Source organism: Chlorocebus sabaeus, chromosome 15, assembly GCF_047675955.1.
Source record: "Chlorocebus sabaeus isolate Y175 chromosome 15, mChlSab1.0.hap1, whole genome shotgun sequence".
In the NCBI taxonomy this organism is placed as follows: domain Eukaryota; kingdom Metazoa; phylum Chordata; class Mammalia; order Primates; family Cercopithecidae; genus Chlorocebus; species Chlorocebus sabaeus.
In genome coordinates this window covers 20,843,190-20,915,278 of record NC_132918.1, presented here as the reverse complement: position 1 = coordinate 20,915,278, position 72,089 = coordinate 20,843,190, and the positions used below count along the sequence as shown (strand labels likewise).

Genomic DNA, 72,089 nt, shown 5'->3' with positions numbered 1-72,089 from the left:
ATAGTTCTACACATATTAATTTGACTAATTAGATAGAAGGAACTTGTTCCTTGAAGAGCACAAACAATAACTAATCCAATATGAAATAGATAATTTGAATAGCTCTATAAATATAAGTTAGAAATTTCTAGTTCCAGATGATTTGACTAGAGAATTCTACAAAATGTTTAAAGATGAATTAACATTCTGCACAGTCTCTTTCTAAACTATAAGAAAAAGGAACCCAATTCATTTTATTCTGATACCAAAACCAAAAATATTATCAAAAAAGAAACTACGGAATAATGTCCTTCATGAACATAGCAAAAATGTTTAACAAAATATTAGAAAATATGTCAAGAGTTTAAAACTTAGTTTAAAAAATAATTATACACCACCAACAAGTGTGGTTCATTCTAGGGATGTGAGGCTGGTTCAATGTTTGACAATCAATTTTACCATATTAATGGACTAAAGATGAAATTTAGGAGTATCATACCAATTGATGCAGAAAGAGCATTTGACAAAATTCAGTATTATTCGTGATTTTAAAGAACCCAGAAAACTAAAAATAAAGGGAATTTCCTCAGCTTGATAATTTGCATTTATATAAAGCTTATGGCATCATAATTAGTGATGAAAGACTGAATTTATCTTCCAAAATATTTATGTAAATATTTAGTAATAAGAAGGGATGAAAATAAAGAACAATAAAATTAACTTAAATGGAAATGAGGAATTACTAAGTAAAACAAAGGTAAAATATGACTGACCTTATGAGTTCCATTAAGAGAAATTACAGCAATCTAGAAAAAGATAAAATTGTATTCCTACATTATTTTGTTCACCCAAATTACTTCCAGATGCGTAAAGTATTTAAAGATAATCATGAAAATTATGCAAGTACAAAAATTAACATGGGGATAAAAAAATTATTTGGTATGGCTGTGACAAAAACTCATAACCCATTTTTTAGAAAAGAAACCCATAGTCTTTTTGACTTAAAGAAAATAAAAAATTCCTTAAAGGTATAAAACACACAAAAAAAACAATGTATAAAGAAGCTGGATGAAGAAAGACCAACAAAGCACACTAATTTTCTTGTATTTCTTTTACTTTTCTCTTTTTTAAGCTACACTGCTAGAATGGGAGATTAAGTTTTAAGATCTGTGGGGGGTTTTTGTTGTTGTTTTCATTTTTTTGAAACAGGATGTCATTCTATTACCCAGGCTGGAATGAAGGGACCCAATCATATCTAACTGCAACCTCTCACTCCTGGGCCCAAGTGATCCTCTCACCTCAGGCTGCTGAGCAGCTGGGACTACATGCATGTACCACCATGCTCAGCTAATTTTTTTATTTCTCATGAAGACAGAGTCTCACTATATTTCCCAGGCTGATCTCAAGTCCTGGGCTCCAGTGATCTTCCTACCTCGGCCTTACAAAGTGCTGAGATTACAAGTGTGAGCCACTGTATCTGGACTAATTTTCTTAATAAGCAAAGAGATTTCTTTCATATATCGATAAGAAGAGGCTGTTCAACACCCAATGGACCTTATAAAAGATCACAAGCATCATTTATAGTGTGACAAATCCAAATTTAAGTTGCACTTTGTACCATCTTCACCTATCAGATTATCATGGTATGCCATATTGGCTAAAGATTGACAAATGGGCACGTTAATAATCCTTTGTAAATTGGAAAATCTGTTTGTAGGGAAATTTGACAGTGTTCATTACTACTTAAAAAGCACGTATTTTATTTGAGGAACTTACTCTACAGTTATTATATTATAATATTATACTGTATTATATAAGAGCAAAGATTTACATAAGGATATTCATTACAGCATTTTTTGTAGTAGCAAATTATTTTAAACAATCTGGAATGCCAAAATAAATTTTGTAAAGTACAATAAATTCCTATGTAGCTGTTAAAAAAGAATGAGGCATATATGTACTAATGTACTAATTTGGAAAACTTAAGGTATTGAAAGATAATACTTTGTGTACTAATTTATGACTATACTAATTTTATGTACATGTACTAATTTAGTACATTGCTAATCTATATTTACTAATTTGGAAAAATCTTGGGAAATTTTATGTAAAATAAAGCAACATTTACAATATTATTTATTATATATTATATATATTACATATATACACACACACACATACATACACATTAACCTTTGGGTAGAAAAGCATTAAGGAATACAGGACATAGACATACTATGCCTTACTAGCCATAGGATATTTCTGGATATATCCAGCCATTTATCCACTTAATTCAAAAAATATTTATTGAATGACAATACCTGTTTCAAGCACATAAAGTATATGGTTAAAATACAGACTATCCAAGTGCTCATGCAACTTACTTTCTAGTGAGAGAGATAATAAACAATAAATATAAATAATAAGGAAATTCATAAATTTATATATGTTCTTTATATCCCTCTAACATACATATATTCTTATCCTTAAAGGGTGTTTAAGTCTGAGCAAGACTTGAGACTCTGAGCTTCATTTTCTTAAGAGTAACGTGTGTGTCTGCGTGCGTGTGTGTGTGTGTGTGTGTGTGCTCTAGAGGGAGTAAAATCTGTGGTAAGAGAAAAAAGAACATGAAATAGGGCTGGAGAGCACAGGGTGGGTTGAAAATTTAGAGTACTCGGCGAGTTTTATTGAAAGAAGTGAAATCTATAATACAGAAAATAGCTGGTAACGATGATATTTTTGATGATGTTTTTAAGAAGGGAACTGAGAATACTGGAACACAGGAATGGAATACTTTTTTTGATAATATGTCTTTGTATATTGTTTGAAATAATTAACGTGATTATATAAAGTTTAGAAAGGCCATAAAGTCATTTACACAATTCTGCATCAATATTGTCATAAGACTTAGACCTGTGGAAAGAAATATTTCAAAGTTCTTCTCACTTTTCCAGTTATGGTTTTTTTTTCCCCAATTATGTGTTAAGTCTTATCTTGGCTTAGTAGAAGTCCTGTATTTTCACAGATTCATTGATTTCATCAAGCCATTTCAACGTATACGCTGGTAGATGAATGGGTCTCCTGGCTGACGAGGACAGGGTTGTTTTAGGAGGGTAGAAGGGAAACAGACAAAAGTTTATTTTAATAAGACCTGATATTGATGCTGCTTAATTTGCCCTATAGGCAAAAGGTAAAATGGATTTAATTCAAGGTAGTCTATTACACATGTAATGATGATTCAACCATTAATTGTACAAATATAACTGTTATTTAAGTAACAAAATCAAAACTTTTTTTTTTTCATTTGGTACCGGAATTCAGTGCAGCTAGTCACTCAAATAAAAGCAATAAAGAAAGTATCATGCAGATTGAATTCCTGTACCTGTTCTGCTATGTATTGACCAATGCCTCTGGTCAAGTTAAAAAAAAAAAAGCCTCTCTAACTTTTTTTTTTTTTTTCCCTGCTTGCTGGAATATAAAAATGTCTCTAATGTTTCTCCTGCTAGCTGGAATTTTAAAAATTACTCTAAGGCTGCTTCTGCTAGTTGGAATAGAAATAATTTGATTGGAAGTCAGATATTCTAGATTTGAATATTGTTCTTATCCTTACAGGGTGTCTAAGTTTGAGCAAGACTTTAGACTCAGAGCTTCAATTTTCTCAAGAGTAAAATAAGAATACTGCTACCCACATCACAGGGGTATTTTTTAGTATTAAATGAGATAATCCATGTGGAAAATATTATTATGTAAAAATACTATAAACTGCAGGTCATAAAATGGCAGGCTGCTGGCCAAATGTAGCCACAAGTATGTTTGAATTGGCTGTCATAGTTTTGGCTTTTAGCAGTACTGTAAAACAATTTTAATTAGTCATCAACTTTCAAAGATTTGTTAATTTCACATAAAATATGGATTTTTGAGTTTTCCTTAAAAACTCATATTAGCTAGCAATATTGGGTTTGCATTCTTCATATCTGAAGCAGCAAAATGCAAGTCTAATTCTCACCTTGGAGGAGCTCACCATCAGTTGCACTTCCCATCATTCAATTATCTTCCTAATACTGAAGAAAGAGAGGCTCAGTTTTCCTTGTCTGGTTAGTTTCATTCACTTGTGCGATTTTGTTTGTTTGTTTGTTTGTTTTCTTTGTTTGTTTTTTGAGACGGACTCTCTGTAGCCAGGCTGGAGTGCAATGGCACCATCTTGGCTCACTGCAACCTCCACCTCCCGGGTTCAAGTGATTCTTCTGCCTCAGCCTCCAGAATAGCTGGGACTACAGGCGCCTGCCACCACACCCAGCTAATTTTTGTATTTTTAGTAGAGACGGGGCTTCACCTCTTGGTCTGGGTGGTCTTGATCTCTTGACCTCGTGATCCGCCTGCCCCGGCCTCCCAAAGTGCTGGGAGTACAGGCGTGAGCCACCACACCCGGGCCACTTGTGTCTTAATTCCTCGTAGTGCATTTAGTTTGTGTCACCAGCCTCTGTAAGTTGAAATACTTTTACCATTTTAGTAACTTGAAAACAAACTGCTCATTTTTCTTCTTTATCAGTTATAAGACTAAATATATAAAATCTTTTCCCTAGCCATCTGGGATGGACTGCTATTTCTTCACAAGGGTCTCTGCAGTTCCCAGTATAAAAAATACACAGTATTAATCAATATTTATGGAGTGAATGAAAAAATGAATGAATGAATGAATGAAAGTGATGTATTTGCTACCTTACAGATAACATGTGAGTAGTTCTTTGTTTTAATTTTAACATTTCTTATGCTTTTGCTATCTAGATAGGTTACTGTATCTGAAGTAGAGAAAAATGTTGTTTTTCCAGCAGGGCACGATGACTCACGCCTGTAATCCCAGCACTTTGGGAGGGCAAGGTGGGCGGATCACCTGAGGTCAGGAGTTTGAGATCAGCAAGGCGAAACACTGTCTCTACTAAGAATACAAAAATTAGCCAGGTGTGGTGGCGTGTACCGGTAATCCCAGCTACTCAGGAGGCTGAGGCAGGAGAATTGCTTGAACCTGGGAGGCAGAGGTTGCAGTGAGCCAAGATCACACCACTGCAGTCCAACCTAGGTGACAGAGCAAGACTCCGTCAAAAAAAAAAAAAAAAAAAAGGAAGGAAGTTGTTTTTATTCTTTTATTTTATTTATTTTTATTATTTTATTTTTATTTATTTATTTATTTATTTATTTATTTATTTATTTATTTAATTTTATTTTTGAGATGGAGTCTTGCTCTGTCGCCCAGGCTGGAGTGCAGTGGCACGATCTTGGCTCACTGCAAACTCTGCCTCCTGGGTTCACGCCATTCTCCTGCTTCAACCTCCCCAGTAGCTGGGACAACAGGCGCCCTCCACCACGCCCAGCTAATTTTTTGTATTTTTAGTAGAGACGGGGTTTCACCATGTTAGCCAGGATGGTCTCGATCTCCTGACCTCGTGATCCACCTCCCAAAGTTCTGGGACTACAGACGTGAGCCACGGCACCCGGCCTTATTATTTTATTTTTTAAAAGTTTTATTACAGGTTGTCCCCATATAAGATATGACCTCAATTATCAGCTAAAATGTACTTGCAAAAATGGTGGCCTTTATAATTCTGCAGATGGAAGGTCTATCTGTGGCCTTGGGTGGACAGGAAATTATTGTGAAAAAAGCAAGTTGATTCACTGCCTTTTTTCCCTCAATAAAGATCTGCTTTAGGCCGGACGCAGTGGCTCACACCTGTAATCCCAGCACTTTGGGAGGCCGAGGCGGGCGGATCATGAGGTCAAGAGATCCAGACCATCCTGGTCAACATGGTGAAACCCTGTCTCTACTAAAAATACAAAAATTAGCCGGGCGTTGTGGCAGGCGCCTAGAGTCCCAGCTATTCTGGAGACTGAGATAGGAGAATTGCTTGAATCCTGGAGGCAGAGGTTGCAGTGAGCTGAGATTGAGCCACTGCACTCCAGCCAGGCAACAGAGCAAGACTCTGTCTCAAAAAAAAAAAAAAAAAAAAGATCTGCTTTTGAGAATACTGTCTTTGGTTGATAAAATACAGCAGAAGCTTCTGAAGAAGCTATTTTCCAGTAAGCTAATTCAGATTGTTTATAACTATAATTGAATTTCCAATAAAATTGTTATGTAAATATGATTGATATAGTCCCTTGTTACTGAAATATCACATGAAAACTCCTAAATTCCTTAAGTAACTGAAGTAGTATCAATGTGAAAGAGCTCCTCTGAGACCTAAATTTAACTCCCCTACCAGCCACTTTTAAACCCAAAGCTTTGTGGACACTGAATCTACTAAGTCTTGAGTTTCTAGGCATGAAGTTGACGGATCTCCAACACCCCTGAGGCTTTGAGGCAGGTAAGGTGGAGGATACAGGGCTCTGGGAGAAGCCAGATCACCTGAGTAAGAGTAGGCACAGCTACAAGGAGGGAAGAGGGCTTCCTAAAAGTTTCCAAAATTTATTTCATCAGGAAAAATTTGATTAGTACAGTGGTCCCCCTTTGCCTGTGGTTTACCTGTGGTACAGTACAATAAGATTTTTGTAAGATTGGCAAAACTCTAATTAAGTATATTGATGTAATTTTCTATTTTATTAGTTATTGTGAATGCCTTATTGTGCCTAATTTATGAATTAAACTTTATTATTCCTATGTATGTATAGTGGAAAACGTAGTGTATGTAGGGTTCAATACTATCTGAGCTTTCAGACATCCACTGGGAGTCTTGGAATGTATTCTCCATGGATGGGGGGGACCTGCTATACCACTATATATGCACTTGTATTTATAAATGACATTCTTGCACTTCTTGACTAATAAGTATATTATAAAATGTAGATAAATGTTTAAAGTGATAAAAATGGATAAAATGAATATTGATAGTTGTTCTAATGTTTGTTTTCCTGAACCACAATTTATTATTTTGTACAACACTGGAAAGCATGTGCTTTATTTAGAGCACATTATTGTAGGAGACACTGTATTTTGGCAGATTACAGAGCAAAGGTTCTGGCAAAGTGTGGTGAGAACTTTGTGCTGGAGGCCTAAACTTGAGGCACTCAGAGTAGAAAAAAATTCACAGTGTACGTTTACCTAGATGGTTTCTACTATGGGTGGTGTGATTCTTTAGACCTGGTGACAATGAGTGTGATTATCTACCATCTGTCACTACTAATTCAACTGTCATGAAAGAAATTCAGCAACATGGTGCAGAAGAAACCACATTGCAATGGGCATGGATAAACATGAATCCTAACCCTGGCTCTGCTAACACCATGTGGTCTGCCTTTGGGCAGTTCACATCCTCATTGTGATTTAATTATCCCATCTGAGTATGAGGGTACTGAGCTGAATAATACCTGACAGTCCTTCCAAATCTAAGATTCAAGGCCATTTTTCATGGGATTTTGACAAGATGGATATCTTTCCTAATTCATGGGAGATGGCCCTTATCAGTTTTGTGATTTGAGATTAAAAAATCAACTTTTTAAAAACAGACGGAACTATCATGTCCGTGCTCTTTTTGATTGTAAATTGAGTAATTTTCTGGCATTTAGTATGTGGGATATTTTTACCATTGATTCTATCATTTAAACTTTTTATTATGTAACATTTCAAACACATACAAGAGTTAAGAGAATGATATAATGGTATAATGAATCCCCATAGATCTGTCATTCACCTTCAACAATTATCAATTTATGATTAATCTTATGTCATCTATACTTTCACACAATCCCTCACTCTGTACCTCTATGGTTTTATTTAGAAGCAGATCATGGTCATAATATTGATAAGTATTAGTAGTATTCTTTTAAAAATATACCCACAATACTTCAGCATATCTAATCATTTAAAAAACTTTTAATTTTAATTATCTTATTGTTTCATCTAAACAGAACCAATCAAAATATGTCTTTAATAAAAGTATAGGATTTTCTTTTTAATGAAGATTTTAGTCCTCTGCAAATCTAGAGAATAATATATGAATCCTAATGTACCTGTCACCCAGTCACAATAATTAGAAACTCATGGCTAGTTCTGTTCCTCTCTCCTAATTATTTTGAAACAAATCCTAAGCATCGTTTCATTTTATCCATACATTCTCATAGTATATATCTTTAAAAGACAAGAATTTGTTTTTTAAATGTAACTATGATACAATTTTCATATCAAAAATGCTAATTTCTTTTTATAGTCAAATAGTCTTCAAGCATTATGATTTTTTAATACATTTATTGACTCAAGATTCAAATACTACCTCTAAAATTCAGTCCTTGATATAAGTTTCTTTAATATCTTTTAACAATTAGAAGTTCCTTCTTTTTCTTTCTCCCCCTTGTAAGATACATATTGAAAAAATTAGGTTGCTGCTGTTGTCAAGTTTCTCATTTTGCCCTTTGTGTATTTTGGTATTATAATCACACGTTTCTCTATCTTCTGCCTTCCCTGGGTAGATGAAGTCTTGATCAGATTCAGGCTTGATATATTGATGAGAACACTTCATGGGTGATGTGTCTTCCACAATAAGGCACGTGTCAGGCTTGCCTATCTTTTTGTTATACTAGCAGTCAATGATCATTATTGCCCTGATCCATGAATTCATTAAAGCTTACAGAAGATTGATATTCTAAGTCCATAAATTTTTCTTTACTTGTTAGTTAGAATAGGTCTATGTAGAGAATTTTTCTCTGATCACATATTTGGTTATTTTGAGGCATGGTTCACATGAAAAAGGCAAGATAAATGCTTTCTACTTTCCACTTATTTATCAATTTACAAGATAGTTGATTTACTAGTATCCTTCCAAGATGAACAAAAACTACATTTCGGCAGCACTATTATGAAATCATGGAGGTCAAACATGTTGATACACTTAAATTCATACAGTTAGTATACTCACTGATGTCACACTTTTCTATCATTGGACAGAGGGAGCCTCTTACAATTGGCTCTTGAGTTCCAATTGCACAACCCCAGTAATATGATCCATTCCTTGTTATCTGAGATAACTAGGTGCTTGTTCTATGCTTAATTCTACATATGCATTTCCAAATCTGAAATAATCCACTTCTTCCAAAGTGCTCTGGTTTCTTTTAGTTGGAAACGGTGTATAGAAACCAAAATTTGGCTGTGCTCACTGCAACTGGGATAGTTATTTTTTTCTAAGACTTTCTCTGAACAGAGCTATGAAATGCCTTTTTATTACATATCAACTATATAATGAGTTCATACAAATGCAGTTCAAACTGAGGACCACAGCAATTTTACATACCCTCTTTGTTCTTACATATGCATTTTCTTTCTCCCATTTTAAAATTCTTGATTCTGAACAACATCAATATAATTTCTCATTTGGTTTATTCCATAGTACAGTCAAATCTCAAAATAGCAACACTACTAACATCAGTATAATTCTGAAAATTAGTTTAAATATTAACTATCTCAATTAAATATAAAACTATTTTAAATAATTTAAAAAGTAATTTTGGTTTAATTTTAAGTTGATCAGTTTAATAATTAATTAAATTTACTATTTAAATATTTAAATCATTAATACGTATTTTAAATATTTAAATTTTTTGTAGTTTTTTTCTTACACTTTCCACTAGACACATGTTGTCCAATTACTGTGTTCTGAAGTTATTTGAAACAGTTCTTTGCTACATAGTTTTGCCACCAATTCAATCATAGTTAGGTTCATTTCATTGATTTTAATTATTATTTACAGTAACATAAAATATTTAAATATCTGAAAAATGTTATAATCAGAGAAATCTAGCTTCTTTCTTGCTGTTTCCACTCTATTCCCTGCTCCCAAATATAAATGGCCTTTTAAGAAAAAGTTTGTATGGCATACTATTCAATTTTTTAATGTAAGAAAATAGACATATGTATTCCTATCTCCCTTTCTTATAATTTGATTCTATGCAATTTTCCACTTTGCCTTGTTAAATGCTCTTTATTTTGAAATAATTATAGAGTCACAAGAAGTTACAAAAGTAGGAGTCCCTTGTATCTGTCACCCATCTTCTTCGAACAGTGGTATATTATATAACTATGGTACAATATTAAAACCAAGAAATTGATATTGGTACATTACTGTTAACTAGACTACAGAACTAATATAGTTTTTACCTACATTCATCTGTATGTGCATATCTGTGTATGTGTGTGTGTGTGTGTAGTTCTATGCAGTTGTATAGATTTGTGTAATTACCACCAAAATCAAGATACAGAATAGTTCTATTTCCACAAAAACTACTTCATACTGTCTCTTCATTATATATTTGCACCCACCCCCATTTCATCCCCAAATCCACTTCTGGCAGTAACTAATATGATGTTATCTTTATAGTTTTATAATTTCAAGAATATTATGGAACATAAACATGTATCCAAGAGATTGCTCTATAATAGTACGTGAAACTATTTTTCACTCCTTTTCATAGTTGAATGGTGCTTCACTGTGAATGCAGCATAATTTATTCAACCAGTCTCCTAATAACAGATATTTAGGTTGTTTCTAAGCTTTTGGTATTATAAATTTTGTATCAATATACAAAATTTTTTTGTGCATATATTGTTTAATATTTTTGCCAATTCTCCTTCTCTAGCAATATCAGTGAGTTCTGCATCTTTGGGTAAATTAAAATGTAATTCTGTGACATACAAGAAGTTCTTCTCCATTGTGGAGTTGTATCATTTTGCATTGTCATAAGCAATATATGAAATGTCTGTTCTCACAGCATCATCCAAAGATTATGTTGTGCCTACTTTCTCTCAGGGAGAACTGACATATTTATATTAACTCTCCAAGAACAAACATGGTGCATTTTTGCATTTGTTTAAACATTTTGTTTCCTATTAAATAAGATATTGGGCTGGGCCAGTGGCTCATGCCTGTAATCCCAGCACTTTGGAAGGCTAAAGTGGGAAAATCACTTGAGCCCAAGAGTTTGAGGCAAGCCTGGGCAACATAGTGAGACCCCATGTCTACAAACCCTTTTTTTGAAAAAATAGCCAGGCATGGTGGCACATGCCTGTTCTCCTGGCTACTTGGGAGTCTGAGGTGGTAGGATCGCTTGAGTACAGGAAGTCAAGGCTGCAGTAAGGTATGCCACTGCACGTCAGCCTGGGTGACAGAGCAAGACCCTGTCTCAAAAAAAAAAAAAAAAAAAGATGTTAGCTTTTAATATTCATATTAATATATAGCTATTAATTTTCTAATTTATTCAATATTTTTATACCAAATTTATACTGACTCTCTTGCAAATGTCTTTTCTTTACCTACACAATTAGGATAAGATTCTCTCTTTAGGCTGATAAATATCATGTGTTGTATTAATGAACTTTCTTATAATGAATGACTTTACATCCAGGAATAAATACTACTTTGCTGTGATTTATACTCTGTAATGTGCTGTTAGATCCTGTATACTTACATTTTTTTATGATTCTGACGTTGATATTCATGAGTGAAACTGAGCTTTAGTTTTTAATGTAACTTTTGTCAGATTTTGAAATTGATGTCATATGCACTCAGCACAATGTAGTTGAGATTTTCCTTTCTTATAATGCTCTGTAACAGTGTAAGTAGTAAGGTGATGATCTGATTGGTAAAGCTTTATAAAATTTTTCTGTGAACCTGAAACTGCTGGGTTTTGTTGTTTTTGTTTGTTTGTTCTTTCAATGCAGGGGCTATTTTACTATTTTCTATATTGTTTTTCTAACTTAATTGCCTTGTCTAGATTTTCTGCCTCAAATTGGGATAATTTTGGTAAGTTATTTTCTATAACATCTTTCATTTCGTTCAGTTTTTAAATTTATTCATATTATAATTTTGATATTTATCTCATTTGATGGTCATTCCCTCCACCTTAAAAAATCTTTGTCATATATTTGCATTTTATCGATTTTATCTTGCTTGGGTTAGCTAATGTTTTTTTTTTTTTTTTTTTTTTTTTTTTTTTTTTTTTTTTGAGATAGAGTTTTGTTTTTGTTGCCCAGGCTGGGGTGCAATGGCACGATCTCAGCTCACTGCAACCTCCACCTCCTGGGTTCAAGCGATTCTCCTGCCTCAGCCTCCCGAGTAGCTGGGATTACAGACGCCTGCCACCATGCCTAGCTAATTTTTGTATTTTTAGTAGAGATGGTGTTTCACTATATGGGCCAGGCTGGTCTCGAACTCCTGACCTCAGTCCATCCACCTGTCTCGGCATCCCAAAGTATTGGAGATAAAGATAAGGAAAATGGAGGAATCAAAGATGGCTCCAAAATTCCAAGCCAGGGAGGGAACTTGGAAGAATGATAGTATTATTTAGCAAAATGGAGGCATCAAGTGTGGCAACCTTTATTATCTCGTTTGTTGTTGTTGTTGTTGTTGTTGTTTTGAGATGGAGTTTTGCTCTTGTTGCCCAGGCTGAAGTGCAATGGCGCGATCTCGGCTCCTGCCCCTGCCCAGGTTCAAGTGATTCTCCTGCCTCAGCCTCCCGAGTAGCTGGGATTACAGACAGGTGCCCCCACGCCCGGCTAATTTTGTGTTTTTAGTAGGGATGCGGTTTCTCCATGTTTGTTGGGCTGGTCTCAAACTCCCGACCTCAGGTGATCCGCCTGCCTCTGCTTCCCAAAGTGCTGGGATTACAGGTGTGAGCCACAGCGTATCTCAGTTTTATATATAATTAAAGTAAGGGAGATAAAGGAAATCTGATATTGCTAAGTGTTCTTGATAAAAATTAATAGGAACAAACAAGAAAACTATGCATGGATCTCTCTTAATTTTAAGCATTGTATGAGGTCAGTAAATGAAAGAATATATAGTATACAATTCATTCCTTTATCTTCTTTCAGTTTTACTTCTTTTTTCTGCTCCTTGAATGTCAGTGCTTCCTAATGATAAATCTGTCATGAGTAACTTCATGCATACTGGAGAAGTGTCTTCCACATCAAGCCTAGTCAAATTCAACTCTACCTATCTGTTAAGAGGGCAGAGGGGGATCAGAGAGAGAAAGCGAGAAGAGAGAAAAAGAAAGGCAAAAGGAGGTAATAAATAAAAGGTGAGGAAATTGTATTCCATGGGTGAGTGGTAAGCATAGCCCCAGAGAAAACTCAAGAAAAGAAATGGAAATCCTTTGTCCACAGTCAAGCTCTCCCACCCCTCTTCAGAATGAGCATTTCCCTAGGCAGACGACAATTTTAGCTTTCAAATAAGGGTATTTGCTTAGACTACATGATTTCTAAATACAAACCAATGACTTCTTCTGATGTTCAGCCAGACAATATTGATATTATCCAGTCTTGCAGGTAAAACCTCCAAGAGGTTTTAAGTCCTCCATATTGGATTTACTAAGAGACAATTCTATATTGTACTTGATTGGCCACCTAAGGAAATGTTTCAAAGACTAAATTTTACAGACTTTTAACACCTAACTTCCTTGTAAGATATTTACCTACCGTATATGCATCATATTCTTTTGCCCTCTTTCTTCCTTCTTCTCTTCCTCCTTCCTTTCTCTCACACCCATCTCTCATACCCATCGTTTACTCCCAGGACTTCAAATATCAAAATGATCAAATATCAAAATATCAGGACTTCAAATATGAAAATGATCAAATATCAAAAGAAATTAGAGAAAGATCATTTCTCTCACACCCATCATTTACTCCCAGGGCTTCAAATACCAAAAACTATATGATATCACCTTCCACAGATACTCTTATTTATTTAAATAATTTAATTTAAAAATAATTCTCACTAAATTTAGCCTGGATTTGAACACATTGCTTCTTTATGTCTTTAAGGTATTGAAGGATTTTTTTTATTTTTTACTTATTTATTTTTTTGAGATGGAGTCTCACTCTGTCACCCATCACCTAGGCTGGAGTGCAGTGGCACAATCTCGGCTCATTGCAACCTCTACCTCTCAGGTTCAAGCGATTCTCATGCCTCAGCCTCCTGAGTAGGGATTACAGACATGCATCACCATGCCTGGCTAATTTTTATATTTTTGGTAGAGACGGGGTTTCACCATGTTGGTCAGGCTAGTCTCGAACTCCTGACCCCGTGAACCACCCGCCTTGGTCTCCCAAAGTCCTGGGATTACAGGCGTGAGCCACCGCGCCCAGCCAGTATTGAAGGATTTTAGGAAAGGCTTTGACCAAATGTTTATGTGCACATCATAAGACATAAGCATGATCTACTTAAAGCTATTTCAATTTCCTCATTCATTTTTCTAGACTAGTTATAGAGACTGGCACATGTATATTCACTTATTTGTATGACCAAATTATCGTCAATATGCTTCTCTGTATAATTTTTTCTTTCTTTCCAATTCTCTCATCTCTTTATTTAGTATTGGGAAACAAATGAATTGAACATATTCTAGTTTTCCTTTTATTTACTTTTAAAGTAAATAAAATTTTAATTTTCCTTTTATTTACTTTTAAAGTAATAGCATTTTGACGTTTCCGTTTCCTAGTGTGCCCTCCTGGATTTTATGGCTTGAATTATGCTCACATCTATGACTGCAAAAAATGGAGCTAGTTGTGATGCAGCAAGGGAACAGTGCATTTGCCCAGCAGGTGTCCACAGCAGCCGATGTGAAAAAGGTATTGCCAGAGCATTTTTAAGGAAATAAATGTGAGAATTTTTAAGGAAATAAATGTGAGATCTTCTCATCTGGCCACAAACATGTAATGAAACTGAAAATACGCAGCAATTACTTAACCATTCAACTTGCACATTAAAGTGGTAGGAATTCACTCAATGGCCAATATAATGAGTCCTTCTGATTTTGTGGCTGATTAGTCAAAATTTTAGTTTCCTTTATATAAAGTTGTGAGATATTTCAAAACACCACTAAAAATGATAGTCTTTGATGGACAAGGATTCTACCTCTGAATGAGAATAAATATTTCATTAAATGCTTTTAACAAATGTGACCTATGTATTGGGTTCAATGGCATTGAAAGAGATACAAGGAATTTATGAAAATATTTAAAGATGTGAATTAGGCATTTACCACTAGAAAGTAATCATAGCCATGAGTGGAGATAAAGATGTAAAGGTGAGAATTTGGGCTACTCAGTTTGAAATAAAATATTATAAAGCCCTAAAAGCCACTAACTCAGTAAACAACACAAAGTCCTGTTTTGGCCTATATTATGTACAGTCTTGTGCATATAGTTACAACAATCATGACTGTTATAATTATAGTATGATGATAATGGTAGTCAAAGTTATTGTCTGTGGCCTTTAAAAATGATCTGTATATTAGTCTCATACTACGTTCCCAGATGTCACTATAAAGAAAAATATCAATATTTTTCTGGCTGCAGTGGCACAATCATAAATAAGACATAAAGAAGCAATGTGTTCAAATCCAGGCTAAATTTAGTGAGAATGATTTTTAAATTAAATTATGTAAATAAATAAAAGGGTATCTGTGGAAGGTGATATTATATAGTTTTTTATATTTGAATCCTGGGAGTAAATGACAAACATGGGTCTGAGACCAAGGAAGGAGGAAGAGAAGAAGGATGAAAGAGTGTGAAAGAATATGATGCATATACGGTAGGTAAATATCTTACAAGGAAGTTAGGTTTTAAAGTCTAAAATTTAATCTTTGAAACATTTCCTTAGGTGGCCAATCAAGTGTAATACAGAATTGTCTCTTAGTAAGTCCAATACGGAGGACTTAAACCTCTTGGAGATTTTACCTCCAAGTCTGGAGAAGATCAATATTTTTCTGGCTGCACATCAGAAGAAGTCATTGGCTATAAATTAAAATCAGAATCTGGAGTACTCAGGAGAGATACTGACTCACAAATCTTTTTGTACATCTTTCATTATTCATGTATTATTTAGTGATTCAATAAAATGTCACCCATTATGTCTCTGTGGTAGCAATAAGATAACAAATTCTAACCTGACTCTGGTATACTACCACATGACAAGTAGCAGGCCCTGTGTTAAATTCTGGAAATATAGTGGAAAACATGGAGTTTATTGTCTTCTAGAGAAATGAATAATAAAAACACTTTAAGGGGAAATATTAAAGGTAAAACAATAGGCTTGTAGACTTGGTTCCCTTCCTAAAGCTCCTACCTTCAAAAATTTTATTTGCATTCTAAAGATATATACTAGTGTTAAAGTAAATCAACTTTAAGACTTGCAAGTCAAATCAGTTATAGAATGGACCTTCATTCTGACATTCCAAAACGTTTCTCTCTTCTTTTTACCAGCAAATTCCGGTATCATCCCACTTTACTATTTGGAACTCAATCTTGAGGATATTTTATATCTAATTTTCATTAAGATGCATTAATGAAAGTGCAAGGTGTTAATTTTTCAACATTTCTCCTTTTTTGGTCAGTGTTCACCTGGCATGTTTGGAGACGCTTGCCATCAACTTTGTGACTGTGAAGGAGAAAACTTCTGCCACCCAAAAACTGAAAAATGCCTCTGCCCCCCTGGGAGAACTGAGTCAGATGTGATGCTGGTAAGACCCAAAGCACCTAAAGACTGCCCCCTGACCCATGGTTATATAGATATCTGTAGACATTTTCCTACTAGAAGTGGTACTCTATTAAAGAGCATTGCCCATAATTGCTTGATACTTTGCCCTTAGTATGATGAGCAGGATTTGTAACTGTTACATCACAGGCAGCTCAAACAACACTATAGCTGTCGGAGGACATGTGGTAACATGGTAAGTATTTAAAGGGACACAGTTAAATGCCCCATCACAAAGGCGATTCATAGAAATCCCTAGAATTAAGGCAATTAAGGTGTGGTCCCTCCAGATGGTATTCTTTGGACCTAAGCTTCAGGCTACTCTTTGGGAATTGAAATGTATATTTCAATTTTCTTTTGACTCAGAGAAAGAATGACCTAAAATATAAAGTTCTAATTCTTCAGGGACTGTCTTAAGAAGAACAGAGAGTAGATTGAGTAATTTTGAACTAATCAATTGCTACTAGATTTAATGGATGATTATGAGATGAAAAGTTTTATATAATTCACAATGGACCTGAAGGACTGACCCTGCCACAGATATTTCCCAAAATAGAGGGTTTAATCTCAGAATTTACTTTTCTCATCTGCAAAAAAGAAGGGTTGAAGCTTCATTTCTAAAAGAAGGGTTATTTCTAAATAAAGTCATGGCCTACACAGATGTCCTACAAGGTCTTTTATTTTCATTTTTGTTTTCAATTAAGCACAGTTCATCTGTGATATTAAGTGTGAACAGCTGTGTCTATGCAGGCACCATAAAGATAAAAGACCTCATTTTAACCTGAACTCTGGTAAAGGAGCTATTAAACAGCCATAATATTAATTCATAAAAGAATATAACAACTTTTTATTGGATTATTTTTCCCCCATTGGTAAATTAACATTTGCAGACATTCAGACAGATGTCTTAAATATACATCATTATTAACATGAAAATGTGGTATTTTTATAAATTAAAATCAGATTCTGGAGTGCTCAGGAAAGAGCCTGACTCACAACTTTTTCTAGTTAGAACACTCAATCTTGCCACCAAACTAAGTAATCCTCCCACACACTGGGCAGAAGTATCTGGGTTGAACTTCATTTAAAATGATACAGGATTTTTTAAATTTTTCACAAAGTTTCATGGTTTAAAGATTTAGAGCAGCATTTCCATTGCCTCCAAAGCTTCTTCTTAAAGGAACCTGTTTCTCCTTCATTTAGGAAGGGATTGAATTACTGTTTGCTGATGTTGAACCCTTGTGAAAATAATTAATTGCAAAATTGGTTTATGTTTCTATTTACCTTATATTTCTAATCTAATTAGTTAATTAAGGCAAGAGAGCTAGGCCACATCTTAACCTATGTTCATAATGCAAAAGAATAAAAAAATTACATCCAGCTGCTCATCTCTAACCCAGCACAAAGGATAGTGAGTCAATAAAGAATTTTTAAACAAAATTTGCCCAAAGTTTCAGAATTTGCCCCAGGGACTGTATCTTCATATTTACTGACATTTCCCAAATTCTCACTTTCCTGCTTTTTACTTTTTTATTAGGGCTTTCTTCTGCATATGCTTAACACCTTGTATCCACTCATATAGTAGTGTAAAATGGGGAAAGAGCACTAGGTAGGAATTCTAAAACCCAGCTCTGCTGTTTATCAGAGATATATTGTAGTAATTGAGATCTTTTAAGCCATACCAAACCTCAGTTTATTTCTCTGAAGAATGTGAGAGCTTAACTCACTGCCTTGCCCACCTCACAGGTGTTAGAACCAACAGAGATAATGTATTAGAGACACACTTTGTAAACTCCACAAGGATAGGTGACTATTAGGATTGAACAGTTGAGTTTCTCTGATCCTTAAACATTGACAAACTGAGTTTCTTCCCAGTCCTGCCTGACCAAGTGGGAAATATGAATCTATTTTCTGTTTCCATGAGCTGGGCAGGGCTTTCTCCTTATCCTCGTAATTCTTTAGAAATAGAACTTGTTAATTCTCTGATGGAAATTAAGCTAAGAGCAAACACCCAGCCTGGGCCTTTTCGGTCAACATTTGGTTGTTTTAATAAAGCTAACACTTTCTATAATTTTCCATCATCTCTCTTTCAGTTGCAAGCACAATGCAATTCAATTTAAAGATAGTTAGAGTCCTGTAGGACATAGATCAGGGGATCTATGGACCTTCTGACATATTTTAAGAAATGAAACAGTTGAAATTAAAGCCATTTTATTTTCAATAACATAAGTACAAATAATTGTGTTTTCATCCTAAAGGTAAGTCTCCTGTATTGGGCATTCAGCGTGAGCGTTGCCTTTCTCTGACCTCGAGACAACTAGCCAACTTTCCCTGTGTCCTTCACAATGCAACCACTAAAGCTCTACTGAATACTCTGATTCTGAGAAGGCACCTTAAAAATGTAAGTAGCTGTCCTGACTTCTCTTTTCAGTGTTATCACTAATTTCCTTGACACTCCCAGCCTTCTCCTGTTTTCCATCGGCGTTCTTACTTTTATCACATAGCATTCTAGCATGGGAAGATACCCCATGGTAAAAAAGAATACTTTACAAACGTATAATTATCTTATTGAATGCCAAGAAGTAATAGTAAGAACACAGTGTGTTTTTGAAAGCATATCTGAATTTCTTTTATTTTTATTTTCTCCCTCATAGAATGCAGGCCGGGCCTGGATGGACCAAACTGTGCTCTCAAGTGTCAGTGTGGTCACGTAGCTCACTGCAGCCCTCTCAGTGGGAGCTGCACTTGCGTTTTTAAGACAATGGACCCAACCTATGAGGAAAGTGGTTCAGATGATCCTCAATATCCAAATACTAACAACTTTTCAGTTGGTGAATAGAATTTTGCAGACTTTCATCCATGGTTTATTATTTTAACTTAAACAGAGAAATGTACTTACTCAGCCATCTTCAGCCCATCCCGACCTGTTGTGGGGTAAATACCAGGATGTCTCAACTTTGTCATCTCCAAGCACAAGTCTCAGTCTCTAGCCTAGCCTTCCCAATGGTTTTTTGCTGAATAATATACCCAATAATAACAGAATGTTATTTCAGGATCCCAATCATAGTAATGTTTGGACTAATAAGTGGACCATTTTTATATGCACAAGAGGTATTTAAATTTGGACGTAAGAACTGCTTTTCAGTTCAGGTTGGACTACACTGAAATATTCACACCTATTCATTGAAGACTTCAGTGGCCATTAAATAGCTGGATCCTCTTTAGAAATGTCTAGAATTTCATCTGTTTATTCTCAGTATCCTTCTTCATAACAAACTCTGCTCAGGATTGCTCATGTATTGTGTTTCAAACATGACTTTGGTGTGGGAGACTATAAAGACTTTAGCCACATAATGACATGCACTTTTATAGTGAAACATCAAAATGTTTAGTGTATTTTCTCCGTCACTGGCCAGCAGACAGGAAAAATGTGGGTTAGCAGTGACCGAGGCCAGGGCTTAGCCTACTCAGGGGGACACAAATTTCCTATAAATCAAGATCTACTTGTAATCCAGCTTTTAATTCACAGTGGTAATCTTGATTCAAATTGTTTATCATTTAGGACAACTATATAGCCATTTATGAGCCTAAGGTGAGTGCTGTGATAAGCCAAGAAAGACAGCAATAAATACTATTTTATTTTTGCTCTCAAGTAGTTTATAAGCACTTAAATTTTTCAGACTACTGGTTAATTCACATCAGCAAACAAAACTTTCTTGATTGGAAATGTTGTTTCCCATGTTACCCATGCTTTATTGGGATAAAAATAGAGAATATTACAATTATATGACTGAAAATTTGATTTATACAATATGTATGGATGGCTTTTAAATCAAAACAGATTTAGGATAGTATTGACTGAAGGATTTATAAAAATACTTTTATCAATTCAGTACAGTTTCTCATCTTAACGATGATCTTTCTAAATCTCATCACTTTTAGCAGAGCTGAGATATAGCTACCTATAATGACAAGCCATGCCAAATTTAATGTTATTAAATGATATAAGGGAGTTAATGAAATCACTTTCCAAAAAAAAATTGTACTTTTTATTTTATTTTAATTTTATTTATTTATATTTATTTATTTTGAGACGGAGTCTCATTCTGTCGCCCAGGCTGGAGTGCAATGGCACAATCTCGGCTCACTGCAAGCTCCGCCTCCTGGGTTAACGCCATTCTCCGACCTCAGCCTCCCGAGTAGCTGGGACTATAGGCGCCCCCCACCATACCTGCCTAATTTTTTGTATTTTTAGTAGAGATGGGGTTTCACTGTGTTAGCCAGGATGGTCTCAATCTCCTGACCTCGTGATCCACCCACCTCGGCCTCCTAAAGTACTGGGATTACAGGCGTGAGCCACCGCGCCCGGCGTATACTTTTTATTTTTCTAGGGATAGAGACTCCTTTTGTTGCCCAGACTTGGGTGCAGTGGCATGATCATAGCTCACTGCAGCCTCAGACTCTTGGGCGCAAGGAATCCTCCCACCTCAGCCCCCCATGAGTAGCTGGAACTACAGACATGCACCATCATGTCCATCTGATTTTTAGAAATTTGTAGAAACCAAGGTCTCACTATGTCACCCAGGCTGGCCTTGAACTCCAGGCCTAAAATTATCCTCCTGCCTCAACCATCCAAAGCACTGAGATTACACATGTGAGCCACCACTCCTGGCTTCTCCAAGAGATTATAAATTTAGTTAGTCTTAAATGAGATTAAATAAATTACCTTTATCCCCCCAGTATTTGGACTTAAAGATTTACATTTCAGTGCATTTTAACCATTTTAAATCAGTCATTAATAATCTGTTATTTCAAATCAGCTGAAAACTATTCTTTATTCTGAACGTTTGCCCATTTTCTTTACCTGCTATTTGTCCAGTTTCTCTCAACTATCACCATCTAACCTTCAGAGAGAAAAAGGTAAATAAAAGCAGCATTCTCTCTTGGGCTGCCAGCCCCCTCTGGATTTTCTTTATTTCATGACTCTTTAAAAATTGTGACTACAAACAGGGAAAAGAGAAAGAAATCAGGCTTTTCTTCCTTACTAGAGACTGTATTTCTATTCAGGCAGATGAGAAAAATCTAGATTTGATAGGAAGAAAAATAAGGGATTTATTTTGGCTGTTCTTTTTGATTTTATATTACTTTTTATAAGTGAGAAACCATATGTAAAATGTTAAACAAGGTTCTTGGCAAATGGCAGATGTTTCATATATTATCTCCTTTCATCCCCTTTCCAGCCAACACTAAAGCAAATTGTGGGACCGGGAAAGCAAAGTCAGAGCATGAACCTGTATTTGTGCCATCCCAGGACCCTTTAGACAAATTGAATATTCGTTCTTATACCAGTCAGCATGAACAAGTGCAATTTACTGTAGCCCCTTTTCTTTATAAAAATTTTTATAAGTTGTCTTTCATATTAAAAAATGAAAATGAGAAAATGTTTAAATTGTAGAATGTTTCCATTGTACTTTTGGTTTTCTTGAAAAATATTGATAAGCAATGCAGAGTGATCCCTCCTAAAAATACCTCAGTTCTTCTGCTTGAGAACACTAGCAGATGTCCTTAAAATTATTATAAGAAATATTTCATGCATGAGCCAACATATAGTAAACATTCATATTAAATAATTCTACGGCTGGAAAATTATGAAATATAATTTCCTTGAAAACTTATGTAATATAATTTAAAATTTTATTTTTTATAACTGCCACATTAAAACTGCTTCAAATTAAGAAAATAGTGTACAAAGACCTCACCTTTTTAAACAAATAAATAAAGGATACTCTTCACTTTGGCACTACATGAGCCTTTGGCTGAGGTTTTTACATGTGAACCACTATTCAGGTACAGTGAAGTAGGATTTGGCTACCGAGAAATAATTTGCACAAAATGTTTAAGGATCCAACTATTAAGTGAAGTATAATCTAATAGGCATGTCCTCTTTAAGCTAAAGTTTAATGTAAAATTGGAATCCTTGTCATTGGATACAAATATTTTATATATTTCTCCTCTACTTTTTCTCCCTGTTTAATCTGTCCTTAAATGTAAAAATGCTGATCCCCAAAGGAAATGTATCCACTCATAATATTTAACTGACCTAGAAAGGTGCATGTGCTATGATGTTTCAACCTCCTTCATTTGATATACAAGATCAGAGTGGGGATTATCATGCTTTTCTGCAATAATATAGCTCAAGTTTAAAGAAAAGTGAGCAGATGTATGGAAGTATGCAGGCTAATTTGGAGTCTCAATTCAACCTGCCTGGGATAAACCATTTCAGTATAACACCTAACTTTCCCCTACTCTTTCTAACTTCTACATTCGTTTATTGAGTTTTCCAGATAAGACAGCTCCTTGACACAGGTTAAATTATTTTTCGAGAACTTGGAAATCATTCCAAGAGTTAGTGGCAAGAATGGCATTTCCTTTGTTAGAAATAGCAAAGAGTGTTTGGCCTCTCCTGGGCCTCTTTCACCTTGGTTTCTCTAGGACCTGGTAATACAGATGTAGCAAGAATTTAAAAGAGCATTTGATGAAGTGAACAAATAATAGCAACTGTCTACACTCTAGGAGTTATGTATGCGATTCAGTTGAAATAACTTTTCTTGGGTCTGTAACAGAAAAAAAATCAAAGTAGCTGAGCTTTTAAAATAGATTTAAAAGACATTCCAAAGCTTTGTCTCTTTTAGCTAATTCTTTAAAAGCTATATTCTACTTTTCCTGCTTATATTTTACTTTTTCTAAATAAAAAAACTTAAATAAAAATAAAGTCTAAGATATGCATTTAAAAGGGATAGATGCCTCTTTTATGTTCCTCCAAATATTTACAGACTTCTATCTCTAAATCTAATATCAGGATTACATGAAACATCATTTAATAATTCTTCATTTTGATGTTTGTGTGCAAACAGCTCTAATTTTGAAGAATATTAATTAATTCAAATAACATATATTAACAAATTAGGTGTTTTTCTTCCAACAGAAGTCTTAAAAATATATAAAATATTTTAATATTAATGCCTCCCTCCACTTTAAAAAGTTATAAGAAAATGTATTCAATGTAATTTCTTTGCCCAGACTTCATGAGAAAAATTCAGCAATAGTTCAACAGACAAAATGATTCAAAACTGGATGTTTGGTGCTTAAGTGTTGATAATATTGGTCTCTTGAAACATAGAGTATTTGCTTGTGAATAAAATTCCATATGTGAGATTTGGATGAATTTGGACGAGAGCATTCAACATGTGTTTGATGAACAGTGGAACCCATGACAGATTAGATATCTAAATGGTCAAGTGCTAATATTTGAAATAGTTTATTAATTGAAAAACGCTTTCATTCATGTCAATTTTCAACCATTGCTTACAAAGAAATTTTCTGCATTTTAACTCTATCTTGAATTCACTAAATAATTTTAAAATCTGTAGTGCCTACTACACTCGGTACTGTTTTCGGCATGAAAAAAGTAGTAGTGAACAAGACGGATGTGTTCTCTGCCCTCATAAACTTGTAGTCAAGAGACTATTATAGCCAACAAGAGCAACGTTTTTAAATATTTCTAGCTGTGCAGTCAGTTTTATAGTTCATCAATCCTTTTATAGTTCATTAATCCTTTCCTAAGTGTATTTCTCACAAATTTGTTAATTCTCCTATGTTAATGCACACTTCGATAAATCAAATATATTTTACCTAACCTTAAATTCATGTAGCAGGTTTTGCTCTTAGTGCTGTGATAAGAATTAAATTAAAAAAAAAAAGACTCATGAAATACCATTTCACATTTATAGAAAGAAGTATGATTCTTTGCAATGTAAAAGGAAAGTTCACTCTCAGAACTGTCGTTGAAGCCCTACTGTTATGAGGATTTACGTAGTGGAAGTAGAGAAAAAGAAGAGAATATTCCCTGTGTTCTGACAACTGTTTCATCCTTTTCAGCATCCATGATGCCTTCTCTTTTAACAGAGATGAATGTTTCCTAATGATAGAGGAGGGTTTTTAGGCAATTTTTTGAAATCTGATTTTATTACTAGGCAAGTAATTCTGACAAACATTAACAAAATCTTGCCATTTTAGTGGGGTTTCAAAACAAGATTAGATTTTTAAAAATTAAGGTAAAATGAACATAACATAAAAGATAGACCATCTTAACCATTTTTAAGTGTACAGCTCAGTGACATTAAGTGCATTACATTGTTGTGCTATATTCACCAAGGGTTATTTCTTTTAATATAGGAAGAACTTCTTAATGACATTTGAGTAATATGCAGGGTCCTTAGGCTCAAGTTACTGGTCTACTTGAATAACATAAGTTGTGTACTGCCTGCACTCCTGAAATTTTTCACATTCTTTAAAAATTTAATTATTTGAAAATATACTTTCTATACATTTATTTTCATTTAGTAGGCATTTTTGCAACAAAGACATGCTGCACATTTAAGTAGAGTTATACTTTTACTGGAGACAAGAAGAGCAGTCATTTTTACTAAGCGTATCATAGTTGCAGCTCACAACTTTATCATGTTTCTGAATATGCTAAAACATAAAACATCAGTACATTCATTGTGCTCTATGAAATAAAAATTGAACTCATAATTCTATTTTGAACAACCATCATGCATTTCCCAGATTTTTGCCTTTTTCCTAAATATCTGCTCCCTGGGCTCCACTCTCGCATAAGGCAGTCATGATACCAAGGCCTTGAGGTCTTGAGCAGTGTTTCCTGATGAGTATTTGATAGTTACAAATTTACAAATTAATAGTATTTAGTAAAGTAGAACCGGGGGAAGGGGGTAGAATTGGTTGGATTTTATACTTGGTAACACCATAACTAGGAAACTCTGGATTAAATAGAACTAAATAGAACACTTTATTGCAGTACTTGTTGGGAACCCAATATGTTGTGATGTGTGAATTTCTAGGAGGAAGATAGAGTACATAAAGAATTTCAAATTGTTTAACTAGGAGTTCCTTTTGGTGAGGAATGTTTTGGAAAAACTAGTGTCTCAAGGAAAAGTTTTTGTGAAAAACAGAGATAAGTATCTACTTAAGTGGGCACTCAGAAGCATCCTTGGTCTGGATGCCCTGATCACACATTTTCATGGTGTTTTTAGTCATTGCCTGAGAGAATTCTAAGCAAGGCCTATATTACTTTATACTTTCCCATGAATCTTCTGTGAGCCGGTACACATTTTTCAAAAGGGCCTTTGAAAATACAAATCAAAATGTTGATGAAGCTTTTAGAGAAATTTGCCTTTCTTGCCTGTCCAATTAATATGAGAAATTAATTTTTAAAACATTAAGGACAATTAGGAAGATGTAAAATACATTGTGTTCTTTTAAAATTGAATTTTATAAAAGTTACATAGGAGTAAGTGTTAAAATATAAAAGACCAAAATTTTGCTAACATCTGGGCATTTTATAGAAGTTTTACATACCCTATTTTGAATAACCCGTGGGGTTTATTTAAATGCATCGAAATTCCAAAGAGAGAATGTCAAGTAGCACATTGTATTAAATCTGTTTTGAGAATCACTGAGTGGTGGCTGGCATGCCGTGATTGAAGTGTAAGGATTCTAATAATGCTAGAGTTAAGTATTTTTAGCTACTGAATTTGATATTATTTATTAAATAAAATATTGAACATGAATTATCCCACAGCTCTCCACAAACATACACATACACATAGACCTATCTATGATTTTGGGAGTTTCTTTTAGGATTATATATTTAAGACATCTTCTGTTAAAATGACATTAAAATTTCAAATTTTTACAAATCGATGTATACGCTTTAGTAATGAGAAAAATCTTTCTCACTTATAGATACCTGCAATTCAACATGATTTTTATAGACATCTATTTAAATTTAAAAATTAATAAAATGAGGAAATAAACCTCAATTTGTCAGGCTAAAATACAAACTCTATTCATACTTTGAAATACTTATCCTCGCTATATTATGTGTTGGATAACCAAAGAAAACAAAGGGGCAACAATTATGGAGCAGAGAATCTTATATGCTTGCAATCACAAAAGTGCAGAATTTAAAGAGACTTTAAAACTTCCCCAGTCCTTTTGGTTCATAAGCAAGAAAACTGAGACTACTCAGAGAATTCAATCCTATAGTGAAAAAAATCACAGCACCAAGACTTTCTCATCTCTTCTCTCTGTTTTCTCATGTCTCTCATCTTATGTCTTTTGATTGTTTCCTTTTGATTTTGTTTTGTTTTTTTAAACTTTTATTTTAGGTTCAGGGGTACATATGTTATATGGGTAAATTCATGTCACAGTGGTTTGTTGTACAGATTGTTTTCTCATCCAGGTACTAAGTCGAGTACCCGGCAGTTTTTTTTTTTTACTCCTCTCTCTCCTCCACCCCTCCACCCTCAAGTAGGCCCGAGTATCTGTTGTTCCCCTCATCGTGTCCATGAGTTCTCATCATTTAGCTCCCACTTATGAAAAAAAGCTGATCATTAGAGAAATGCCAATCAAAACCACAGTGAGATACCATGTCACATCAATCAGAATGGCTAGTATTGAAAAGTCAAAAAATAACAGATGCTGGCAAGGTTGCAGAGAAAAGGGAACACTTTTCCCTTTTTGGTGGGAGTGTAAGTTAGTTCAAGCATTGTGGAAAGTAGTATGGCAATTCCTCAAAGAGTGAAGAACTACCATTCGATCAGCAATGCCATTGCTGAGTATATACTTAAAGGAGTATAAATCATTCTACCATAAATACACATGGATGCATGTGTTTATTGCAGCACAGTTCCCCTTTCTGAGATGTGAGACATTATTTTGGCAAGGAGGGTCAGTGAGTCTTACTTTACAGAAATCCCTTTGAATTCCAGCTTTAGTGTTACAGACCTTTCAAACTTGAGTTGTCACCATTTATTTGATTCCATACTGTATATGGGAGAAGTAGTTAAATACAAATACAAGAAATTAAAACCAATGAGAGATTCATGGTCCTATAGTGATTTCATCATCATTTAAGGAAAGTAATTGAAATATTAATGGTTTTTATATCTTATTTGGCATATGTTATTCAAATCTTATATTTTAAACACTATTTTGTCAACAGGTTTTAAGAATACCTTCAATTGACACAGCTTAACAATTTCTGTAATTAATGATAAACACAATTCTCAGAATTAATTCACACAAACATGACATTTTTTTTAAAGTTCATTATCTAAGTGCCAAATAAGCCTCTAAGAAGCATCATTGGTGAGTGCCTCATTTGTAACCATAAGGAACAGTTGCATTCTCTTTATTTTGTTGTTGTTGCTGTTCATTAGTTTAGGAACTCTTGTGATAGGAACCCCATAAAATATTAATGAATTTATTCCCCTTAAATTTGACTAACCAAGTTTGCTGGCTTATATTTTACTTACTCAGTCAAGACATATTCAAGGAAATTTAAGACAATTAACTAGAAATGAATAATCTGGATATATGTCCTTCTAAAACAGTATTTCTCAAACTTGATTGGGAGGTAGAACATCTGAATATCATTATACTCAAGGTAGTACATGAGTTATTAAAATATTGACTAATATATGAGCCGGAATCAATATTTCTTAGGGAAACTATATTATATGCATATTATATAAAAATCTGAAACATGCACCTATAGGGCCACAAAATTTTCCTCTTTAGTTAGATACAATCACTTTTCTGAGAAATTTCATCAATATATTTTATATTACTTGGACATTCACTTTGCCAGACTCAATAATTATTTGGCATCAATTTTTTTTTTAAAGAAACTCTTATTGGTGAAAATGTTAAATAAGAAAATCTAATCAAATGCAAACTTGAAGAAAGATTGGTCATATTCAACTAAGCAATGGAACCCTTTTCCCAAGTTGCGTAGTTTGAGGACTATTGATTCAAAGTCTGTATTATAGTTTGTTGATTGAAAGGTAAACATGGCATCTGTTTTTTGATCTATATACATATAATTTTTTGAAATAAATGAAAACTTTATGCAATAATGTACTTTTTAAAAATAAACGTGTGTCATATTATGACATTTATTTTAAATAGATGTTTTTATAATATGTTTTCTTTGTGATAATGTATGTGTTAAGAATTGTAACTGAGGCCGTGAGCGGTGGCTCATGCCTGTAATCCCAGCACTTTAGGAGGCAGAGGCAGGAAGATCACGAGGTCAGGAGAGAGAGAACATCCTGGCCAACATGCTGAAACCCTGTCTCTATTAAAAATACAAAAATTAGCTGGGTGTGGTGGTGTGCGCCTGTAATCCCAGCTGCTTGGGATGCTGAGGCAGGAAAATCTCTTGAACCCAGGAGGCGGAGGTTGCAGTGAGCTGAGATCGCACCACCGCACTCCAGCCTGGCAACAGAGCAAGACTCTGTTTCAAAAGAAAAAAAAAAAAAAAAGAATTATAACTGAAACAGTACTGTTAGGGTGAATCATCTACACTTGAGAAATTAATAGCCAGCTATTTACAAAGGCTAAATAAATCTGACATTTATTAGATCCTCCTCATTTAACTTGACAATATCAATTCACTAGTTGACATCATATTTTCCACCCTAGTTATTTGAAAGAACCGGTCTTTTTCCTTTGTCTTCTTGATCTATTCTGGAATGAATTTATTGGTATTTTTCTTTTGGCTGTTTTATACTTTTTTCTTTTTCTTTTTTCTTCTTCTTCTTTGTAAACCATAAGAATATTTTATATTTTCTAACTCGCAGGGTTGGTACAAAAACCGAATTATTTGTTCGTGAGAGAATACTTCTTAAGCACTAAAGCAAGCTTGACCAACGCGTGACCCAGGACAGCTTTGAATGCAGCCCAATACAAATTGATAAACCTTCTTAAAACATTGAGTTTTTTTGTGTGATTTTTTTTTCTCATAAGCTATCATCAGTGTTAGTGTATTTTATGTGTGGCCCAAGACAATTCTTCTTCTTCCAGTATGGCCCAATTAAGCCAAAAGATTGGACATCCCTGTAATAAAGTATTTTATATGCTCATATTATTACCCTTTTGTTCATGATTTAATCAGGCAAAATGCAGTGAATCAATTGGCTCCAGTGTATAGATAAAGTTGTTTTTACAGATTTTTCCTCAAACTGATTATGTGCATTGATCTTTGGGTGGTAATAATAATTACATAATTGACTAATAACTTGTATCAAGTTATTAGTATATACCAGACAGTATAATAAGCATGTTTACAACATTTTACTTAATCTTCACAATAACTATTTGGTACATATGATTAAGTGTCTGATTTTCCTTTTTAACAGTTGAATCTAATAACTTGCTCAGATCATATGGCTCCTAAGTGGAGCAGAACTCAGGTTTGCCTCATTCCAGAGGCCACGTTTTCAACTATAGCATGCATGCAATTATAAAGCACTACCATCTAGGATGAAAATCTATACCTGTAGATTTTGGAAAGTAATAAAATTTTGATGAATCCAAGTTAGAATGAGTTCATACTCCAGTTGCTAATCAAGACACACATAGGTAGTCATAGTTTCAACTTTATTTTTGATGCATAAAAAAAAAAAACCTGTGAGTGCATTTTGTCTTTTGAGTGTTTTCTTTTGACATGTATATAAGCAGTGGTTAAACAAACAGTATCTCTGAATGACCTTAACTTTAACCAAAAAACATTCACAGTGATTCCATCTCTACCATGTTCTCTCCCAAACCCCAATCAAATTCTTAAAAATCAGAGTGGAAAAAAAAATTTTTTTTGTTAAGCTGACTATAGTATTGCATACTTTTATTCTTAGCTTCATAACAATATTTTGAAATACATGTTGTCCCTAGTTGCCTGTCCAGTTAACTTCAGACCTATGGCATAGACATTCTTTGCTAGTTTTCTTTTCACATTTTGTGGAATGTAATACTCTATTTCTCAGTATTCACAGTGATAGAGCGTACATTCTTCACTCAAAAACATTTGATAATGGCACTTTATAGCAAAAAAATCTACCTTTTCTACCATTGTGTCTACACCTCTTCACTATGTGCCCTCAGCTACATAAGCAGAGCTTGACCTAGTCCTGAACTCATCACAACTCCATACATTTCTCTGCTTGCAATACTTTATGTTTCCTGCATGGCAAAGTTATTCATCCTTAAAGGCTCCTTCAAAGAGTCTTACCTACCCCTCAAACCCTACCCAAAACTATACAGAAAGTTTCTTTTAAGGCTTCTATAGCACAGGAGATAGTATGTAATGGGAGAAAAACAAGTGATTTATAGAATTCTCAACTGCATTAAAAATGAATTATAGACTGATCTACCTGTCAGGAGGCCTCTTCTCTCTTACAAAATTTAAAGCTCCTTGTTTAAACTTCAAATACCCACTCCACTTGTGCTATCATTGACTGGGACTAGCAATAGCCAAATGAACATATGTGAACAGTAGATGCCAAATAATGCAATTTTATTGAAATATGAATGTGGCTTTTTTGTTGGTGGAAGAATGTGCTGCTCTCCCACCATATATACTTGGTTCAAAAAATGCAGCATAAGGGAAAAACCAGATCCCATCTGTCAGGCAAAATAGCTATAAAGTGGAAAAATCAGGTTTTTAATGAATCCATTGAGAGTAACTTGAGTTATTTTTTAATGTAAGGGCAAATAAACTTTTGAGCAGAGTTACATAACCATGTAGTATTCTTTTAATTTATAGCTAGACCAAATTGAGATCCTGGTTTTAGCAAAATTAGAGTGTTCCCAAAAGAGAGAATGATTAGATAATACAAGTAGGCTTTTGTTGGCCTCTTCTTCTAAAATATAGCTCACAGTCTAAGAAGACTAGAATTCAATTTTCAATTCAAGACAAGCAAATATGTCTCCATATATTCATGAGACTCACTGAACAACTCGACTTTGTTTTTTTTATTTTCTTTAGCACATACCCCCAGTAAGAGTGTTGCTCTTTCATAGTCCAGTCGGAAGTAGTGTAGAATAAAGGCAGACACCTGTTCTTTCACCCGTTTTGGCCACATCTTCTAGCTCCATTTTAAGACTTCAATTTTTCCCCTAATCTACCAATAGAATCATTTGAAATATAACTCATCCATAGGAATTAGATGGTTAGCAAAGAAAGAGCCTCTATATTGAGAAATAATTATTATAATGTGTGTTATGTAAAGACCAAGACATTGCAGACAAACAGAGGTTTTTAGGGCTTGTCACTGTTAATATCTGTCGTTCTCCTTGAGCACCATTATGCTTCACAATGCTTTTCTTCACAACAGAAGGAAGAATTTCACAGAAACGTGACTTTGAATCCAATATGCGTCCTGTACCAATTGAGTGGTCTTGGCCACTAGTTTAACACATCTGCCTCAGGAAGGGAATAATGGTGTTATATCTACCTTATGGGTTAATGTGAACATTTTCATATTATGATTAAGCAATACAGGTTGTTTGGGGAATTCGATATGAATCAGGTAAAGGCATTTTGTAAATTATTTGCCTCAGTCTTGGACTCAGGAAACCTTAGTTTGCATCCCAGCTCTACCTCTGGGCAGCTGTGTGAGTCAAGCACACTTAATCTTTTGAACTTCATTTATTCATCTGAACAGAGAGGAACAAAGTTCCTCACTCAAAGTTATAGTGGTTTAAATGAAAACAAAAAGCCCATCATCTGGAACATATAGATGATAAATGTAAGTTGAATCTGAACTGCAGAATGTAAGTTTTCCACCTGTTAATAGTAATACCATTAACAACAATAATAATGGCACACAGATTTCACATTCTTAATGTTGGGGCTCAGAACATAATAACCCAAAAGGTGGCACCTTAGTGTACTATTTTTTTTTTAATTTATTTATTATTATTATACTTTAAGTTGTAGGGTACATGTGCATAACGTGCAGGTTTCTTACATATGTATACTTGTGCCATGTTGGTGTGCTGCACCCATCAACTCGTCATTTACATCAGGTATAACTCCCAATGCAATCCCTCCCCCCTCCCCCCTCCCCATGATAGGCCCCGGTGTGTGATATTCCCCTTCCCGAGTCCAAGTGATCTCATTGTTCAGTTCCCACCTATGAGTGAGAACATGTGGTGTTTGGTTTTCTGTTCTTGTGATAGTTTGCTAAGAATGATGGTTTCCAGCTGCATCCATGTCCCTACAAAGGACACAAACTCATCCTTTTTTATGGCTGCATAGTATTCCATGGTGTATATGTGCCACATTTTCTTAATCCAATCTGTCACTGATGGATATTTGGGTTGATTCCAAGTCTTTGCTATTGTGAATAGTGCTGCGATAAACATACGTGTGCATGTGTCTTTATACCAGCATAATTTATAATCCTTTGGATATATACCCAGTAATGGGATGGCTGGGTCATATGGTACATCTAGTTCTAGATCCTTGAGGAATCGCCATACTGTTTTCCATAATGGTTGAACTAGTTTACAATCCCACCAACAGTGTAAAAGTGTTCCTATTTCTCCACATCCTCTCCAGCACCTGTTGTTTCCTAACTTTTTAATGATTGCCATTCTAACTGGTGTGAGATGGTATCTCATTGTGGTTTTGATTTGCATTTCTCTGATGGCCAGTGATGATGAGCATTTTTCTTGTGTCTGTTGGCTGTATGAATGTCTTCTTTTGAGAAATGTCTGTTCATATCCTTTGCCCACTTTTTGATGGGGTTGTTTGTTTTTTTCTTGTAAATTTGTTTGAGTTCTTTGTAGGTTCTGGATATTAGCCCTTTGTCAGATGAGTAGATTGCAAAAATTTTTTCCCATTCTGTAGGTTGCCTGTTCACTCTGATGGTAGTTTCTTTTGCTGTGCAGAAGCTCTTTAGTTTAATGAGATCCCATTTGTCAATTTTGGCTTTTGTTGCTGTTGCTTTTGGTGTTTTAGACATGAAGTCTTTGCCCATGCCTATGTCCTGAATGGTACTACCTAGGTTTTCCTCTAGGATTTTTATGGTATTAGGTCTAACATTTAAGTCTCTAATCCATCTTGAATTAATTTTCGTATAAGGAGTAAGGAAAGGATCCAGTTTCAGCTTTCTACTTATGGCTAGCCAATTATCCCAGCACCATTTATTAAATAGGGAATCCTTTCCCCATTTCTTGTTTCTCTCAGGTTTGTCAAAGATCAGATGGCTGTAGATGTGTGGTATTATTTCTGAGGACTCTGTTCTGTTCCATTGGTCTATATCTCTGTTTTGGTACCGGTACCATGCTGTTTTGGTTACTGTAGCCTTGTAGTATAGTTTGAAGTCAGGTAGCGTGATGCCTCCAGCTTTGTTCTTTTGACTTAGGATTGTCTTGGAGATGCGGGCTCTTTTTTGGTTCCATATGAACTTTAAAGCAGTTTTTTCCAATTCTGTGAAGAAGCTCATTGGTAGCTTGATGGGGATGGCATTGAATCTATAAATTACCTTGGGCAGTATGGCCATTTTCACGATATTGATTCTTCCTATCCATGAGCATGGTATGTTCTTCCATTTGTTTGTGTCCTCTTTGATTTCACTGAGCAGTGGTTTGTAGTTCTCCTTGAAGAGGTCCTTTACATCCCTTGTAAGTTGGATTCCTAGGTATTTTATTCTCTTTGAAGCAATTGTGAATGGAAGTTCATTCCTGATTTGGCTCTCTGTTTGTCTGTTACTGGTGTATAAGAATGCTTGTGATTTTTGCACATTAATTTTGTATCCTGAGACTTTGCTGAAGTTGCTTATCAGCTTAAGGAGATTTTGGGCTGAGACAATGGGGTTTTCTAAATATACAATCATGTCATCTGCAAACAGGGACAATTTGACTTCTTCTTTTCCTAACTGAATCCCCTTGATTTCTTTCTCTTGCCTAATTGCCCTAGCCAGAACTTCCAACACTATGTTGAATAGGAGTGGTGAGAGAGGGCATCCCTGTCTTGTGCCAGTTTTCAAAGGGAATTTTTCCAGTTCTTGCGCATTCAGTATGATATTGGCTGTGGGTTTGTCATAAATAGCTCTTATTATTTTGAGGTACGTTCCATCAATACCGAATTTATTGAGCGTTTTTAGCATGAAGGGCTGTTGAATTTTGTCAAAAGCCTTTTCTGCATCTATTGAGATAATCATGTGGTTCTTGTCTTTGGTTCTGTTTATATGCTGGATTATGTTTATTGATTTGCGAATGTTGAACCAGCCTTGCATCCCAGGGATGAAGCCCACTTGATCATGGTGGATAAGCTTTTTGATGTGTTGCTGAATCCGGTTTGCCAGTATTTTATTGAGGATTTTTGCATCGATGTTCATCAGGGATATTGGTCTAAAATTCTCTTTTTTTGTTGTGTCTCTGCCAGGCTTTGGTATCAGGATGATGTTGGCCTCATAAAATGAGTTAGGGAGGATTCCCTCTTTTTCTATTGATTGGAATAGTTTCAGAAGGAATGGTACCAGCTCCTCCTTGTACCTCTGGTAGAATTCAGCTGTGAATCCATCTGGTCCTGGACTTTTTTTGGTTGGTAGGCTATTAATTATTGCCTCAATTTCAGAGCCTGTTATTGGTCTATTCAGGGATTCAACTTCTTCCTGGTTTAGTCTTGGAAGAGTGTAAGTGTCCAGGAAATTATCCATTTATTCTAGATTTTCCAGTTTATTTGCGTAGAGGTGTTTATAGTATTCTCTGATGGTAGTTTGTATTTCTGTGGGGTCGGTGGTGATATCCCCTTTATCATTTTTAATTACGTCGATTTGATTCTTCTCTCTTTTCTTCTTTATTAGTCTTGCTAGTGGTCTGTCAATTTTGTTGATCTTTTCAAAAAACCAACTCCTGGATACATTGATTTTTTGGAGGGTTTTTTGTGTCTCTATCTCCTTCAGTTCTGCTCTGATCTTAGTTATTTCTTGCTTTCTGCTAGCTTTCGAATGTGTTTGCTCTTGCTTCTCTAGTTCTTTTAATTGCGATGTTAGAGTGTCAATTTTAGATCTTTCCTGCTTTCTCTTGTGGGCATTTAGTGCTATAAATTTCCCTCTACACACTGCTTTAAATGTGTCCCAGAGATTCTGGTATGTTGTATCTTTGTTCTCATTGGTTTCAAAGAACATCTTTATTTCTGCCTTCATTTCGTTATGTACCCAGTAGTCATTCAGGAGCAGGTTGTTCAGTTTCCATGTAGTTGAGCGGTTTTGATTGAGTTTCTTAGTCCTGAGTTCTAGTTTGATTGCACTGTGGTCTGAGAGACAGTTTGTTATAATTTCTGTTCTTTTACATTTGCTGAGGAGTGCTTTACTTCCAATTACATGGTCAATTTTGGAGTAAGTACGATGTGGTGCTGAGAAGAATGTATATTCTGTTGATTTGGGGTGGAGAGTTCTATAGATGTCTATTAGGTCTGCTTGCTGCCGAGATGAGTTCAATTCCTGGATATCCTTGTTAACTTTCTGTCTCGTTGATCTGTCTAATGTTGACAGTGGAGTGTTGAAATCTCCCATTATTATTGTATGGGAGTCTAAGTCTCTTTGTAAGTCTCTAAGGACTTGCTTTATGAATCTGGGTGCTCCTGTATTGGGTGCATATATATTTAGGATAGTTAGCTCTTCCTGTTGAATTGATCCCTTTACCATTATGTAATGGCCTTCTTTGTCTCTTTTGATCTTTGATGGTTTAAAGTCTGTTTTATCAGAGACTAGGATTGCAACCCCCGCTTTTTTTTGTTCTCCATTTGCTTGGTAAATCTTCCTCCATCCCTTTATTTTGAGTCTATGTATGTCTCTACGTGTGAGATGGGTCTCCTGAATACAGCAGACTGATGGGTCTTGACTCTTTATCCAGCTTGCCAGTCTGTGTCTTTTAATTGGAGCATTGAGTCCATTTACATTTAAGGTTAAGATTGTTATGTGTGAACTTGATCCTGCCATTATGATATTAACTGGTTATTTTGCTCGTTAGTGTTGATGCAGTTTCTTCCTAGCCTTGATGGTCTTTACATTTTGGCATGTTTTTGCAATGGCTGGTACCGGTTGTTCCTTTCCATGTTTAGTGCTTCCTTCAGGGTCTCTTGTAAGGCAGGCCTAGTGGTGACAAAATCTCTAAGCATTTGCTTATCTGTAAAGGATTTTATTTCTCCTTCACTTATGAAACTTAGTTTGGCTGGATATGACATTCTGGGTTTAAAATTCTTTTCTTTAAGAATGTTGAATATTGGCCCCCACTCTCTTCTGGCTTGAAGAGTTTCTGCCGAGAGATCTGCTGTTAGTCTGATGGGCTTCCCTTTGTGGGTAACCCGACCTTTCTCTCTGGCTGCCCTTAAGATTTTTTCCTTCATTTCAACTTTGGTGAATCTGGCAATTATGTGTCTTGGAGTTGCTCTTCTCGAGGAGTATCTTTGTGGCGTTCTCTGTATTTCCTGGATGTGAATGTTGGCCTGCCCTACTAGGTTGGGGAAATTCTCCTGGATGATATCCTGAAGAGTGTTTTCCAACTTGGTTCCATTTTCCCCCTCACTTTCAGGCACCCCAATCAGACGTAGATTTGGTCTTTTTACATAATCCCATACTTCTTACAGGCTTTGTTCATTTCTTTTTCTTCTTTTTTCTTTTGGTTTCTCTTCTCGCTTCATTTCATTCATTTGATCCTCCATCGCTGACATTCTTTCTTCCAGTTGATCGAGTCAGTTACTGAAGCTTGTGCATTTGTCACGTATTTCTCGTGTCATGGTTTTCGTCTCTTTCATTTCATTTATGACCTTCTCTGCATTAATTACTCTAGCCATCAATTCTTCCACTTTTTTTTCAAGATTTTTAGTTTCTTTGCGCTGGGTACGTAATTCCTCCTTTAGCTCTGAGAAATTTGATGGACTGAAGCCTTCTTCTCTCATCTCGTCGAAGTCATTCTCCGTCCAGCTTTGATCCGTTGCTGGCGATGAGCTGCGCTCCTTTGCCGGGGGAGATGCGCTCTTATTTTTTGAATTTCCAGCTTTTCTGCCCTGCTTTTTCCCCATCTTTGTGGTTTTATCTGCCTCTGGTCTTTGATGATGGTGATGTACTGATGGGGTTTTGGTGTACGTGTCCTTCCTGTTTGATAGTTTTCCTTCTAACAGTCAGGACCCTCAGCTGTAGGTCTGTTGGAGATTGCTTGAGGTCCACTCCAGACCCTGTTTGCCTGGGTATCAGCAGCAGAGGCTGCAGAAGATAGAATATTTCTGAACAGCGAGTGTACCTGTCTGATTCTTGCTTTGGAAGCTTCCTCTCAGGGGTGTACTCCACCCTGTGAGGTGTGGGGTGTCAGACTGCCCCTAGTGGGGGATGTCTCCCAGTTAGGCTACTCCGGGGTCAGGGACCCACTTGAGCAGGGAGTCTGTCCCTTCTCAGATCTCAACCTCCGTGTTGGGAGATCCACTGCTCTCTCTCTTCAAAGCTGTCAGACAGAGTCGTTTGCGTCTGCAGAGCCTTCTGCTGCGTTTGTTATTATTTACTGTGCCCTGTCCCCAGAGGTGGAGTCTACAGAGACAGGCAGGTTTCCTTGAGCTGCTGTGAGCTCCACCCAGTTCGAGCTTCCCAGCAGCTTTGTTTACCTACTTAAGCCTCAGCAATGGCGGGCGCCCCTCCCCCAGCCTCGCTGCTGCCTTGCCGGTAGATCACAGACTGCTGTGCTAGCAATGAGGGAGGCTCCGTGGGTGTGGGACCCTCCCGGCCAGGTGTGGGATATGATCTCCTGGTGTGCCTGTTTGCTTAAAGCAGTCTTGGGGTGGGAGTTACCCGATTTTCCAGGTGTTGTGTGTCTCAGTTCCCCTGGCTAGGAAAAGGGATTCCCTTCCCCCTTGCGCTTCCCAGGTGTGGCAATGCCTCGCCCTGCTTCAGCTCTTGCTGGTCGGGCTGCAGCAGCTGACCAGCACCGATCCTCCGGCACTCCCCAGTGAGATGAACCCAGTACCTCAGTTGAAAATGCAGAAATCACCGGTCTTCTGTGTCGCTCGCGCTGGGAGTTGGAGACTGGAGCTGTTCCTATTCGGCCATCTTGCTCCGCCCCCCTGAGTATTTTAAGTTGAAGGAACCTGAAAAATCACAGGAGCAGGAAGTTACTCTCTGACCTCCCTCCCTTCTCCCCTGAAGACCCTAATGTGACAGGTGTTCTGCCCTGAATGCGAAGAGAAGAAGTGTCACGCTTCTTAGAGAGGCTAAGAAGAATCTGGACAGACAGACCTTGCTATGTTCCTTCCAGTTTATTACCATTAGATCATACACTTTTGTCCTCCAATCATACTTCTTCTGCACAACTATTCGTGAAATACAGAGTTTCGCTGCGTTTTTGGCTCTTCATTTCTGACAGCTTCTGTGTCATGTAGAACTATAGTTAAGTAAATTTATTATGTTTTCCTTTTGTTAATCTGTTTTTCATTACAGGGGTCTCAGCTATGAACCTTGTGATGGGTTGAAGAAAATATGTTACCTTATCTCCTCTTTATTGCCGAGTGCAGAAAGCTGGTCTAAGCCCTGGATGTTACAGTTCTCTTGTCTATGGCATGTATTTGTATTTCAGAATCAAAGTAAAAGAAATCCACATTTTTAATATTATCAAAGAAACATACCCAAACAGCTGAATTATCCCTCTAGTATTTACACGTTTGAGTAGAATAGGTTTTCTAAATATCTAAGTTGCCTAAAATTCTAAATATCTTTATGAAGTTCTTTTTGTTAGAAGATAATTGGCCATGGGTATTTGAAAGAAAAGTTTCTAGGACTCTTTGGTTGTTTCCTAAAAGTATGGTGTTATAAAAATGTTTGCTTCCTACTCACAGTCAGTGAGAGGTAAGGGTATCACATTCATTGGGCACCACCCAAAGAATACCCTGGACTGGGGGACTTGGATGTTTTGGAAGATTGTTCAGAGAATGTTTTTGACCATTTCTGAGTGAGATAGTATAGAGAGTAATGGGGATGGAGGAAGGAACGGATAGCATGGGTTATGTCTGTGTGATTAGATGAATTGTCGGAATCAGAACCCATTTTATCCTCTGTGATTTGTCTCAAGCCCCCACGAGCCCCAAGTCAAGCACCCAGCCCCGCCGTTTATTGTACATAATTAACACATTGTGGTAAATTAAACAAGTACTATTTTCTGTCACTTCTGATTCTACTTAAATGAGAGACTTTATCACGAGCAATTTGCCACTCTTTAGCATTGTTCTCAAGGGCAACTTGCCCCAGTGATTCTTTGCATAGAAAGTCAGCACCTTCTGGCAATACAGGAAGAAGGTGGGAGTCAGGTGGGTTAAAAATAGAGAAGAAAAGAAAAACCAACACCTCTGACCTGTAGAATGTGGGGCAAATATGTTGGCAATGTATAATAGAATCCAAGGTTGAAAGGGATCTTTCAAAAAAATCTCAGTTTTAGTTCTCACGGAGTGAAGCAATCATTTTTATAACCGTATGTCTGATATCCACCCCCCACCCCACCTCTTCTTGAATGTCATCCGTAATTCTTGAGTATCAGTCTGTTCCTTTGTTGCTAGAAATGCCTTTCTTAAGACAAGTGCTGTCTTCATAGAACCTCTAGTCTTGACAATCCTCTACTTGACAATTCTTCTAATAGTTGAAGGTAGCTTTCATGTTTCATTACTTTTTCTCCAAGTAAAAAAATCAGTGCTTTAATAGCTCCTGATATTGTTAACCAACCTCCTCTGAAGATACACAGTAAGTCCTTTTTGTAATTTCCAAAGCCATGGGGCTGTGGTTTAAAATACATTATTATCTAGAACTTAATTTTTTAAATTATGTAAGTAATACATGTATATTATGCTGAATCATTCATAATTCCACCCTGAAGTAACCACTGTTTACATTTTCATGTGCTTTTCTTTATGTATTTTATATCATTTTTTAAAGTAGGTTATATAAATAATTTTGAGTCCTGCTTTGTTTCCAATGTTATGGTTCCAACAATTTTCTATGTCTTTAACGCTCTTTTAGAAGATGTCATCAGCAATTCATCCTATATCCAGTATTCTCTTCTGATAATACCTTCTTCTTGACCTCTTCACCCTAAGTATCTGCAAAGATTCTTTTTAAAGTAGTTAGTCAACATCAGGAAGATGGCTACAAAGACTTGAAGAGCTGGCCTGGTAATCATTGATAACAAAACACTTCAGGTACAACAGAAAGCCAATGCTTTCTATTTGAAAAGTTAGCTTAAACTGAGAACACTTTCTTCTTTGTTGACTAAGTCTTCCTTCTTGAAAAGACATTTCTTAAGCAGATAAAGAAATTTACACCCTCAGTTCATAAGGTATTTAATGTTTATATTCTCATGATGACAAACGGAGAGCCATTAGCACAAGGAGACTCTCTCCTGATGACAGAGGTGGATCTCCAGTGAAAGGAATCAAGTGAAGGTAAAGCAGCACAAGGCTTTGTAACCATAGTTACTTTAAGTCTAAGATTATAAAGCTATTGTTTCCATTATGAAAGATGCATTAACATTCCTTTATGTCTACTCTTGGAAACCTTGTTATCATGACTAGCCTATTTACTTACGTATCTCTTAAGAGGTGGTCAGACTTAACTAATTCTTAAACATTAACCTTGAAGATATGTTCTGGAGGGTGGGAGAAGGGTTTTACTCTTTGAAAATGGGATGGAGTAAATTCAATGAAATGCTCTAATTCTGAGCGTAGCAGAAACTTTACCTTATGGACTTAAGAATTTGCTTCTACTTAATCTAGAAAATTCTGGAAATGCCCTCTTATATCAATATGCATACACCTGAATGAAGTGAAGGGTGAAATGGGGGTACTTTGGAAAGCAATCCTAAAAAGAAAATTGTTATGTATTTAGCAGTAAATCATTCTTTTAGTTGTAGCAGCTGTGTTCTTGTAAATGGTGAAAATATTCATGGTAAAATATGGGAATCATTCATATATTCATGACAATGAAGTTTCATGGTAAAATATGGGAATCATTCATATATTCATGACAATGAAGTAGGATGTTCTTTTATGACTAGGCTGTTACCACATTAAAAGAAACTGCTGCCTCAGATTTTTTCTTTTCCCCTTTATAGCAAATATTCTAACAACCACACAATTTTATCATTTGCATTGAGCACTGACTACAGTAAACAACTCTATCATTGTAAAAAGCACTCTCTCATTGCTATTTCCATTTTTGAAGAAGGAATAATAGTGTGAGTTGTTCCTAATTGTTTATAATAAATTTTCAGCATTAAGACGTTTTTAACTTACTTTTCAAAAACATTCTAAACATCAGTCTTAGCCTTATTAAAGACTTTTTCTGAAATTTTTTATTGCCTTGTGGAGCAAGAGGAACTTAACTCTCACTGAAAGCAGGCCTATATAATTTAATATGATAATCTTCCCCAAATAGACTCTACATGCTTACTCGGGTCCTGTGCATCCAGGAAATTTTACTTGGACACAATTTTCTCAGAGAAGCCTTCTGTTTCTCTGCACCAAAGCAGCCATGCTACCAACACACTCCCTGATCATATTTTAAGTCCTCCTAGCACGCTAATTTTCTTTATTTGACTCAGCACATTTTAAATTCTTACTCAATTCTTGTCTTTTTCACCAAGTTTAAAACTATGTCAAAGTAAACTATCTACGCTTTCCTAGTGTTGTTTCCTCAGGACCATGCATAGTGCTTTGCACATGGCTGGCCTTCCATAAATGTTTGCTGAATGAATAAAACTGATGCATTAAATGTGCTGTGTTATGTTCCCTGAAGCATGAACTTTTCCATAGTACCACTGTATCAGTTTTGTCTGAGAAAAAAAGATGAGAAGTGCAACTCCATGCTTTGGAAGGCAAAAATCTAGAATATCTGACTTGACTCATGCTCATAGTTAGTGACATAGCCTACCCTCTTGGATTAAGCTTGAGACTTTCTCCCTCTCACCCCAACCTCTATTCCACCTCAGGAAGAGTATAAACATAAACCAAGGGCAGTACTGGGTGATGAGCAAGGATATGAAACCTTTTATGTGACAATAGAAGTTAAAACATTTTGTGTTCCCATAGTAAATATTGTGATTGGGAAGAACTATTTGTCTCCTTGAGAAGAGTATAGAGACTTTTTCAACTTGACTGTTTCCTTGAGGATAAGGAAAGAAAATGCATTATTACAACTGAAAATGAATGAATGAAGATCCAGGGTAAATGTATTGTGGAAATAATATTTCATGGAAGATATTCCCCCTTTATTCTAAGCACTGCCAAAAATGATTTGATGCTGAATGTAACATTCAGGGTAAAATAATAAGATCAGAAGGGAGTGTATTATAGTTATATTAATCTAGTCCGATCCTTTGAAATCTGTGTCAAAGTACTGACAAAGCAGTTATTTCCAAATACATTTGGAAATGTATTTATAATAAAAGCATACTATCAAATAAATACATGTAAGACAAATAATAAATTGCCTTTGCTGAAGTGAATAAAGTTAGATTAAATTCACAATTACTGTAAAACCAGCATATTGTGAATAACAAACAAACAAAAAACCAACCTGTAGTCTGGAGCTCCATGTTCTGGTACAACATTTTGTCTTAAAATTATTATGGACATTATGATAAATTATCATAATCTGTTTGAGGTTCAGCTTCACCACAGGTAAAAATACACTTAAATTAAATGACCTTAAATATTCCTACCAACTTTACTATTGTATTAGTCCATTTTCATACTGCTGATAAAGACATATCCGAGGCTGGGAGGAAAAAAAGGTTTAATTGGACTTACAGTTCCACATGGCTGGGGAGGCCCCAAAATCATGGTAGGAGGTGAAAAGCGCTTCTTACATGGTGCAGTAAGAGAAAATGAGGAAGATGCAAAAACGGAAACCCCTGATAAAACTGTCAGATCTTGTGAGACTTATTCACTACCACAAGGACAGTGTGGGGAAAACTGCCCCCATGATTTAAATTTATCTCCCACTGGGTCCCTCCCACAACACATAGGAATTATGGGAGTACAATTCAAGATGAGATTTGGGTGGGGACACAGAGGCAAACTATATCATTCCACCCCGGCCCCTCCAAGTCTCATGTCCTCACATTTCAAAAACAATCATACCTTCCCAGCAGTCTCCAAAGACTTAACTCATTTCAGCATTAACCCAAAAGTCCACAGTCCAAAGTCTCATCTGAGACAAGACAAGTCCCTTCTGTCTATGAGCCTATAAAATCAAAAGTAAGCTAGTTACTTCCTAGATACAATGGGGGTACAGGTATTGGGTAAATACAGCCATTCGAACTGAGAGAAATTGTCCAAATAAAGGGGGTTACAGGTCCCATGCAAGTCCGAAATCTAGGGGGGAAGTAAAATTCTAAAGCTCCAAAATCATCTCTTTTGACTTCAGGTCTCACATCCAGGTCACGCTGATGCAAGAGGTGGGTTCCTATGGTCTTGGGCAGCTCCACCCCTGTGGCTTTGCAGGGTACAGTTTCCCTCCCAGCTTCTTTCATGGGCTGGCACTGTTTGCAGCTTTTCCAGGTGAATGGTGCAAGCTGTCAGTGGATCTAACATTTTGGGGTCTGGAGGACGGTGGCCCTTTTCTCTCAGCTCCATTAGGTGGTGCCCCATCAAGGACTCTGTGGCCCCTGCGGGTAGGGGGGTGACCAGCAGGGACCCAGGAGGGACTCGGATTCCACATTTCCCTCTGCACTGCCCTAGCAGAGGTTCTCCACGAGAGCCCCGCCCCTGCAGCGTACTTATGCCTGGGCATCCAGGCTTTTCCACACATCTTCTGAAATCTAGGCTGAGGTTCCCAAACCTCAATTCCTGACTTCTCTGCACTCGCAGGCTCAACACCACGTGGAAGCTGCCAAGACTTGGGGCTTGCACCCTCTGAAGCCATGGCCCAAGCTCCATCTTGGCCTCTTTCAGCCACGGCTGGAGCAGCTGGGACACAGAGCACTAAGTCCCTTGGCTGCACACAGCACTGGGACCCTGGACCTGGACCGCTAAACATTTCCTCCTAGGCCTCCTGACTCGTGATGGGGGGGCCTGCTGTGAAAACCTCTGACATGCCCTGAAGACATTTTCCCCATTGTCTTGGTGATTAACATTCAGTTCCAAGTTACTTATGCAAATTTCTGCAGCCGGCTTGAATTTCTCCCAGAAAATGGGTTTTTCTTACATTGTCAGTCTGCAAATTTTCCAAACTTTTATGCTTTGCTTCCCTTATAAAATTGAGTGTCTTTAATAGCACCCAAGTCACCTCTTGAATGCTTTGCTGCTTAGAAATTTCTTCCATCAGATACCCTAAATCATCTCTCTCAAATTCAAGGTTCCACAAATCTCTAGGGCAGGGGCAAAATACTGCCAGTCTCTTTGCTAAAACATAACAACAGTCACCTTTGCTCCAGTTTCCAGCAAGTCCCTCATCTCCATCTGAAACTACCTCAGCCTGGACCTTATTTTCCATGTCACTATCAGGGTTTTGGTCAAAGCCATTCAACAAGTCCCTAGGAAGTACCAAACTTTCCCACACTTTCCTGCCTTCTTCTGAGCCTTCCAAACTGTTCCAACCACTGCCTGTTACCCTATTCTAAAGTCGCTTCTACATTTTCAGGTATCTTTTCAGCTACACCCCACTCTATTGGTACCAATTTACTGTATTAGGCCATTTTTATGCTGCTGATAAAGACATACCCAAGACTAGGAAGAAAAAGAGATTTCATTGGACTTACAGTTCCACATGGCTGGGAGGCCTCAGAATCATGTCATGCATGTCTATGTGAAAAGAATTTCAACAGACTTTGTGTGAGTAATAAATCTTTTTAATCACCTGGGTGCAGGTGGACTGAGTCCAAAAAGAGAGTCAGCAAAGGGAGTTAGGGATGGGGTAGTTTTATAGGATTTAGGCATGTAGTGGAATATTACAGTCAAAGGGGGTTATTCTCTGGTGGGCAGGGACAGGGGTCACAAGGTCCTCAGTGGGAGAGCTTCTGAGCCAGGAGAAGGAATTTCACAAGGTAATGTCATCAGTTAAGGCAGGAACCAGTCATTTCCACTTGTTTTGTGATTCTTCAGTTGCTTCAGGCCATCTAGATGTATATGTGCAGGCTTGGGCTCAGAGGTCTGACATTCCTGTCCTCTTATATTGGTAAGAAAAGCAAAACAAGATAGTGGTAAAGTGTTGGGGCTGCGAAAATTTTGGGGGGTGGTATGAAGAGACAATAGGTGATGTTTCTGAGGGTTGCTTCAAGTGGGATTGGTGGCAGCATGGGAAACTAGAGTGGGAGAGATCAAGCTGAAGGAAGATTTTGTGGTAACGGGTGATATTGTGGGGTTGTTAGAAGGAACATTTGTCATGTAGAATGATCAGTGATGGCTTGGATATGGTTTTGTATGAATTGAGAAACTAAATGGAAGACACAAGGTCCTAATAAGAGAAGGAGAAAAACAGTTATTAAAGGACTAAGAATTGGAAGGACCCAGGACATCCAGTTAAGAGAGTGCCCAAGGGGGTTCGGCATGATTATTTGCTTGGTTGGTGAGTTTTTGAGCTCTGTCCTTGAGTTTTTTTATGTTGTCATACACCAGACCAGGTTGATTTAGGTAAAAACAACATTCTTCATTTAAAAATATACAGAGTCCTCCTTTTTCAGCAGTAAATCAAGGCCTATTCCTGTCTTATTATATTAATAATAAGAAAAACAGAACAAGATAGTGATGAAGTGTTGGTGTCATGAGGAGAATGGAAAGCTGTTTGGTCATGTTTGCAAATTGATTTTTGGGGGTAAGGAAAACTAGTGTACATGTGCCTGTCTAATTAACAGGTAGACACACGTAGGTGGAGGAGCCACAGAGGAAGAAGAGACCTTGTGTAAGGCAAAACTGGAAATGTAAAGTGGGTGAAAGAATTGCAGTGTGTTTTTTCAGCAAAGGTCATTTATCCACTCTAAGGGGGAGTTAAGAGTAGTGGTTGGGGGATAAGACCAGGGCCAGCTATGATGGTTTGGAGAAAAAATATAAGCCAGTAGTGTAGACAAGGGCAGGGCACTTATGGATAAGTAAGAACAAAGAATAACAGTATTACTAGACACAAGATAGCAGGGATGAAAAGTTTTTAGGATGCAGTCTAAGTAGTGGGGGTGACTGCGTAAAGCCCTGTTGCAGAGTAGGGTAAGGATGAATAGACCTAACAAAGTGAAAGGATGTATTAGGTTCATAAGGCTTACTACTGTTCTTTAGAAATGTGGGTGAGTTTAAGGGAAGTAAGAGTGAGTACTTGCAACTTCTAGGAGGAAGAGGAGATATCAGACTGGCTGGCTGACGGACACAGCTTTATTCTGGAATGGTGAACCCAATGGGGAGCGTCCTGCAGGTAGACGGCAGTTGGGGTATTATAGATGACTAAGTAGGATCCAGTCCATTGAGATTGTAGAGTTTGAAGGGTCAGATTCTTAACCAGAACTGATTGTCCAGCTAGGATATCTTTATAGGCCTGGGAATCTGGAGTAGGCAAGAGAAGATTAGCAGCCTGGCGAAATTCCTGTCTAGCCTGCTGGAGGACTGGAATATAGTCACCTAGGGGGCTGCTGTCTGGGACGAAGTTGGGGCTGAGCAAGAAAGTGAATTATGTCTGACAGAAGGGAAGAAATGACCACAATGGCCTTCTCAGATCCTGTAGGAAAGGCTTCCACGTATCCAGTGAAAGTGTCTTTCCAGACAAGAGGTATTTTAGCTTCCTGACTTGGGGCATGGGAGTAAAGTCAGTTTGCCAGTCCCGGGCAGGGGAAAATTCGTTTCTGGACCAAATGTCACGTGCATCTGTGTGAAGAGACCACCAACAGGCTTTGTGTGAGCAATAAAGCTTTTTAATTATCTGGGTGCAGGTGGGCTGAGTCCGAAAAGAGAGTCAGCAAAGGGAGATAGGGGTGGGGCAGTTTCATAGGATTTGGGTAATAGTGGAAAATTACAGTCACAGGAGGTTGTTCTCTTGTTGGCAGAGGCAGGGCTCACAAGGTGCTGGGTGGGGGAGCTTCTGAGCCAGGAGAAGGAATTTCACAAGGTAATGTCATCAGTTAAGGCAGGAATTGGCAATTTTCACTTCTTTTGTGATTTTTCAGTTGCTTCAGGCCATCTTGACATATATGTGCAAGCTTTGGCTCAGCGGCCTGACAGTGGGAGGTGAAAGGAACTTCTTACATGGGGCAGCAAGAGAAAATGAGGAAGACACAAAAGTGGAAACCCCTGATAAAACCATTAGATCTCGTGAGACTTATTCGCTACCACAAGAACAGTATGGGGGAACCACCCCCATGATTCAAATATCTCCCACCAGGTCCCTCCCACAACATGTGGGAATTATGGGAGTACAATTCAACATGAGATTTGGGTGGGAACACAGAGCCAAACCATATCAACTGCTTCGTGACCCAAAATACTCCAGGTGTTCAAAGACCTCAAGATGGCTAGCGATGATGCTGCTTCTTGCATTGGAAGGGAAGGGGAGGTGTACTGAAAGGAATAAGCTAATGAGAAGATGGAGGTGAAGAGAAGGCAACATGTTTGTGGATTAGCATATGAATAAATGCATGAAAGAATGTGTGTCAGTTACCTAGGGTTGCCATAGCAAAGTACCACAAACTGGGTGGTTCAAAAAGACAAAAATTTATTGTCTCACAGTTTTGTATGATGAAAGTTTAAAACTGAGGTGTTGGCAGGCCCATGTTCCCTCTGAAACCTATAGGGAAGAATCTTTTTTCTAGCTTTTGGTAGTGTGCTGTTAATCTTTGACCTGCCTTACGATGTAGATGCATAGCATGGCTAGCACGGCATTTATCTTGTGTCTCTATCTCATTCCATGGGTATCTTCCTATAAAGACATCAATCAGATTCAGTTAGGGATCCAATCTACTCTAGTATGTATGACTTTATCTTAATTAATTGCATCTGCAATCAGTCCATTTCCAATAAAGTCACATTCTGAAGTACTGGGGGTTAGAACTTCAACATATCTTTTGGGAGAAGATGTTATTCAACTCATAACAAATTGCATCTGAGATAATCCTCAAGTAATTTTTCTCAATCTTTTATCCAGTATTGCCCCACTAAGACACCCCTTTGGATATTTTCTTCATAATTGCTCCTCCGAGAAATGTTAATACCACAGATCTATTCTATATCTCTTTAAATTATTTAGCCCTTTGAAAATCAAACACCATTGTTGTATCTAAGAATCTAAGGGTTTTGTTTTGGGTTTTGTTTTTTGCCTATCAGGAAGTATCCATTTTTATGTTCTTGATAACTGAGAATACATGTTGAGAATTAGAGAAAAATTCATATTGTATGATCAAAGGAAGCCTTTTAATATATATATGGTTATTATTATATTGTATAATAATATACATATAATAATAATATATATTGCTATTATTTTGTTTGCCTGGACCAAGATATTTTCTCTGTTATAAATAAAATGCTGTATTGTTTTGTTTTGTGTTAAAGAGAAATTATACAGTAAACATTTTGAATTATTCTTTCTTAATAGTTTTCTTATTTTCAGGGTATTAAAATGGTTATTCCATTTTAATGGAATTCCAGGGGTTTTTTTTGTTTGTTTTTTTTTTAACAGAGTCTTACTCCATCACTCAGGCTGGAGTGCAGTGGCGTGATCTCGGCTCACTGTAACCTCCGTCTCACATGTTCAAACAATTCTCCTGGCTCAGCCTCCTGAGTAGCTGGGACTACAGGTGCATGCTGCCATGCCCAGCTAATTTTTGTTTTGTTTTGTTTTGTTTTGTTTTGTATTTTTAGTACAGACAGGGTTTCACTGTATTGCCCAGGCTGGTCTCGAACTCCTGAGCTCAGGCAATCCGCCCACCTCAGCCTCCCAAAGTACTAGGATTACAGGCATGAGCCACTGTGCCTAGCTTATTCCAGGTAATTATAATCCAGATTATTTCATTGATTACTTGGAGCCATAAAATATGTTGAATTACCATGGATATTTGAAAATGAGTTTTAAAAATTTTATTTTTTAATCAGAAACACTCTTGGCTGTGGTTTGAATAAATTCTTTTTCATATTGTATATAAGTTAAATGTATGAAAGCAAGATAAAATGATCTAAGATTCTTTGTAATACCCATGTGGGTTTCAGGCTTTTTAAATTGGAAGTCAATACATGACTAAGTTGAGTGCATAGGAAAGAAATCTTGGTAGAGAGAGCATTACTACTGTGGATGAATTACATATGTTCTAGACAATAAATTTTGCTAAGAGAAGAGATCAAGAAGACAAAAGGACAAAACCAAGAGAAAGAGGTCTCAAAACCAAGAGGGAGGTAGAAATGAAGCTGTCTTTATTCACAAGTGACATAATTGTCTATGTAGAAAACCTGAAAGAGCCAACAAAAAACCTCTTGGTACTAATAAGCAAATATTAAAAGGTTGCAGGATACAAGATTGATATACGGAAGTCTATCACTTTCTTATACATCAGCAATGAGTAAGTGTAATTTGAAATTAACAACACAATACCATTTACATTAGCACCCTAAAAAATAAAATATCTCAACATCTTGATATTGAGGGTTCAGGTAAAGACCACTGCAATAAAGCAAATATTGCAATAAAGCAAGTCACACAAATGTTTTAGTTTCCCAATGCATACAAAAGTTATGTTTACATTATATGTAGTCTATTAAGTATGCAATAGCATTTTGTCTAAAAAGCAATATATGTCCCTTAATTTAAAAATACAGTGTTGCTTCCAAATGCTAACAGTCATCTGAGACTTCAGTAAGTCATAATCTTTTTGCTTGTGGAGAATCTTGCCTCAAAGTTGATGGTTGTGGACTGATCCAAGTAATGTTTAGAAAAGATTGGGATGACTATGACAATTTCTTAAAATGATACAACAATGAAGTTTGCTGCCTTGATTGACTCTTTTACTCACCAAAGATTTCTCTGTAATGTGAGATGCCATTTAATGATATTTTACCCCCAGTAGAATTTCCTTAAGAATTGGAGTCAATGCTCTCAAACCTTGCTGTTCCTTTATTAATTATGTTTATGTAATATTCTGAATCCTGTCTTGTAATTTCAACAATGTTCAAAGAATTCTCAGTAGGAATAGATCTCACCTCAAGAAATCACTTTCCTTGTCATCTATAAAAAGCAACTTCTCACCCATTCAATATCATGAGATTACAGCAATTCAGTCACATCTCCAGGCTCCATTCCTAATTCTAGTTCTCTTGTTATTTCTACCACACCTGCAGTTACTTCCTCCATTGAGGTCTTGAACTTCTCAAAGTCATCCATGGTTGTTGAAATCAATTTCTTCCCAACTCCTGTTTATATTAATATGCTGACGTCTTTCATGAATTATAAATGTTCTTAATGGCATCGAGAACAGTACATCTTTTCCAGAAGGTTTTCAATTTACTTTTCACACATGCATCAGAGAAATCACTATCTATGCAAACTATAGCTTTATGAAATGTATTTGTTAAATAATAAGACTTGAAAGTCAAAACTGCTTCTTGATCCATGAACTGCAGAATGGATGCTGTGTTAACAAGCATGAAAACAACATTAATCTCCTGTGCATCTCCATCAGAGCTCTTGGGTGACCAGGTGTGTTTTCAATGAATAATAATATTTTGAGAGGAATCTTTTCTTTCTGAGCTGTAGGTCTCAACAGTGGTCTTAAAATATTCAATAAACCATGCAATAAACAGACATGCTCTCTCATCCAGTCTTGGTTGTTCCATTTATAGGGCACAAGCAAAATAGATTGGGAATGATTGTTAAGAGCCCTAGGATTTTTAAACTGGTAAATGAGCATTGACTTCAACTTAAGGTCACCAATGGCATTAGCCCCTAACAAGAGAGTCAGCCTATGTTTTGAAGCTTTGAAACCAGGCACTTACTTCTGTCTATCTATGAAAGTCTTAGATGACATCTTCTTCCAATATAAGACTATTTTGTCTACATTGAAAATATGTTCTTCTGTGTAGCCACCTTCATCAATTATTTTAGCTAGATCTTCTGGATAACTTGCTGTCACTTCTACATCAGCATTTGAAGCTTCACCCTCCACCATTATGTTATGGAGAGAACTTCTTTCCTTAAACCTCATGAACAAACTTCTGCTTGCTTCACACATTTCCTCTGTAGCTTCCTTACCTCTCTCAATCTTCATAGAATTAAAGAGAGTTCACAATGCAAAGGAAAATTGTGGACAATTGAATCTTTTCCAGAAGAGCCCTAGCTTTTGGCCTACCTTAGCTTCTGACATGCTTTCCTCACCAAACTTAATCATTTCTAGTTTTTGATTTAAAGTGAGAAACAGCTTACTACATGGATGATGAAAAAATCTGTACAAAAGTCACCATGATACAAGTTTGCCTGTGTAACAAATCTGCACATATATCCCAAACTTAAAAGTTAAAAAAAAAATAAGTGAGAAACATGTGACTCTCCTTTTCACTTGAATACTTACAGGCCGTTGTAGGGTTATTTATTGACCTAATTTTAATATTTTTGTGTTTCAGGGCATAGAGAGGCCAAGACAAGGGAGAGAGACAGGGAAATGGCTGGATGATGGGGCAGTCAGAACACACACAACATTCATTGATTAAGTTAACCATCTCATATGAACAGTTTGTGGCACACCAAAACAATCACAATAGTAACATTAAAGATCACGGATCACAGATAACGAAAAGAGACATAATAATAATGAAAAAGTTTGAGATATTGTGAAAATTACCAAAACATGACAGAGAGACGTGAAGTGAGCACATGCTGTTGCAAAAATCGCACCAATAGATGTGCTTGATGCAAGATTGCCATGAATATTTAACTGTAAAAAATACAGTATCTGTGAAGTGCAATAAAGTGAAACACAATAAAACAAGTTATGCCTTAAATATACCTTAGGTATGCACTTAGGAATAAATCCAACAACATTTTGTACAAGATCTATATGATGAAACATAAAACATCCTGCTGAAAGAAATCAATGAATTAAATAAATGGATATTCCACATTCATTAAGAAAAATATAATATTGTCAAGATGTTCTTCCCGCCTTGATCTATATTCAGTGTAATCCCAGTCAAAATTCCAGCAAATCATTCTGTGAATTTTGGTAAACTATGTCTAAAGTTTATGTGGAGAGACAACAAGAGACTTGCCAACACAATGTTGAAAGAGAACAAAGTTGAAGGACTAGTAATACCCAACTCTAAGACTTACAATAAAGCTACAGTAGTCTTACCATATGACCCAGCAAGTGAGTTTCTTGGTATTTACCCAAAACATTGAAAACTTACATCCACACAAAAACTTCACACAGATATTTATAGCAGTTTTATCCATAATTGCCAAAACTAGGAAGCAAACAAGATAATCCTTCAGTAGAGTGAAGGAATAAGTAAATGGTGGTACATTTTCATAATAGAATATCATTGAACACTAAAAGAAATGAACCATCAAGCCATTAAAACACATGGAGAAACCCGAAATGCATATTACTGAGTGGAAGAAGCCAGTCTGAAAACCCTAAATATTGTATGATTACAACTATATGACATTCTGGAAAAAGCAAAACTATGGAGGCAGTAAAAAAATCAGTGGTTGTCGGGGAATGTGGGGAAGGAGGGATGAATTAGAGGAGTACTTTTTAGGCCAGTGGAACTATTCTTTATTCTTTATGATATTATATTAATGGATACATGTCATCCTACATCTATGAAATCCATAAAATGTATACTAGGAGTGAACCCTAATGTAAACTATAGATAAAGACTGATGATGTATTAATGTAAGTTGATCAGTTGTAACAAATGAACCATTCTGATGTGGGATGATGATAGTAGGAGAGACTATGTATGTGTAGGGGCAAGGAGTATATGGGAACTCTGTACCTTTCACTAAATTTCTCTGTGAACTGCTCTAAAATATAACACCTATTAAAACAACAGCAGCAAGAAGGAGAGAGAGTTTCAAGAAGAAAAAATGGATCCTTGCTTCTAAGAATTAATCTGGTAAGGGAAGAATGGTAAAGATTGAGAAATAAAAGAAATGAATCTTTATTTGCATTGAGTCTTTATTTGTATTCAAAGATCATGGAGTAGGTAATACCAAATAACAATAGATGTTACTTGTACAGATTTATGAAATTTTAAATGATGGCTTTCACATTTTGATTTGATTTGAATCTTTAATTATATATGATAGCTTGTGAAAGATATCTGCAAATTAAATATGAATATCTTAGAATAGGGTACCAAACCCATATCACATAATAGAACAATTGCCCAATTATGTTCCTGAGACAGAGTTGTAATTTCTAGAACAGATCAACCTAGGGGCTTTGTCTGAGTCCTGGTGGGGATTGAAACTCTATTTTCCACTGAATTTACCCTTAGGAATACAGATAGTCTCCAACTTATGATGGTTCAACATGCAATTTTTAGACCTTACAATGGTGCAAAAGTGATATGCATTCAGTGTGAACAGTACTTCTATTATGGTTTTGTGTTAGATTTTTCCCATAATGTAGGGTAATGGAAGTGTTCTGAGCATGTTTAAGGTAGGCTAAGCTAATCTATGACATCTGGTAGATTAGGTGTGTTAAATACATCTTTGATTTATGATATCTTCAACTTACAATAGAGCTCAACTCATTGTAAGTCAAGGAGTATCTGTATTTAAACTATGGCTGCTAGCTTCTCTCTCCTGGGGCAATCACTGTCCTATGAGGGCCTCAACACTGTAGTGGGTTTTACCTCTAGGAATTCCACCAGGTTCTCATGGTAAAGAGCCAAGAAAGATCACTTTGTGGTTCTGGGAATTTGAGGTGAAAAGTAATCATCGTGAAATATGCTCTGAGTGTTCTCCATAACAAAAGCCTACTTTTCGGATGAAAATAGTCTGCCAAAACCTCTGCCAAAATCACCTGAGGGAAAAGCATTTTCCTGACTCCAACCCAGCCTACCCCCTGCTCCTAGCCTACCCCCTTATCCCCAGCCTTCCTGTGTCACTTAAGGGATGTGAAAAGCTAAGAAACAGTTGTGAAGGACACAGGCCAGGGATACAGGCCCACTAAAAGAACCGAAATGTAATCATAAGATTATAGAAAGCTTCCCCTCTTCAGTATTTTACAACCATACCAACAGGACTCCGTTTAATAACAGTGGGTTATAGCTGAAATAACTGCAAGATGCAGACTCTATCAAAGAATTTCTTAAGAAAAGTCCAAAGAAAATAGGGGAGACAAAAAAATGACACTATAAAAGTTTTAAGCCTCTGGAATGCACAGCCATAGCAAATATTAAATAAAGCCCAACTCCTAGCTGGACTAATATAAATCCTCACACTAAAATATACTCACCTTACTTTCCATTACCTGACACACCTTTTTTTTTTTTTTTTTTTTTTTAAAAAAAAGAAACATTACAAGTCATGCTGAAAGGCAGGAAAAAGTACAATCTGAACAGACAAGAAAAACATCAAAAATCTGACTCGAGTATGGCATAGATTTTTGAATATCCTTAACCAAAATGCTTAGGGCAGAAATATTTTTAGATTTTGGAATATTTGCACTATGTTTACCAGTTAAGCATCCCAAATCTGAAAATTCAAGATCTAAAATGCTCCAATGAGCATTTCCTTTGAACATCATATCAGCACTCAAAAGATTTGAATTTTGGGGTATTTTGAATTTTCAGATTTGGGATGCTCAACCTGTACCAGACAGAGAACTTTAAAACAACTATAAATAATACAAAAGGGCTATAATGCAAAAAGCTGACAATGTTCAGAAACACATGGATAAAGCAAGCAGAGGAATAAAACCCAAAGAAATCATCAAAAGGAAATCCTAGAAAGCAGAAACACTAACAGAAATGAAGAATGCCTTTGATGAACTCATGAACAGACCAAGCACAGCTGAGAAAAGAATCAGTGAACTTGAAGATAGAAAAATAAATTAGAAAAGAACATCCAAATACTGTGAAACAATTTTAAAAGGTATAATGTATAGGTAATTTTAATACCAGAAGGGAAAAAAAAGAAGCTTAAGTGAAGAAATATTTGAAGTAAAAATCGCTGAAAATTTTACAAAATGAATGGCAGACACAGTTTAGAGAACACTAAGCAGGACAAATAACAGCAAATATATAACTTTATATATTATATTTGAGCTGTAAAAAACTGAGGACAAGAAGAAAATCTTGAAAGAAGCCAGAGGGGGCCAGGTACTGTGGTTCACGCCTATAATCCCAGCACTTTGGGAGGTCGAGGCTGGCAGATCACTTGATGCCAGAGTTCGAGACTAGCCTGGCCAACATGGTGAAACCCCATCTCTACTAAAAATACATAAATTAGCCAGGCGTGGTGGTGCATGCCGTAATCTCAGCTACTCGGGAGGCTGAGGCATGAAAATCACTTGAACCCGGGGCTGGAGGTTGTAATGAGCTATTATCGGGCCATTGTACTCCAGCCTAGGCAACAGTGCAATACTCTATTTAAAAAATACAGAAAAAGAAGCCAGAGGGGGGAAATATATCCTTGCTTAGAGAGGAGCAAGGATAAGAATTATAATGCACTTTTTATCAGAAACCATGCAAACTAGAGTGGAGTGAAATATTTATAAAGTTTTGAAAAAATAAAACCACCGACTTTGAATTCTGTATCCACCAGAATCATTCTTCAAAAGTGAGGGAGACATGAGCACATTCTCAGACAAATAAAAAGGAAAATTACATTGGTCCAGAAACTTGGAACTACATCAATAAAGGGAAAACACTGGAGGAGAAATAAATGAAGGTAAGATAAAATCTTTTATCTTTCTTATCCTTAATTTATCTAAAAGATAATTGTTTAAAGCAATTATAGTAATAAATTACTGAATGATTATAGCATATAAATAAGTGAAATGAATGATAGCAATGTCATTGAAAATGGGAAGAGGAATTGGGAATAATCTCTTACAAGGTACTTCCCCTACAAGTGAAATGGTAGAGTACTATTTTATGTTAAACTTAGAGTCATTAAAAATATATATCGCAAACTCTAGGGTAACCGCTGACTTTTTTTTCAAGAAAAGAGAGGAGATAAAATGGAGCGAAACGAAATTCTCAATTAAATTAGAGAAAGCACAAAATAAAATGAGTGGGAACAAATAACAATAATACAAATAATAGAAGACAGTTACAACATGGTAGATACTAATCTAGCTTCATCAATACTCTCTTTAAATGTAAATGATCTGAAATGCTGCACGTTCTCACTTATAAATGGGAGTTAAACCTTGGGTACTCATGGACATAAAGACGGCAACAGTAGACCAGGGACTACTAGATGGGAAAGGGCGGATGAGAGTTGTAAGCCTCTTGGGTACTATGCTTAGTACCCAGGTGATGGGATCATTTGTACCCCAAACCTCAGCATCACACAATGTACTCAGATAACAAACCTGCACATGCACCTTCTGAATTTAAAATAAAAGTTACCAAAAAAAAGCAAAAATTAAAATAAATAAATAAATTAATATGAATTATCTGAATACACCACTTAAAGGACAGAGATTGTCAGAGTTGGATTTTTTTGCAAACACTACCATATGTTGTCTACAGGAAAGCCACTTTAAATATAATGGCACAGATTGGTTAAAACTAAAGAGATGGAGAAAGATATGTCATTACACTAATCAAAAGAATGCTGAAGTTGCTATACTAATTTCAAACTAAGCAGACTTCAGAACAAGAAAACATGTCAGAGATAAAGAAAGGCCTTAAATAATGGTAAAGGGGTTGATTTGCCAATAAGACAGAACAATCTTTAATGTGTATATAATTAACAACAGAGTATAAAAATACACGTGGCAAAAATTTATGGAACTGCAAGGAGAAATAGACAATCTACTCTTATAATAGAAGACTTCACCACACCACTTTCAGTAATTGATAAATCAAACAGGCCAGAAAGTAAGGACATAGTTAACTTGAACAGCAGCATCAATCAACTGCATCTAATTGACATTGATAGAATACTTCATCTAATAGCAGCAGAATAAACATTCTTTTCAAGCTTACTTGGAAAATTCACCAAGATAGACCATATTCTGTGTTACAAAACACATCTTAATAAATTTAAAATAACAGAAATCATATAAGGATGCTCTGAGATCACAGTGGAATTAAGCTAGAAATCAATAAAAGAAAGACAGATGGAAAATGCCAATGTATTTGGAAATTAAACAGGACACTTTTAAATAACACATAGGTCAAAGAAGTCTTAAGGGCAATAAAAAATATCCTGAACGAATAAAAATGAAAATAAAATATTAAAAAGGATGGGATACAAAACAAACAGTGCTTAGAATGACTTTATTTATTTATTTATTTATTTGTTTGTTTGTTTATTTATTTATTTTAAACAGGGTCTCACTCTGTCACCCAGGCTGGAATACAGTGGCATGATCACAGCTCACCATAACCTTGACCTCCCAGAATCAGATGATCTTCTCACCACAGCTTCCTGAGTAGCTGAGATTACAGGTGCCCACTATCATGCCTGACTATTTTTTGTAATTTTTGTAGAGACGGGATTTTTGCCATGTTGCCCAGGCTGGTCTCGCCTGGGCAACAAGTGATCCACTCGCCTCAGCCTCCCAAAGTGCTAGGATTACAGGTGTGAGCCACAGTGCCCGGCCTAGAGTGACATTTATAGCATAAAATGCAAATAATTAGAAAAAAAGAAGGATCCCAAATAAGTAATCAAAGCTTCTGACTTAGGAAAATACAGAAAGAGCAATTTAAGCCTAAAGCAAATAGAATGAAATAATAGAAATTAGGGCACAAATATTTGAAATGATCAATAACTTTGCTATAACTTTAAGTAACCTAATCAAGAAAAAAAGACAAAAATTAACAATATGAGAAATGAAAGAGGGGTCACAACTACTACTGTTCCTACTGACATTAAAAGAATAATGAAAAAATACTACAAACAACTCTATGCCCACAAATTTGATAACTTAGATTCAATGGACCGTTTTTTTGAAAGGCAAAAACTAAAGAAGAAAGAGATAAGTTCATTCAAAAAGAAAGAGATAATTTTAATAGTCAAAAGAACACAGAAGGCAACTGAAAGGATTTCCAATAACTAAAGGTGTAACAATTTCAACAATAAAATCACCAGTGTTGAATTATGACCGAACTATAATATATTCAAACTACAATATACTGAACTATAATAATGTTATGTAATATACTCATGAATGTTAATCCATGAGTCTACACTGATATAAGACATTGTTAAATAAATAAATAAGTGGACTAAAAGAGATAAATTTATCATTCAGATAAATTCTAAATAATTTCTGTATATTCTCCACCCTAAATGAAGTGAAGCATAACTTTCCATTACTGAAGTATGAGCTGCTCATTGTGACATCTTTCCAAATAATACAGTATGGAAAGAGGGAATGAAGAGAGTAACTTTACAGTGAAGAACTCTTATAAATATTCCTTCAGCTAGGTGATCAAGAATAACATCAACAATTATGTCAGCATGTTGATAGTATGTACCCTTTATACAATGTGATGAAAAGGGTAACATACTTCCGTGATTGTTCCCAAAAGACTCATCCTCAGTTTAATCATGAGAAAAACAACAGCCAAATCACAATAGAGAGTCATTCTGCAGAATACCTGATCAGTACTCCTTTAAATGGTGAAGGTCATCAAAACCAAGAAAAGTCAAGAACTGTCGTAGCCAAAAGGAGCTTAAAAAGACATGACAACTAAATGTAACATGATATCTTGGTTCATTTGTGCTGGTGTAACAAAATATTTATTTCACACAGTTCTGGAGGTTAGTAAGTCCAAGATTAAAGCCACCAGCAGGTTGCATGCTGGGCAAAGACTGCTCTCTGCTTCCAAGATGCTGCACTCTCTGGAGGCAAGGAATGCCATGCTCTTAGAAGAGCAAAAGAGCAAAAAGAGCCTAAACTACTTGCCTGCAGCTCTTAAGGCACTAATCCATTCATAAGGGTGAATAATAATGTGTCAATATTTGTTCATTAGTCATAACAAATATACCATACTAATGTAAGATGGTAATAATAGGCGAATGTATATGTTTATGTGGTTGGGGGGACATGGGAATTCTCTGTAGTATCTCTGCAAGTTTTTTTTTTTTTTTTTTTTTTTTGAGACAGAGTCTTGCCCTGTTGACCCGGCTGGAGTGCAATGGTGCACTCCACCGTGTCCAGCCTGCAATCTTTATCTAAATCTAAAACTGTTCTACAAAAGAAAGTTTATTTTTAAAATAATGACTCTTCAATGCTTGGCAATCTTACTTGATGAAAATTATTTTCCTTTGAACATGGTCACGTCAAATGTTATTTACTTAAGTTGTCCTATAATAGAATAGGGACTGTATCAGTTTCCTAGGGCTGCCATAACAAAGTAACACAAACTGGGTGGCTTAAACACCAGAAATTTATTGTCTCACCATTCTGGAGGATAGAAGTATGAGATCAAAGTGTTGTCAGGGTTGGTTCTTTCTGAGGGCTGTGAGAAAGAGTCTGTTCCATGCCTCTTGCCTCACTTCTTGTGGTTCGCTGGCAATCTTTGACATTCCTTGGCTTGTAAATTCATCACCCTGATCACTGTTTTCATCTTCATATGGCATTCTCCTATGTGCATGTCAGTCTGTGTCCAAATTTCCTTTTTATAAAGATACCAGTCACATTGGATTAGGCTCTACTCTAATGACCTTCTCTTAACTTGATCACCTGCAAAAACCCAATTCCCAAATAAAGGTCACAGTCACAGGTAATGGGATAATACTTTCAACATCTTTGGTGGGGAGACATTACTTAATCCGTAACAGACAGTCTTTGAATCCAAAATGTCCATTTGTTCATCTAGAAAGTCACCTCACTCATTGAGTGCCTCATAGGAGAGTGGTAGTGCTTGGATAGTGCTAATATTTTCTAACAACACTGTAACTTATATTTACTGCGAGTGACATGGAATTAACTATCTGGGCCTTTTATAAAGCCAATCAGATTTCAGGCTTTACTACATTTGCACTGACACCATCATAACTAAATCTATAGATATAACTTTCAACTACTTCTTAAATTGCCAAGAATTTTTAAGCTCAAGTGAGCTTACATTGGACTTGCATATGCATATTTTTCTCTTCTTGTCCCTGTTCTACCTCTTCATCTTCCCCACTTTCAACTATATTTAAAAGACAAAGTGTCCAAATATGTTCATAAAGCACAGAAGTGAACAATCAGGAATAATTCTTTCAAAACCTAGTTCAAAGAAATTCGGTCTTCCCAGCCAAGCCTTTTGGAGATACTATGTAGCAGCATCTAGGCACATTCTATCAAGTTAGATTATGGACTCCTCAACCAACCAGATTCATAAACTCACTTATGTGGACATTTACTATATTCCCCTCCTGGTCATAAGTATTATAAATAAGTAAAATATGCATGTTAGAGAATATGTTAAATGTTACAAGTATTTGGGAGAAAAATAGGGCATAGAAATAAATATGAAAGGATGTCAGACTGTGAAATTTTAGATAGGGTATCCAGGAATGGTCTCGCTGAGAAGATAACTTCGGAGTAAAGGACAAAACAGAATAAGGAATTCAGATACATAGCTATCTGCAGGGAGACAACTGATGATGTTCCAGGCAGAGGGAACAACTCAAGTGAAAGCACCAAGAAGGGAACATGCGTGGAATGTCTGAGGCCAAGGTAGCTGGAAATGAGAGAGTAAAAGGACAAATGTTAATACATGAAATCAAAGAGATATCAGAGAATCAGATTATGTAGGTGGTTGTTTAACATAATGAGTATTTTGGCGTTTACTCTAAGTAAAATTCATTAAACTATTTTCAAAAGGGACAATAATGCAATAATAATTAGGTTTTCTGCGTAGAGAATAGATTATGGGAGACTTCTCTCCAGGCAGAGGCAGAGAGACCAGCTAGAAGCTGGCAAAAGAAAATGGTGGTTTAGACCACAGTGTCAGCAGTAGGAGTAGGAAGAAGTTGTTAATTTGGGATATAATTTCATGCACAACAAAAAGAAGTTGCTGATGCAATGGGTGTAGACTGTGAGAAAGAGAGAGTTTAAAATGACACCAAGATTTATGGAATAATTGAATTGTTATTTAACTGAGATGACTGCAAAAGAGCTAAAAGTTTATTAGAGAGAGGTAGACATGAGGAGGCAGTTTGAGACATGTTAAATTTGCGATGACTCTTGGATTTCCAAGTGGCTATTTAGGCTCTGGGAGAGTTGAGTCCAGAATACAGAGAAGTCCAGGAATAAAGTTTTGATCCATTAGTATACAGATGACATTTCAAACCATGAGACTAGATGAGATGACCTAGAAAATGTGTAGGCATAAAAGAGAAGTGGTCCAAGGATTGCGCCCTGGATATTTCATTCTTTGTCTGATGTTCTTTCTTTGTATTTTCTGCAGACTCATCTCCACCTTAACTAACCATTAATGGTTGGCATTGCTCTACTGTATGTCAAAACTTAAAATGCTACAGTAATTGAAAGGGCATGGTGTTGGTTTATAAAGATATAAATAATCAAATTAATACGATCAATAACCCATCCACAGACTGATATATATATATACACACACACACACACACACACACACATACACAGAGAGAGAGACATGTGATTTACAACAGTAGTGGTACTATAATATTAGGGATATGGTGGTGTGGTGGTGTTTTAAACAATGTACTGGGAAAACTTACAATGCAAAGAGACAAATGACAGAAGTTTGATCCCTGCTTTACATAATACCCAAACATCAATTCCATATGTATTAAAAATTTAAATGTGCAAAGGAAAATAACAAAGCATCTAAGAGATAATATAGTAGAATATAGTCATAATATCTCTACAGGCAAAAAATTTATTAAATGGGAAGCAAAATTATTAACTTTAAGAGAAAGATTGATAAATCAGCTCATGTATAAAAACTGGACATTTCTGTTCGTTGAAATATACCATTAAAAAAGTGAAAGGGGGCCGGGTGTGGTGGCTCACACCTGTAATCCCAACACTTTGGGAGGCCAAGGCGGGCAGATCACCTGAGATCAGGAGTTTGAGACCAGCCTGGTCAACATCCGAAACCCCATCTCTACTAAAAATACAAAACTTACCCAGGCTTGGTGGTGCATGCTTGTAGTCCCAGCTACACAGAAGGCTGAGGCAGGAGAATTGCTTGAACACAACAGGCAGAAATTTCGGTAAGCTGAAATTGTGCCACTGCGCTCCAGCCTGGGAGACAGAGCGAGACTGTCTCAGAAAAATAAATAAATATATAAAAATAAAAAAGTGAAAAGGCAAAAATACTAAGAGGGAAAACATACTTTCAACACATATTGCCAGCAAAGAACTTGTTTCCTGATTATATAAAGAACTCCATATGTGAATAGCAAGGAGGCAGACAACCCAATAGAAAAAAGGACAAGACAACTGAAAAGGCACTACACACACACACACACACACACACACACACACACACACAGAATGATAGACAAATATGGAGTAAACACACAGAATATAGGAAAAGATATTCAACCTCATTAGTAATGAAGAAACTGCCAATGAAAACCGCCTATACAAAAAGCCTAAGTTTTAAAAAAACACTAATCAATATTAGGGAGATCAGGTTGTATACTGCTACACCACTTTGGAAAAAATGGGTCTACTAAAGCTGAAAATACATGTAGGTTATGACCTCGTAATTCTACTCTTTAATATATACCTAAGATAATGCAAAACATTTATATTAGGAGATACGCATAAAAATGTTCATAGCAGTGTTTCTTACCATAGTCAAAACTAAAAACTACTCAATGTCTTTAATAGTAGAATTTTTAAACATGGGGAATATCCATGAGTGCATGGAATAATGTTGAGTGCAAGAAGCCATATATATGTGTGTGTGTGTGTGCACGCACACACGCGCATCTGTTTATGTGTGTGTGTATGTATGTATATGTATAGTAAGACTCAATTTAAATCTAGTTCAAAAACAGGACAAAATGAAATGTTTAACAATGCCAGCTTAGATAGTATAAACAAAAGCAATTGCCTACCATTCACAGTAATGGTAACTTTGAGAGGCCATGATTGAGAGGGGACACAAAGGACACTGACAATGTTTTATTTGCTAGTCTTGAGGGTTGCACAGGTGTTTGCTTTCTGACAAACAATTGCACTTTCCTAAAAGTAAAAAAAGGATTGAATTCAAGAACCAAAAGATAAGATAAAGCAAATCAACTACTGATTTTTGGATTTGCTTTTGTGCTTAAGGAAACTTTAGAAAATGGTAGAGCACTATAACAGAAACAAAAGAGGGACAAAGCGGTATAATTATTTTAGACCAAGGAAAAGGATTAGGGAGAACAAAAAGTTTTCATCTCACTTGACAATCTGATTGACTGATATTCTGATTGAGTTTGGGACCATTCATGAGAGAAGTGTAAAAGGATTCTGTGATCAATTATTAATATCTATTAGTAGATATTTTTCATACTTGTCCTAGGTTGCTGAGTTCTTAGTAAACAGATTAGCTCCAAATCCCGAAGAAAAGTGAGTTTGGGCAGGGAATGGTTCAATTAAGCCTGGGCTTAAAAAGAAGCCCCACATGCTGGGATATAAATTTAGCCTGCATTTTACCTTCTGAATTAAAATAGGGCGTGTGTATTGTGAGTGTTGGGGGTGTGCTGTTGGTGAAATGGAGTGGATTGTGAGGTAGAGAATGATTTCTCAGAAATAGGAAATCATTAAGTATTTACCCAGACAAGAAGACAGGTAATGTAAAATTGACATGAAGCACAAAGATTTTTCTCAGCACAGTCTTTTTATATTTGCATTTTATAAGTGCTATTGATTTAAGATTCATTGGGAAAAAAAATGTGAAAATATTGAAAATGACACCAACTTGGAACCAAAAGCCTTGGTTTCTAATTTCAGTTATGTCACTAAATGTGTGAATTTGTGCAAATCACTTTTCTTCTCTGGACCTCTCCTTCTTTACCTGTCAAGTTAGCAATTAGAAGAAGCTGGCCTCTGCATTTCCTTCTAGCTCTAATAGACTATGATTCTATGATGGAGACAGTTTGATTAGGTGGAAAAACCATGTGCATCAGTGTCAGACCTTTGTGACTAAGCTTCTCTGAGCCCCATTTTCTCATCTGTAAAATAGGAATGATCATATCTACATCATTTGGTTGTGAAAGTCAAAAAGAAATGAAATTGTCAAGAGCTCAGCCTAGCATCTGGAACTTATTGAGCTTCCCAAAATGGTAAATTGTAATTAGGGCAAAAATATAATTTGCATGAAGCAAACCTATCTCGATTCCAAGAATTTTCCTTTTTTTTCCTGATCTCGAAACAATCAGTGTCTTGGTCAACTATTTTGTAATCCATTATCTCTTCCATTTTGGGCATCTCTTTTATTTTTTAAATATTGCCTAAATATAACATTACTAGAAAAGATAATAGTGGCCATTTACCTGTCACCAACTATGTGCTAGGCACTGGGCTGGGTAATTGCATATAATCCTCATAGCACCAATGTGAGGTAGATATTTCCCTTGCTTCAAAGTTAGGGCCAGTCATATTTTATTAAATATTCTCATAGCACCAAGCACAGCACCTTAAACAAAGTAGACTCTCATTACACATATTTTTGATTGACTGAAATGTGGCAGTGAGTCCCCTCCCTCTCTCTCTAATGTTTGTAGTTATTTGATTTATAAGAAATCTCTGTCCCTGGCTGTGGTCAGCTATTGAATTTATGTGTGACAAGAAAACCATAGAGTTTGGCAACTCTGCAGTGATAGGTGATGTGTGAATCATTTGGGGGAAGAATAAACAGTTTAAATTCAGACTTTGAATACCTGGGTCCTATGGTTAGTTAATCATATCTATGGAATGCATGACTGAGCAGACAGGTTCAAAGATAGGGGACTTGAAACCACTCCATTGTGTGTTTCTAGATACCATCTTGTTGCCCATTGGTAATATTTTCTATAGTCACTTCTCAAATGTATGAGACGAATACAGTCTAGCGTTTGTTCATCTTAAAAGAAATTCTATAATGTAGGAAGCAGGGTTCAAACTGGAAGGCCCAGGACACTGTGACCTGTCAAGAGGTTAGAATATTCCCCCAATAAGTCACATCTGTCTGATGTGATACAACCAGAAAACTGCGCGGGTTGGCGCACAATGAGAGACTCCTGGGGACACGTCCTTAAAAGTAGCTCCAAGGCAGAAATTAAAAATGGTTCTGGAAGCTTTTGAGCAACTGAGCTAGCAGGACCAGAGCTGGCAGACATCACAACAGGCCATCATTCCAGCTGCTGCTCCCAAGGAGCACCCCCAGTGTCCGGCCCAGGCGGTTCCTCCTCAAGTAATTAAATTTGGCCTCCTTAAGTTACCCCAGGTTCCCAGTGGATGTTTTTCTTCACTTCCCTATGAAATCACTTGAGTCTAGATGCTGGTGGGGGTGGGGAAGTAGTATGGTAGGCACTGAACAATTCCAGCTACACCAGTGGGAGAAATGGCCCTGTAAATCCTTTCAAAAGGCGCCCACCAAGTCCTTCAGAAGGAAGGGGCAGCCAGTGACATGAATACGATTATTGTAGTAGAGCAAAATGTGTGACTCGCCAGAATTCTGTTAAACCCAGCAAAAGGGAATGCCACAGTTAACCTATATCCCTGGGGAGCACTAAACCTGAAGCAGACTTATTAATTAGGTCTTCTGAGGGGCACAGAAAATGGGGAGGGGGCCTTTTAAGTCACAGAGACAGACAGAGCTCCATTCTAACCAATTCCTTTCCATGGGGGCAAGTCCTGTATCTTTTTTTTTTTTTTCCTCAAACCAAACAGTTTGAGTTACATGTTCACAAGGTCCCTGTTGTGCCAAAGAGCATTTTCAATTCAAGTAGAACAGAAACAACGTTTGTAAAATGAATCAGTAGGTGGAGCTCTTTCTTTTTATTTATTTTTCAATCCAGGGTCCCATTATTATTGAGGGACACAGAGCTTCAAAATGAAAAAAAAAATAGGCATTTTAAAAATGAAAACACATATACAACGTGCTTTCCTAATTGAAACGCTATATTGCGAAATCATTACTGTCACAGAACATTTGTGTTGCATGCGAATGCTGAAGCAAAGAAAATATATAAACCTAAATTGACTTTAGCAATTTGAAAGTGATAGTGGACATCTGTGTTCAATAAGTTTTTGCTGGTAACTGGTGTTTAATATTTCATGTCAAATCAAGAAGAGTGATAGAAGGTTTCTGAACACAGAGATGGCTGGCATTTTTGCAGCACAGCCTGCCCTTTGTCATACTCACCATAAAGAAACCTGCTGTAGTGAGGGTTGAAACTGCACCAGAGTGACTCCTTTTTTGGAACTTATATAAACTTCAGAATATACTGTCTCTATTTTCTTTTAGAAAGATGTCTATAAGAAAAACAGGTTAAAGGACTTCCAAAGCTCATTATTTATTTAAGGGGAAAAAAAGGGGGGTGTGTGTTTTGGGGATAGGGAGCTTTTGGAAGAAATTACAGCAGAATAAATCATCTAGAACAAATCTTACCTTTGTGTTTTCGTCAATCCTGATTCCTTTCTAGTCAGTGTGCAGTGATGTTAAGGAACTTGGTTGCCAATAGAAACATGCCTTCCTAAGTCTCACAATGAGGGCGAGATTGGATTTTAATGTTTATGTAGTTGGGCAGGGTAATGGTGGAGAATGGAGAGTAGGGAGGAAGAACTTTTAAATCACTTTATAATTTCTTTTTCCACATCCCGTTAAATAGGCAATCTTGACTCTAAATAGAACAGTTTGTCTTCGTAACAAATGTGATGAAAGGAAGAACTGTGGGGAGGGGGACAGCATTATTCTTTGAGCTGGCCACAGGATTAGCACTTAGTCCCGAAAAGGGTCATGTTGACCTGATTGTCATGTTAAGTCATGCTGACCTTAACATCTTCCATTTAGTTCTCTCACACAGAGGCTGGACCCTTGAATCTGCTTTGAGTGTAATAAAGGTAAAATAAGAAGACCCATAGACTTTGAGGTACTATAGATATCAAGAAACAGTTTATGTTTATGTTGATATGAAGAAGTGTATATCTGAGCAAAGGAGTCCCCCTCTTCCCTTCTCGATGGTAGGACCAAGAATATGGTCCTAGAATGACCAGAAGAGGATAAACAGGTACATGTTCTTTTTTATCCTAAAGTGATTTTTTTTTCTAGTGAGAGAAAAGCAAGTTGCTGAAAATATCAAAAAAAACTGGAATGATTTGCCTGCGTGCTTAAAGTCATCTAACTTAGGTTCAAAAATAGAAAGAAATAGCAAGTTGTGTACTTAATTTTTTAGAGGTGGGTCCTCACTGTCTTTCAGCTGGACATAAGCACCTGGGCTCAAGTGATTCCTCTGCCTCAGCCTCCTGAGTAGCTGGCACATGCCACTGCACCAGGCTGATTTCAGCAACTGTTACAGTTTGGATATGTGTACCTGCCCAAATATCATGTTGAATTGTAATCTCCAGTGTTGGAAATGGGTCCTGGTGGGAAGTGATTAGACATAAGGGTGGTTTTCTCATGCATGGTTTAGTACTATCTCCTTGGTGCTGTTCTCATGATAGTGAGTTCTCATCAGATCTGGTTGTTTAAAAGTATGTGGCACCTCCTTGCTCACTCTCTCTCTCTTGCTCCTGCTCTCACCATATGATGTGTTAGCTCCTGCTTCATCTTCCACCATGACTGTAAGCTTCCTAAGGCTTCCTAGTAGCTCAGCAGATGCCAGCATCATGCTTACTGTAGAGACTGCAGAGACTTCAGCCAATTAGACATCCCAGTTTCAGGCATTTCTTTATAACAAAGAAAGAATGGACTAGCACAGCAACATAGGAGGAAACAGAGTAGATAAAAAGAGTAAGAATATGCTTAGTGATGTGATAGAGTCTAATAGCATACCAAGCTAATTTTACACTCCAAAATATATATCTACAGGCAAATATTAGGACATAATAAATCACACTGACAGTTTTAAAGAAATTCTTTCTTTGTTTCAAAATAGCAGTAGCCAATAATATGACATCTTGCACTATGATTTATGCTTTGCAAAATTGTAATAATTTTGTCACTTGATCATCATAATATCCCTATGAATGAGTATCAAGGAAGTGCACATATCTTCCTTGATGAGACATATGGAAAGAAGTAGTTTAGACATGAATTCTGCCTAAGATAACAGGGAATCTTTGTGGGTATATTTGTCCAAAAAACCAAACAGCATGGCCATGGCTGGAGCCAGGGACCTCATGGCCACAGTTGAACAACCTGTCTCATTTCTCTTAGAGCAGGAAGCTACTGTTGTCCACCAGACTTGGGCATTCAATGTGCAGCATGCAAGGGACCAAACTGATCCCCCTGGCAGATGTTAAATCAATAGAAAAATGCAGATAACACACATGAGAAAGTGTAGCCTTCTCTTTCTACAGCTGCCAGGGTGATCTGCCTTGGGGCTTAGTCTGTTTCCCATATATTCCTTAAGTAAAATCCCAGCTATTGTGGCTAGTTAAAAGGGTGAAAGAAAAAAGATGTCATCACTCAAATGTTTCCCATGTAGGGTATGTTTATTAGTCATCAGTCTTATATATCACCATTCACTGGAAAGGTCCACATTTACAGTTACCATCAGCCCCTTCATTTTCTCTAGTCTGCAAGTAAGCCTGCACCATTTAATGCCCCCATAAGCATTCATTTGTGAGCCATTGTAGCTCCTTGCCAAGTCGTTGTGGCACTGAAGTTAGGGGTATAAACAGAACATTATAGTACAACTAGAGAAAATGATTTTTCCAGTGACATATCAAAATGCCCCATCTGCCTCTTTATCTTCAAAGAGAATCCAATGCCTTACTGTACCATCATTCAGAAAACTGATTCTCATTTTATTAGGAGCCCACTTTAGCTACCTAACTGCAAATTAGCATCATCTGCTGCATGTAAAAAAGATCTGCTTCTCAGCTGTTAGTTCCTGTTACTTATTTTATTAATAATCATTTGTGTTCTTTTCAACTTTAGACATTAACTGTCTTTTAAATCAAAATGAAATGTGTACTTGGCAACTTCTGACTCAAGCGTTTGGTTCCCCATAAATCCTGGAGATGACACAATGTGCACTTTGCCTCTGGCGTACCTCTTCAGAAACCAGAGTTATGCAAAGAGGGACACTTAAGAACTAGGGAGCCCTATCTCGCAAAGCCTCCCCAAGTTCTGGGAAGCAGTGGCATGTTGAAAATGACAGGAACAGAGCTCTTAATCACATGGAATTAAGAGTATGTGTGTGTGTGTGCACGCGCACGTGCGCATGTGTGTGCCTGCTTGTATGTGTGTGGTGAAGTAGGCCAAACAAAGAACCGAGTAAAACTTCCTAATAATCTTAAAAAATAATTTCCTGGAATCCAACATTCTTCACATTTGTGTATACTTTCAGGATAATGCATGATTTTTTATTCTGATTTTAATAGAATCATGTTTCTCACCCTCGTCATCTTACTCAAACTTTGTAATTTATGCAGTTATGCATTTCTCTTCTCTAAAATGCTCTCTGAGTCAATTTAAAAACAAAATTATTTTAAATTTCACTTTTTCTGACTCCCACTCTTTACTCCCACCACAGATACAGAGAAAGTGGGCACACCATTAATTAGCCATTGCACATGTCAGAGTTCCTTCCCATTAGATTCTCTTAATGATCCCTCTGGATAGACACGAAAGGTGTCATACCCTAATTTATAGAAAACGAAACTTGGGCGTAAAATTAAGATTTTCCCGTTGCTGGAGCTGTCCATGAGCATTAGGAGTCAGGAATCCGAATTCCTTATAAAATCTGTAATGATAATCAAAGCTACTATACATCAAACAGTGTACCAGGAACTGTCCTCAGTGCTTGCATTCCTTATCTCTTTGAATCCTCAAAAAACAGCCTACAGTAGATATTAGAACTCTCATGTGAAATACGAAAAAGTAGCTTTCAAAATATCACAAAGCTAGAAAGCAGGAAAACCAGGAAACAAACCTGTCAACCCAATTCCCAAACTTTTGGCATAACCACTTTGCTTTCTAGTCTCCTATACTTTCAGTCTGTAATGCTAATGTATTAATTGTACTAGTCATTAGTAATAACATTGCTGAATTTTTCTTGAGAAGTAGGTATTTTTTATTTTCTGGGATTCTTATAAATATTACTTTGGAGAAATAAGAGCTGATTGTCACTCACAAAGAGCAGAGTCTGGCCATATTACATAGTGAGAGCAGAAAGACAAGGTCATATAAGAACCAGGTTGTAAAATGAGATCAATCAATACATGATATCTGGTTTAGTGGGACTGTTTGTTGTGTATTCTATTCCCCACTAAAAACAATACAGTGAAGTACAGATTCTAATAATGAGGGAATAGACTGATGACTGTCTGATGTGTGTTAAATGCTGCTTGTCATGATGACATTATCTACCATCTGCCCTTCACATGGTGAAAGACTAGGGGACTAAGGGTGAGATGGAAGACAGATCCCAAGCTGGGTAAAGACTCTTTTAACTCTTCATTACCATGAATCCTGTCAAAACACCCATCTCATTGTCATTACCTTAAACAAACCTGTTTACTTTTCATTTAATCTGTCAGTAGAGTTTGACTTTTCTTTTCCGGATCTGATTCCACATCTACAAACTACTGTTCACAGGTGTGATTCCCGAAGCATCCTTCTGCTACATAGGGAGAAATAGGATATTATCTTGTTTCTTCACAGCCGATATAAAGAGCACAGCTACAAAGAAGGCCAAACACCCTTCAAAAACTGCTTTGCTATTCCCTTTGTTACTTATCTTGATATAAAATAATTTTTAAAATTGTGTTAATTCAAATGTGAAGCTTTAGGTCTGAAGCCAATGCACCTCTAAAGGGTAAAGATGACTTTCTCATTACCAGGGCAATAGGTCTGAGAAAGTAGCAACAGAATTCTAATAATTTTTCAATATAAATTTTTGACAGAATTTCTAAAAGAAAAATTTTGGAAACAGAAAAATCTAATGACATAACTGCAGGAATGAGTAACTGTCTCATGGTTTTAGAAACATATCATGATATATATTAGCATTTCATGTTGTATTATGTATGCATATATTTCTCAGTAAGCTGAAAGCTGTTTAAACAAATCAACTTTATTGAAGTATAATCTATACATGATAAAATGTTGCTATGTAACCATCACTGCAAATATATACAATTATCCCTCTATATCTGGGGAACGTCTGAAGAACAGAATGTTCTTCAGATACCAAAATCCTCAGATGCTCAATTCCCTTAGGCAAAATGGTGTAGCATTTCTGTATAAACTACACACATCTTCCCATACACATTAAATCATCTCTAGATTACTTATTATGCCCAACACAATACAAATGCTATGGAAATGGTTGTTATGCTGTATTTTTATTTCTATTCTTTTACTGTTGTGTTGTTATTTAATTTTTCAGTATGTGATTGGTTGAATCTGTGGGT

At 36.4% G+C, this 72,089-nt stretch overlaps 1 long non-coding RNA gene across 1 annotated transcript; it reads left to right on the top strand.

Annotated features, from left to right (window-relative positions):
- The first annotated feature begins 16,343 nt into the window (after window positions 1-16,343).
- LOC103221291 (uncharacterized) lies at window positions 16,344-58,556 on the top strand. The gene is made up of 4 exons (XR_012095648.1): window positions 16,344-16,476; window positions 18,749-18,891; window positions 56,132-56,257; window positions 57,873-58,556. It is a non-coding gene; the product is annotated as an uncharacterized lncRNA (long non-coding RNA).
- Window positions 58,557-72,089: the final 13,533 nt, after the last annotated feature.